Consider the following 72,089-nt stretch of genomic DNA (forward strand, 5'->3'; position numbering starts at 1 on the left):
GGAATAAATCTTCTTGTAATCAGTTCCTAAAAATTTGGAGTGTAACAATACATAGATTTACAACTACCTAAAATACCAGTCCTCAGTGGAAATGTGAAGAGTGTGCTAGCTGGAGTCCTCGCATGCATCTTGAGTCCAAATGGCTTCTCTACAAACCCCAGAGAAAATCTTGAAGCCTTTAATGGGTCTTTTCAATAAATCTGATTCAATAATGTGTGGGTGTTTCTATGTCTTGGAAAGTCCCTGATGCAAAGACATCTAATTAGTGCTCTGAAAAAAAATATCACATAGATTGTGTAATAACAGTTTCTTATGATTACTGCTAAGAGAATCTCATTTCAAAAAAAGTCAAAAGGTGAACATTGACAGTAGAGAAACTGTGTTTGGGAAGTTAATGGTATGAGATGAGTACTGCCAGGTTTCCACTAGATGTTACATCTATCATTAATGATTTTTTTAATAAGAAAAAAATCAAGCCTTTGCTGGTTCTCCTTACAAAATAAATGCATCATAATTAAAGTAGCATATGATGAATCTGGGATGTATTTATGTTAGTATTAATATTCTATTAGAAAAAACAAGGTTCTTATTAGAATAGGATGCATTACACCACATGTCTATTAAAACACTTGTAGGAGCACATGAGAATTTAAATTCATCTATTAAAGCAAGATGTAATTCAGTCATTAAAAAAAAAATCTGAACACCATTACTTCCCTCTCAAGAGTTAAATGCCAACTGTGGAAGGTCCTCATCTTGCAGCAGCATCTGGCTGCTTGGCAGGCTCTGCGGGCGGCTGTGCTGGCAGCATCACTGTGGGTCTTGGGACCATCACGTGGTTAAACTGCTGAGGGCTGCGCTGCCTCCATGACCTGGATGTCATTTTCATTTGATTCATTTCTGCTTGTGCAATTGTATTTGTCTGTGAAAAGGTTTCTAGATAAGATTAGAGCAATAATGTTAAATATTCTCATCTCACATCATTGCTATACTTATCTTTTGTTCATTCTGCACATTTTCCTCATACGTTTTTGCCTTCGTTTCACTACCAATCAACCCTGAATGTCAGTATTTTTTGCACTGGCACTTCTATTAATACATGACAACTCCTTTTTCATCTTTTAGACTTTCTTTCTCCATTCTCTTTCCTGTGGTTCAGCTTCAGTAAATAAATTTGAAGAGTTTCTCAGAAAAGAAAACCTAATTAGTTTGATTTTATTGTTCTATTTTTAGTTTTTCTTTCTTTTTTCTCTTATTTCCTAAAGAGATCTTCTTGTGTTCTCAGGTCAATCTAGGGCCCAAATAATTCAAACATGGATATCTGAATATATTTAAATATTTCTTTTAGAATATTTCCATTAAACTAGGCATGAGATTTCCACTGAAGGCTGGAAGAAGTTTCTATATAAGGCATATTTTTCAATATGCTGAGATGGAAGCATCTATTCTCCTACCCCTTCACATATACTCTTCCCAGCATGATAGTAAAGATTTCTTATGCCCATTTACTACATGGGTTCCAGGAGAGCACCAAGGTACCTTCAAGGACCATGCCCCTTACATGACAGGGCATTTTTTAGAACTCAGAAACCAAAAAGATCCCTAGACAGAATTAAGTTTTTTCATCAGTCCCAAAGTTCATACCTGGTTTCCTGAGGGCACACACTTAGCTATGTGCCTACATTTTTGATTTGACTTTCAGACGAAGACCTCTGCCTCTAAGTTAGAGGTGGAAGAATTCTGCTTTTTTGGGGACCAAGTTTAACACCATAAACTTCATTTATTAGTAACAATGGTCAGGATCCTTACCCTTAGCTCTTCATATCTACATTGCAAGGGCATGTTAGCTGTGTGCCCTTCCTCCACAGAGGTGTGCAGAAGCAGGCAGAAAATGAAGAAAGCTCTACTCCCCAGCTTTCCAGACAGGGGGACAACACAGGAGAGTGTCAGCTACCCACTGGAAGAACAAAGGAAGGAGAGCATCGTTTCCTCCCCACTGCTGTCTGCCATGATGTGAAAAATCAAATCTTAAGACAAATAATTACAAAGGAGAGAAACAGGAAAATAAAATCCCCAATTAACACTGCATTTTGTATGTAGAATCACCCACTTTTACCCCTCTTTTCCAATATCTTTCCCCTTCAGTTCAGAACCCATTATGTTAACAAGCTGATTCCTCAGTGGAATTCATGATGTAAAGTAGAGATTTTCAATCCTGCCTAAAGGATTAGTTAACTGAAATTGAGCATGTAATTCTCCTTTGAAAATTCGATCCTTACACCCTTACACTTTGCCCTCCAAGAGTTTACAAGTCCCAAGAAGACAATGTTTAAATTCAGAATCACTTCATTATGAAAACTGTGCTATTTCATTACAAGACCCTGCTGATTTGTAAGCAAACTTTAAAACTCTTTTACCAAATTGAAGGCATAACTTCCCTAAATTCATCCATCCTGTGGCATCTTTACTTCTACAGAGAGATGTGATTTTTGCATACTTGATGGAAACAGAGCTTTCACCAGTTTAGAAGGCAGATCAGCATCTCAATGTGTTAGGGGGCATTCAGCATGACACCCTCTCAGCAAAGTTCGTAAGTACTGGAACTGAAATAATGAATCACTTCATCAGACTAGTCCATCACTGTTGACAATATTGATCTTTCCAATATTTCTACTTTCTTTGCAGCAACCTGAAAATGTTTTAATATTATCTCAAGAGGTTTTTTATAAGCTCTTGAAATAATATTATCTCAGCTTATCACAAGAGATTTTTTATAAGTAGGAAGCAATATACAGGTATAATAAACCTACTAGTAAACAAATTCATAGCAATTCAGAACATACATTTTGCTGAAGTGTGAAAGAAATGCTGCCTTAAATCTTAAAATTAGAATGAGCCCTAAAATCTAGACATTGTTCACAGCTATCATTTTCAGTAGACTTGCTTACATTAAAAAAATGTATTTGTAAATTGAAGTAAAACTAAGACTCTTCAAGACATTATGAATATATTGTTGTGGTATTTGACTATGTAATAACACAGAGCATCTTAAATTTAGTATCTTGAAAACAAAGGATTGTGAGGCCTGCAATTCCCTAGGTTCTCCTTGCCATTTTGAAGGCTGAGGTAACATTTGCCTTCTTCCAGTCCTCAGCTACCCCTCCTTATCACTGTGACCTTTCCAAAATGATTGAGAATGATCTAGAAATTATGTCCATCAGTTCCCTCAACACTTTTGGGTGCATCCCATCAGGAACCATGGACTTCTGGATGTCAGGATGGATTAAATGGTCTCTAACCCAATCACCTCCAAACCAAGTGAATAGGGGCCAATTAGGTTTGTGGACAGTATTAGTTCAGGAATTTTATTACTGCTGATCAATCATTTAAGTTCCCTTATATTCATGCAAATATTCCCTGTGACTCTGAGATGAGCTCAGTTGGTCAGAGCATAACTAAAAACACCAAGGCTGCAGGTTTGATCCATGTACAGGCCATTCACTTCAGAGTTGAACCTTGAGTCTGTTCCAGCCCAGAAGGGACTGTGATTCTGTGGTATATTAGTGTTTTAAATTTAAATATTTACCTTTTCCCCTGAAAATTTCATAAAGAAAAGGACTGTTTGTAAAAAGCCTGATATGAGCAGATTATGGATAATTTCTAAGAACTGCATTTCTTCATACTGAATGTTTCATATCTTTATAATTTGAAATAACCTTAAGGTCCTCTGAAGGTCCTCCAAAGATGTAAAAGCAGCCTCCTCAACCAGAACCAGGATACCAACTCATGTCACTGAATTCTACTTTTTTAACTCTGAGCCTAATTCATAAATTAGTCCTAAAACTTTAATTGTAAGATTATGTGCGTTTTCTAGTTTTATTTTAGATTTATTATAAGGATGATGTGACTGTCAGCTGTAAGATTTAAGAAAAAACAAATTGTGTTTTGGCCTTGGGATTATACTGAACTACTGTGATAATACAACAAACTCCATATTGTTAGTAAAAAAAAACCCATAAAGCATGGCTTAAAAACTAATGCAAGACCATGAAAATCTTTTCAAAGGTTTTGCTTCATGCAGAGCCTTGTTATTTTCATACATGGAGCTAGGCCAACACATCATGAATATCAAGTTGATTAACAAACCCAGAATCAAAATTAATGAGAGAATCTGCCAGCTAGCCTAATTCTCTGCTTTTAAGCATTGATAACATGCATTAAAGGCATTTTGCAGAAATAAGCCTGCTTGCAGGTTTTCATGACCCCCAGTGCTATCAGGAGGGAATAACCAACCTAAAGAACACCGAGAGCTTTGCCTGCACACATATGCACACACTTGGTATGACTTCTATTAAAGGAACCACACAAATTTTGAAAGATTTGGAATTTGAACATTCTTCCCAGAAGGTCTCAATCCAGCTCCATGTGACAATACTTCAGGGGATAACCCTGTGATTTAGTTGGTAAAGTCTTATTTGCTATTCACACTTCAGTAAACACCTCTTGTCCTCATCACATCCCTCATCCTAATCCAAGTCAAAACATTGTGAGCATATTTTTCTTTCACTGGTTTTTATAGGTTTTATGGCCTATAAAACATAATAAGGGAAAAAAAAGAGTAATTTAGATCATACAGAAACTGAACTAATTGTGTATTTGAATTCTACAAACAAGGAAGCACACATGCACTGGTCCAAGTTCTGATCTCTGAAGTAGGAGGAGGTATAGATACTCTTTAGTCCTACTCTAACAGGTACTGAAAGAGAAGTCCCAAGGATGTACTTCTGAGAAGTCCCAAGGATGATGAGAACAATTCATAAGTGAGGTGTTCTGTTTTATCCTGATCCAAACCTTTTTTTAAGAAAACCATGGGAAAACCAAGGTGATCCTCATTTATTACTTGTTGTATATACTTATAGAGAAGCTCCTTATAATGCCATAATTTCATATTAATTAAACAAAAGTAAAAATGATATGAAAATGAATCGAGAAGTATTCACTTGCAATAACCCTCAAATATTTTAAGTGCCAAACATTAGGCAATTTCTTTCCAGATGACATTTTAAACTAATGAGTATCAAAATGTCACGCTATCCTCGGAAATGAGGTATTCCCAGTTAGCCAGTCAGAAAATTACTATGTCAGTTTGAATGACCAGCTTCTGTGGAAAATGAAAGAATTATCCACCAAGCAGAAACAGAAAATCTCCAGCAAGAAGGTTTCACACCTTTTTGGTTTAACACTGTGCATCTTGTATTCCTTTGACTAGAATATCTGTCTTACCAGCAAATTTTATGTGAATGCTACAATAAACCAAAGCCTAGAATATATATAATATTTACAGAATAATCAACTTCATGTTAATATAAGTAAAATATAGTTAATATAGTATAAAATTTTATTAATGTTATTCCACATTTGGATATAAGAGATCTTTCTTGCTCAGCTTTTTCTTAACATTAATTTACAAGTTGCTGATACTATAAATTCTGCTCACATTTTCTTTGTGTTCTAGCAAACTCTGAAAATCATATACAACTTGGATTTCTTATCTTACTCTCTGAAACCAAATGTGAAAACTAGCTATTACAGTATAGAAGGATCTTTACAAAGCCCTTCTCAGATTCTACAGCACCAGTTCTAAAAGGAATTTATTTCCTATGAGGACAGAACATTTTATAATAAGTAGAATTTACCCTTGGTCTCCTCTACCTTTGATAATCATTAATGACAGCTTCAGACAGAAAAGGGCAGATATAGTAAAAAGGTGAATATTATGGCTTTTAAAACTGCTGTTGCTAGAGGCTACATTTTCTTTCATAAAAACTTCTGCAAATGTGAAACTCAATGTTTCCAATGGCTGTATTCTTTTCCATATCCAGATATAAAGTCATCAACATAGGATTCTAGACAAAGAAAATTGGAAGCATGTCTTTAAGACTTAAATACATAATTAATCCTTAACTCCTTCTTCTACTGATTTTAACAAAATCCTTACAAAACTGGCTTTTATAGTTGAGTGCCTAGAATGAGCTTATTAAATTCTTTCCAGTACTTCTGACCACCAAGATACAGTATTACCATGTAACGTGTCAATATAAATGCATAGATTCCACTTTTGATTACTACACCAAGTACTTCAGGGAATTAATTTCTCAATTGTCTTCAAGCTGTTGCATTGAAATTCTTTAAGAGAGTAACTGGGGCAGACCAATTAAAGGAATAAAGCATTAATTTTCAACACCAGTAAATTCCAGCAGAAGAGTAGTTTTGTTTAATGACTCACTGACTGCCTAAATATGCAAGAAAAGACTTTATGGTAAGATTGAAATCCAAAGAAAAAGAACATTTTTGAGGATTAGGCCGAAATAGAGTTTTGACAGATAAGAAACTGTACTACAGTTGAAGAGTTGAAGCTCTATTATTTATTTACACACATTGAATGGCAACCTCATCTAGAGAAAAACTACAAAAAGAGTTGTGTGGTTTGGTTTGTTGGGAGTAGTGGGGAGGTAGCCCCTAATTAGGAAATTTCAAGATTTAATGTAGCCAGAGTACACACTTGAAGAGCATTGCCTGTCCAAGAACCTTTGCATATGACTAAAACTGTATGCCATGCCAAGCAATAAAAGCAGATCTCTATTTTTCCTACATCGGGTACACACGTGGTGAATTTCCTTCCTCCTGCTCAAACACATCAAGTTTAGATTTTGGCTTAGTAGAGACAGGAAATTATTCACCTTCATAGGAGGTTTGCTACAGGATGCTTGAAAGTTGCATGAAAACCTCTCTCACAAGCAGAGCCACATGCTAATGATAAGTGTCACAAAATATCAGTATGAAAAAATTTAGCTCACAGTTCAAAGGCAATTTCACATCCCTGCTGAAGACTCCAGTCTGTCTCAGAAAATGTCATCCCTGACTCGCAGCTGTGAAGATCTCTCAAAGCAGCGAGTTGTTGATAGTTCAGTCCCCAGAGGGCACAAGGAAACAGTGTAATTCTGTCACTAATTCAGTCCTATCCTCTAGGGTAAGCAGAGAACAAACATGAAGAAGGAAAACTTGGTTTGGATACTCAGGCACTAGACTGAAGCTTCTCTGAGTTGGAGAATTAAAACTGACCCTGAATATTTTGCTATGGAACATACATCCTTGTAGCAGAATGCTCTTCCAATAGACGATATTCTTCTGCTTTTTGGGAAGAATTCAAAATAGAATACTGGCAGTTTGTAAACAACATAAATTACTAATTATTGTAGGAGACAAGTTTTACTTTCAATTTGCTATCTTAAATCTGTTGTGTCCTTGATTAAGAAATTTAACCTTATAACACCATGGTAAGATCATTCCAAACAAGAAACTATCTATCACCTAAATGTTTAAAGTTATTGCTAAATTTACCACAACCATGACATTTAAGCCACTTAGAAATATATGGAATTCCCACTTGTCTGAATTAAAAAGGCTTGCCTGTATCTGTCTCTCCATCTGTGAAATTAGGGCTGAACCAGCCCTCTACATGCTTCATATAAACTGTGCAGATTTGGAAGGAAAGAAAATTGCTATATCAGGAGCTCCAGCTTACACTGTCATTTTTCACTAACACCATTACCCGCACAACATTTAAGTTCAAATAAAATGTGTAATATTATCCACATTTTATTTATGTAGACTATGATAAGGGTTGTGACTGCCCAATCTCAGTCTCTTTGGCTCAGGGTCACCCTTAGAAAAGGCCTAGATGGATACAGTCCAAGACATTAATTCAAAAGAAAAACATAGGCAAAAAAATTATCATGTATACTTAAATGAAGAAATCTCCTTGCTTGTATTCAATCAATATTTTGGAGGGGATTTGTGAACTCAACAAACAGATCCGTATCTTTCAGGGTAACTCCTTTGGGAAGATTCGTCCAGCCCTATATTGGTGTATAATACTTTCTCAGTTACACATCAGCATTCCTTCTAAAGCCTTACTCCACACAATACATGAAACTTTCTCCTCTGCATCTTTACAATTTTGTCCAGCTTGGTTGTTATTTATACATGCATACTGTAGCCTCACTTCCACCATTAACTCTATTTAGATGGTCTAAAACCAGCTGATATTCACACCTCTATAATTAAAGGCTCCAAGAGCACCTGTTAAGGCATGGCTGGATCCACACCTGCTCCTCTTAAAGGCCCCAGGTCTCTCAGACCATCAGGGCAAAGTTCTGATTGTGCAGGTAGAACATGCTTCATTCCAGATTAAAATAAAGCTGTAAAATAGACACACTCTACTACTATTCTACACTAGTGTAGGTAGTCCTGTCTCAAGGAAATCAAGAAAAATAAATGTGCTTTAAGAACATTCTGGTGATAGAACACTTTCTTGTGTTTAAATACTTATGGAAGTGCTGCCAAAGAAAAAGTTGAAGCTGTAAGTAGCATGCAGCCAGTGAGGGACTTAACCAAAGCTGGAATTACATAATATTGCAAAAAGGGAAGGAAGAGGATGAGAAATTCAGGAAGGTCTCAGAACAGGTATTTGTTTAGTGCTGCAATATAACAAGCATTAGACAAGGCTGAGATAAAATTGCTACAGAAATAAGCTGTTTCTAAACATTTATTACTGTGGCACAGTAGCAGAGTGTGATTACATTTGATACAGAACTGGAGGCCTGGGTTTGATTGCCTGGTGAGTGTTCCCACCTGTAGCTGTGCACCACTGCAAACTTCTTCAGTCTCATGCTCCAAGGAAGAGAAAGTGACCATGTCCCTTTGGGGAAGTCAGCAGTCAGGCCTCTGCAAACCATTCCCCTTTGCTACCTTGTTTAGGAAAGCTTTTGACTGAATTCTCACAAAGAATTTATTAGCTCTTTAGTATCCAGGACATTGGGAAGAGCATGACTTTTCCTGCAATCATTAGTACCAGTGAACACCAATGGCCCAGAGATGCATTTAGAAGATCCACAGCTCATAAGATTAATCTGTATCACCTTCACTTCTTTTCTTTCTTCTCTCTACATTTTCTCAGATGATATGTGTCTTGAATTGAGATTGTTAATCCCATTTTTGAAAGGGATGGGAAAAAGAACAAGGGTGTCTATTAGCTGTGTAGCAGTGGAAGGGCCCTGAGCTGAAACTGAGCAAGCTGCTTGGCACGTTTCATCTGAGACAGGAGTAACGTGCCCCAGGGAAACACAGCACTAAACTAAGAAATAATAAAAAAAAGAAATAAAAAGTAAAGAACCTGTGAGCAAGTGTGCTGGCAACCCCGGGGAAGCTGTCATTTCTGTTTCTTGGATTTACCTTTCTGTGCCACACAGTGCAGTCCTGACTAATCTGAAATAGCAAATACCTGGAGTCAGGGATCCCCAGACTCCTCATTCAGTCTAATGCTCAATAAAAATGCTCACCAGTGCAGCTATTAGTAAGAGTAAGTAACGTGCTGCCTGTGGATTTTTCCAATTGCTCTTGGTAACTGTCAGAGCAATTAATGTGTTCAGTGCCAGAGATGCTTCCCCCAAAGAATTTCTTTCAAGGAACAAGTTTCTTGTATTGCCAGAATAACTTGTCTTGTTCTGCCCTTATAGTCTGAGCTACACTTTAGCCAAAAATGTCTGGTGCACGAAAAAAGAAAAGACTCAGTCATTCAGAGTAGGTAAGACATAACATTACTTCTATGTAAGTGTTTTTTAATTCAGATTGAGGAATATGTGCTCTAAATACCTAAATGCATTGTAAAAAAAAAATCATATTGCAGTTATAAATTCATTATAGCTCGTTTTTTACATTTCCCACTCAGTTTTGGGAGATGCACAGTAATTTTCCCCGGGTTTCTGCAGCAATTTCACTAAAAATATGCAGGTTGCTGAAACTGAACCTCCAGAACACAGGACTCAGTATTCCTTAATTGAGACACAGGGAAATGTGTGATGACACAGGTTCATCAGCTTCTCTCCCAAATATTCTATCTTTCAGTAGAGCAGCAAAAAGTGGGATAGAATTAAATATCAAGTTTTTCCAATCCCAAGGTTCAAAAATATATCAAATTTTTGGAAATCTTTTTAAAGTGCAATTAAGATTACAGGCATTTGGAGAAACGGAATGAAGTTAACTGGAAATCCTCAGTATATGTCAGCTCTAGTTATACCTCCTCTTGCCAATGTTAACCACTTCACATTTAAAAATTCATGTTGCACTTTCAACAGTATATCTTATGGGGATTTTAAGCCCCAAATTATCAAGTCAAAGGTCTTTAAAAAATGAAATTAAATTTAAAATTTTTAAAAAATGTTTATTCATATGAAAATATTTCCTTAAGAAACCAGAATCTTTATATGAAAATTAGACTAGCTGAAAAATGCCTATTCCAAATGAGAATTAAAACTCATCAGAAAAAATAAAAGTCAATGAAGATTATGCTTTATCACACGCCACTTCTTATTAGAAAACAGGAAATTGATACAAGCTTGTTGGAGGAATGTTTCTGGAATTACTGTGTTCAAGTTTTTGTGTAACAGAGGCAAAAAAACCCCAAACCAACAACAACCACAACAAAAGAAAAAAAAAGACTAAATAGAATGACAGTGCAGATTTTGTATTTTGAGTGAAAACTTTGCAATACAATCAAAAATAAAGTCAAAGACATAGTAAGATGAAGAAGAAACTACAGCACAGATCACCAATAACTCATGTAGGGCTGCAAGCATTTCAAAGGAATATTGAAAGCTTTCTCTTAAAAACTTTGATTGCTGAAAAGGTATACCTCTGCATAAAGTATTTCTAAAACATCTCCAAAATATTTCTAAAACATCTCAGAAATCTCACTCTGCAGAAGACAGCTACAGAAATACAGGTGAGGAACAAAATCCTAGTTTGAAGTATATATACTTACACACTTAGGCCTTTCATCAGTGTCGGAAATACTGATAAATCATAAAGAAAGGATGCTGAGACATAACCCCCAATTTATTTCCTTTTCTCTGGACAAAGATGAGGTTTATAAAAATCTATTTCCTTTCTATGTGGCTAATGTAGGAGATCCAGACAGATGATGAGCTTCCCAAAGTTTTCCCTGCCTTGTGAGTCTATCTTTGTGGCAACATATCTCCTATCTTTCAAGGACTGCCCACTGCCTAAAAAATGCCAGTCTGTATTCTGACAACACATTTCCTGTCCTTTCTCAGCTAATTACCAACAAAACAAGAGTGTTCATGTTAAAAACATGTATTCAAAGAGAACTTCTTCATCAGCCCTTATTTACTTGTTTTTTTCAGGAAGGAAAGAAAAAGTGTCTGTAAATGGAGACTCTTTCATTCTTTTCCTCAGTTTTTTTCAATGTCATGGACACGGAGGTAGATGCACATATAACTCCAGGTTTTAGGGATCTGCTATGGAAACCAGGACCAGACTGCAGCATTTGGCAGCAGATGAATCTGTATCACAGCCTCTCTTCCTGCTTCCCTCTCAAAACCTCTAATGCTTCTTAGACCATCAGGCCATGTGTTAGTAAGTGGCAGTTTTTGTCTCTAATCTGTGAGTGTTGTACCTTAAATTATTTGACTGGTGTCAAATATATGTGGGCTATGAAGATATATAGGCATAAACAGTGTCTGAGATCAATACTTCCTCTAAGAGCATTGGTCCAAAATGCACCTTGGCTTTAAACTAATGGGATGTGTGGTGCAGAAGTGGTGCACCATGGTAAAAAAACCAAACAAGACCTCTAATACATCAGTATCAAGATTCAGAGAAGAAAAAGGACACAGCTTATACTTCAGCTTGTGAACATGGAAAATAGTATGGTTCCAAATATGTTCACTTGTAAAAGAATGGAAGGAATATAGATCTAACACACGCACAGCAGAGTGTTAGTACCCAAGGTAGGCCATGAAATCTTAATCACCAGTACATGGCTTGGAAAAATGGAATTGCTGTAACTACACGTTCTATAAAAATGATAATTCTTGATAAATATATGAAGACAACATCAGAGCTAGGAACGTCTTGTTCCCATTCAATTAAGATAATATTTGAATTGATTTAAACCATTTTCTTAGAGAATACACTAAATGCTGGTTTTTATTAAAAATGTATAGAAATGGATAAGTGCCCATAATAAATACCTGATGTGTTAAAAAATATAAGTATTAATTGTAAATGAAACAGTGCTTTTTTTGCTACCATAAGAGAATTATAGAATCATAGACTCGTTTACACCTGGAAAAGACCTTTAAGGTTATTGAGTCCAACCAATAACCCAGCACTGCCAAGTCTACCACTAAACCAGGTATCCCATTCCCCACATCTACACATCTGTGAAATATCTTCCCAAATGCTGACTCCACCTCTTCTCTGGGTAGCCTGTTCCAATGCCTAACCACCCTTTCAGTGAATAAATTTTCCTAATATTCAATCTAAATGCTCCATGTGGTTCTTGAGGCCGTGCTGCCTTGTCCCATCTTGCACACATTCACACACACACAGAACTGTCCCTACAATATAGAGATCATTCAATGCATTTAAAAATCATCAAACAGAATAAAGAGGCTGTTCTGTATCTGTTTGGCTCTAGAACAACAAACAAAAAAGCTAAGTTAAAACTCCATTTTCTTCTATAATGCAATACTCCTGAGATTCTCAATGGTGAGGAAAAGAGAGAAAGATCTAGTCCTGAAGAATATACAGAATACTTGACACAGAAGTAAAACCTTGCTTAGGAAGAGAATGGAAGTTCTGACTCTGCACAGTTTTACCTGTGGTGTACATATTTGCATCCACAGAAAAAAATTGTGGGCAATGTTATTTAGAACAAAATTGTCAGCAATGGTATTTTACTTTTCTGCTGGTGCCTCAACTTTGTACTTAGTCTGCACACATTCAAACTAATAAAGAATTGCTTACATAAAGAACATGGCATAAGAAAGACAAAGAAATGCAGTCTTGGCAGAGTGCACAGACTGACAGGTTGAAACCTTCACTTGCCTCAGTGGCAGCACTTCCACCACTTTGATTTGAGACAAGGTTTCTTTCACAGACATTAGGACTAGAATTGTTATTAAGATTGTCTCTTCTGATGTAAAGCACAAGAAGTGATAGTCTGTCATCCTGCAGCTCCTGAGCTGTAATTCATCTGGAGCAGACCATTTAAAAGAAATCTTTTTTTAAATTGTTCAGTGATTGATTTGTTACCCTTTGAAATAAATAGGAGAGAAAAAGAATCCCATTAAAAAAAATTGTTGTTGTTTGAAGACCATGGATAAATTTTCAGGAGGATTTTAGAGATGAGTGGTCTAAATTTTTATTAACTTTGGCATGGAAGTCATACAGGAGCATTTGAAATTATAATTTAATAGCCAATTAGGACATAATATGGAATCTTTTCTCCCTGCCACTGATTAAAAGCTGTGATGTTATGATTATGTGTGCATAATTTAATATATAGAATCACTCAAATAAGATGAATTGGTGTATTTGTTACAGTTTTCAACTTATTTATGTATCCTTTGACACAAAACAAACATACACACATGAAATAAATAATTACAATCTTCTGCAACTGTGCAAGTCTGTTTTCTAATTACTTATGTGACTCATTAGAGTGTGGTGACGGTGTCAAGTTCTATCAAAGAATGTCAAGTTGCTTGAATCATGACTGACCCATGCAGGCTTAAGCAGCCTGGGTGAGGTAATACAACGTGACATAAAACCTCGTGCAGTGTCAGAAGGTCACTGTTTCTCTCTACACATTACTTGATGAATCCAAGCAAAATTGTGTGTTGAAGTTCTCTCTGGTGAAAACATAAAATATTGCAACTTCATTGCTGTTTATTAGGAATAAGCAAATGAAAGAATTAAGGTGCCTGGATTTAGACTTGCACAAATGAGGTAACTGATCCTTGACAGAGAAAATTCCTACTGTTTGTTGCACGCTTAAAAAACTTTAAATCCGTGTAAGTGAAGAAACCACCATGTAATTCTTTACTATATTTCTGAAATAGTTTTAACAGTTTAAGTTGTGTCAACAAAAGAAAAGGCAAAAATTTTAAAATATTTGTTGCTTTTCTTTTAAAGAAAAAGACTTCACAAAAATAAGATCATGAAAATGTAGTGATTTACAATAATGATTTGATAAAGGAAATTAAAATATTTCTTTCACTGGTATATCATAAGGTTTTTGCAAAATCTTTCTTGAAGCCACTTACAAGATCAGGTGTGTATTCTAATTACAACACACAAATTAAAAAAATCTATGATACTGTTTGCAACTTGTAGAAATAATAAAACTCCCCTCCCATTTTTTTTTTTCTCACAGCACATTGAACATCTCATTTCTTTTAAAATAGTAACACTGAAAATGTTCAGCATAATACGGGAAAGTAAGACAGTGCTTCATATCTCTTTCTAATTTCTACAGAACCACATGTCTGCTACACATCCCACTCTTATCATTTTTATCTTCATTAGCAATTCCCTTGTCAGTATTCTATAAAAAAAGTACAAAATGAATACTTTTTTAGAAACCTAAACTCAGCTGTCTCAGCTGTGTCTGTCAAACTGATATGTACCATCTTTATTTAGAAAACCAAGTCATCCTGTTGTTCCATCAGTGAATATAAATATTGATATTTTATGTAAATAAGTGCATAATATATTACATTGGAAAACTCCTTGTCATTTTTGCTCCCAGACTAAATAGTTGAGTTATAGTTTAAAGATGTTTGGTACAATAATGGTCCCTCTTTTATGATCTTGAGTAGAGCTTTTCAAGGTAAAGTTAAAACATTATTTAAAGGAAGCTGGTCTAGTAAATCAGAGGAGAAATATAGGACTCTGTGAAATATACATCAATATGTGACAAATGTGTAAGACTATATCTTCAAAGGAGTATTCAGTTTGAACTCAGGTTTTCTTGAGGAGCAGTAATTTTGTGAAGATTATTTGAAGGACAGAAATTTTACACAGTTCATTAATAGCAAACATTTTAGTTTCTGATTCATGTAGACCAAATTAAAGTTATCCCTCCTAATTTGAAAAGCAGCTGATTCCCCTGAAGAGCTCTTTTGGGGATTTCATATCTCAAATAAGCAGGTAAGCATCTTCTAGGTTAGAAAAAAATTTGAGTTATAGAAGAGTGAGCTGACTCTCATATTCCATGAAATAATTCAAAATCTTCCATTCCATTCCCATATTTTAAAAGAATCAAAGACCTGAAAAAAATTTAGAAAATTAGATTATTAATTTCTAATTAGCTGTTGTTCCTGTTATTTTAGCTATAGAATCATAGAATATGCTGAGTTGGATGGGATCCATCAGAATCATCATGTCCAGCTCCTGGCCCTGCACAGCTGACTGCTAACTACTTGCTTTCAATAATTTTTAAGTCTGTGTTCTAGCTGAAAAGAAAAACTGATGCAAAATTCAGTGTTTCCATCTCATTAATAAACAATTAATTATCCATTACCTGGTTTTTAATGTCCTGTAAGAGTGTCATATGTCTTCCATATGACCATGAAAGAACTATCCTAGTGTATTTCATATATATCCATGTTGGTATTATTTCTTACAGCCAAGGTCATGTTTCTTTCTGTCACTTTTTACTTGTATTCCTGAATGTCTTACAGATATTTATTTTCAACTAAATCAGTCTTAACAATGCTTATAATGTAGTATAATATCAAGAAAATTTTCTCCTTGTCCTAAAAAGGAGTTGATGTATCATAACTTTAGAGGTCTCTGACTTAAATCTGCAAAGTAAATCTGAAAGCAATTTTATTTGTCATTTTTCACGCGGGTTTTCAAGGGTTACCTTTAGCAAAATCCCATGCCAATGAAAGTGGACTCGAAAGTACAGAATATATGAAGCATCTCCCCATTAAATCTTCTTATAGAACTTCCACTGACCAGAGGACTGGTAGGTAGGGCTCACAGCAGGAAAACTTTTATCAGTATGTGCTTAAAAACAATTTACTCTCTGACTGTCCAGGTCTCCAAGGACAAATTTGGCAATGAAAATGAGAGGAAGCACTAAAAGTGCTAAACCAAACTCGAGGTTTTTTTGTGTGAGTGTGTGTGTGTATGCAAGGCACTGGGATAGCCTCTTTAGAGTTCAGAAGAGGTGAAGTTCCATGTAGGCATATCCTAGGCATGTCAACAATATACAGACTAATTAATTTAGGTTAATGTATAACAGGAAATTTTAATGGAGCATTACATTGCCAAATTTAGTGATTTTGCCATGAAGAATATAAAACATTACATAAGTTTTAAGATCCAGATTCAGCAAAGAACTGTTACAGTATCCTGAAATAAAATGGTTAGTCCTTTTATAAAATAATTATCAATATTTGGAATTTCTATTAGGTAATTAGTATTTGTGATTCTTATTGAAAATCTTCAAAGCCTAACAATTTTTGACTTGTTGGTTGTCCATCATTGATGCTGCACTTTCTCTGCATACAGAAACTCATAATTCAGGTTTAAAGTGAAAGTCATTTTGTATTTGAAACCCTCACATCATTGCCTCCTTTAAAGCGATGGAAGTGTTAAGGGGCTACTCCTAGAGTGTTTTTTATGCAGTACCTTTGAAAGCAGCAGCTCATTACTATTAACACCAGGTTTAATATTAATGATCGAATTTACAATATGGTATTAAAATTTAAATGAACAGAGTACTGTGCAAATACCAGTTGTGCACATGAATATAAAACGGAGTATCTCATATGGAAGTTTATTCTCCATCCCTGTGCAATTTTGACTGCATATAACTTGGTTTACAATCTGCTAAGGAGCGGTCTAACCAACAGAGTCAGCTCACTCAACCCTTTCACAAATTCTTTGTTTGAATATTATCTTCTAGAGCTGAAATCTTGGAAGTGCTTTGGTTTTACAGTTCACCTCTTGAAAGTGTAGTATAAGTATTTTAAAAGACTCTGAAAATAGCCCTTTCATATTAAAAACAAACTAACAAACATCTAAAAACAAGGACCTAAAATATTACTTGTGTGCATTTTTGCAAATGTCATTTCTTGATGCACTTTTCAAAACTAGATGACATTTTCCCAGGGTCTGTATTCACAAAGGACACCACACAGACTTTGTCTTAGCAGCTGCTGCAAAGTTATACTTGAACACTGCCCAGGAATGCATAGTGCCTCCCTGTATATGCACAGGGCCAGAACAGCTACACTTCCAGCATTTCCCATTGCAAAAACCAACAGGACACACAGGCTCTGAGGTTTGTGATCCCTGCTCACAAAGGAACATATGGCCATCCTACATCTGTGCATACATCTTCACCACAGGAACACAGCTTCGGGTGGAATCAGAATTCCTTCTCCCTACACTGTTCCCAAAACTAAATACTCGTATATTATGAAAATATGCCTCTGCCTGACCTTTTTCTATTTCTGTGGACCTTCTGGGTCTGTTCAGCTGCTACTTCCAGAGACAGAAGGGTGAAGGAATTCCAATTTTTAAAATTGAAATGGGGTTTATAACCTATTATGATCACAAAATTTCCTGAACTGCCTCAGCTGTAAAGTCAAAAACCTATGTTTTGGTGGAACACTGGAATCAAAACATTGTTTTGGGTTTTTTTTTCTCACAAACTACAGTGGTAATAATTATGCAGGTAATTAATATTGAGATAAACAACTGCAGTACTCTTGATAGTTGACACAAATAGTAGTGCTGCAGAGTAAACCCTTACTATGATCAGAAATGGCAGAATCTTCATTTTATTGAGGAAATTAGAGTGTACATTTAGAGATAAGTATCAGTTTTGAGTATCAGACTGTTCTCATCAAGGAAAGTTTAGTCTGAAGTTTAAACCTTTCTCTAGATTTGCCAAATGGGAACATTTTCATGCATAGATTCATCAAAATCCCCTTTTCTACAGAATATCCATAGAAGCATACAAACTGGTTTCACAGACAGATGAATTTTTTAATCTGCACTCTTTTTCTTCATATAAAAACTATCACTCTCTTCTCTCATTGAATGCCTACTTAATCTGCAATTTAGAAGCAAAACTTGCACAAATAAATTTGGGAAAATCATTGAAATATCACACATGAAGTTCCTCTTTATTTCCTTTTATTCTTTTTCTTTTCCTAGCTTTCATTTGTTTTCATTTTAGCTCTTGGTCCATGTGGCTAAATTCTGTGTCCTTATAGTGTAGAATATATATATTGTTACTATATAAGTATGAGTGTATGTATATAGATGAAATGAAAACCTACTGAATAGAAACTGTGGGCTTTGAATTCAAATTAACTTTTGGTTTTTTTCCATGAGTATTGTTTTAATGACAGCTATTCATATATAATAAATCAAATAAATGACTGTAATCATAAGGTTCCTTTTCTTTAAAGAATAATGTTCTTCATTCCATATTTTTTCTCATAAAGAGGAAAAATAAAATAATCATGTAAGTAAAACCTAAGGACTTCACAGATAAGGAAAAAGTTAAAAGTATAATTTAATAAAAAGCATTGTGTGGTATGATTAGATTCATTCAGGATCATGTCCTGAGTTCCTGAGGTCAGAATCGGCAGCTGTATCATGGAATAGGCATATTCTGTTTTGTGCATATTGGCATAATATAAGGCTTAAGCAGTCTTTGTGTTGGAAAGAAAGAGAACTTTTTGCAACAACAAGTGAGGACAGAGTGGCTTGGGATGGCAAGTGAGAATTCAATGAATTCTGATATCGCCAAGTTTTCATGTTGCATGCAGACAATTTTGTGCTTTTTACTCTTCCTTCACCAATACTCTACCGAGACAGATCCTGCCTTTTACTTTCATGAAATAGAGGATTGTCACTTCCAGCTTGACATCTCCCCTGTAAGCAGTAGTAGAGCTGTCTCAGCATCAGGATCTGAAGACCAGAGCAGTGCATTTCAGGCTCTAGGAAAGAAAGAAAGTTGTTTATCAGCCTGTTCACTTGGATACCCTATGTTACATCCATGTAAAATTATCCCTGGCTTCTATCATTTTATCTCACTGCAGCTGTGATCTGCAACCAGGGTCTCTGGCCACCCACAAAATACTGAAGGGTTTGAGCTGATCTAAATTTCAGCATTACAGAAAAAAAATTACAGCTGTACTCAGGATTGCTTCTCAATTCCTTCTAGAATCAAGTGGATTTTAGAGGTTCCACATGATCTTGTTGCTCTCATCTAAATGTTTCCTGAAAGGCCATTTACTCAGCAGAGAATCCTTTCACTCCTCATCTCTCACCTAAGCATGGTTAATCTGTAAGCAGTACCTGCCTCCACGTGTGTAATGCACAGCTCTGCCCTAAACAACAGTTTCTGCAGTGAGCTAAGCTCCCTAAATCGATAAAATGCCAGTCCCAGAGTGAAAAATGTTCATGTACAAGAGAAACAACAGTTGCTGACTCTGTCAGACCAGAGGCAAAGCCTCTGCAATGGGCGAATTCAAGATATGTTGTTGGTTCTGTGTGAGCATTTACAAATCCAGAGACACGACTTTGTCCATCCTTCTCTGAGTGTGAAACTTATGACATTTCACTTACTTTTTAATATTTTTTTAGCAGCAATAGCAAGCAGAAGCAGTAGAAGTGTGAAACTATCAGGATTCTGACTCAATTGTAACAGAAACTGACATTTCTACACACAATGTTGTGTTTCAGGATAACAAAATACTTTCAGAAGTAAACACAGAGGTCACTCCCTAGGGTAGTGGGCTCTTGCTACCTCTGAAAAACAGTACAGAAGTCCTTTATTACATACAATATAGCTTCAAACCACTATTTCAAAAAGAAAATGAAAAATGCCAGTTTTCACAGAAAAAGGGAAGTTTATGGTTTTGACCTTACAAGTATGCAGTATTGAAATCCCATTAGACTGAATCCTACTAAAATCAAAACACAAATGGAAGCATCATTGGGTCAAGTTGTAGTCAATGGTTCTTCTTTGGCAGAGTCTTAATAGAAATTTCCATTATATATAGTTCTTTTTTTTTTTTTTCTCCTAGTCAGGCAGACATTCCTCTGCATGAGAACCTGTAGCCACTTAATACACATGCAGTTCAGGTTTCACTTTGCAAGCCCTAGCCATCCTTTGAAAAAGAAAAAGGCCCCTTCCACCCCCCCCCTCCCCCCAAAAAACATACAGTGCAGTTGTTCAAGGCATTGAATAAACAAAAATTGACCATTATTCCTAAATATTCTCTTCAAGAAAGCAATGTCAAGTGTCTAATAGTACTTAGGCATAAATGTTAATTTGATTTTTTTTTTGTGGCCACAAATGGAAAGAGTGCAGCCCCATCCTATAATAAAAGCATCTTTCCCATCTTTCAGCTCTTCAGCTCAGACACCAATATCTTCTCCAAGTCATGCAGGTTGTTGCTCTGGCACAAGGAAAAGGCTCATCCCTCCTTGTTTCACCCAGGCAAATCCCTCCCCCCTTTCAGCAGATGTTACTATTTCAAATATCTGCAAAGGGTAAGAAAAGTCTGGACCAATTTTCTCACAGAGATTTGGAAAGAAGAGAGAAATTCTGGGAAGGAAGAGGCTGAAACCTCTCCCAGCCCATGATTATCCCTTCACTCCTGTCAGCTGTGCTGTTACCTTCCAGGCACAGGCTGTGGCTCATATCGACTTCTCACCAGGATTTCTGCATCTTCCTATAAATGCCTCTAAACTTCTGTTTTGACATTAGCTGCAGTCATAATGAGTAATGGGAAATAGCTATTACACATTTTATAGAATTCATGAAGCATGTATTTGCTTTTGGCATGCAGTCCAGCAGAGAACTGCAAGATTAAGTAGTTACATCTTGCAAGCTGAGAGGCACATTTGCTGTATCGTTAATAAACATCATGGCTTTGAGTGTATTTAAATTAATATAATTTGTTAAATCTTTCTGAACAGGAAATCAATTTTACTAGGTTAGAGACAAAAAGTTAATCAAGCTTAGTCAGAAGAAAATTGGCCTTTTCAATTTTGTTTACAGTAAAATAACCCCATAGATTTTTAGCCAAAAAAGAAAAATAATCAGGCTGAAATTATGAAGTAAAATCTGAGTTGCATAAAAGATTTCTGAAAATCCAGGAAGCTGACAGGTTCTTTACAGTTTTTACTGAAGTTTTTGGAATTACACAGGGAATTACAAGTACAGCTTTCTGTTGGCACTAATGGAATGTCAATGAAAACACATCCTTTCAAGTGCTCTGTGGTCTGAGGAGCTTGTTCTGTGAAAGTATCCCTCCAAAATAATTTTGGTTTATGCCATATGCCCAAGGCAAATCAGTAGTTTTTTCTCATCACTACCAAAGTATTGATGTAAAAATATAGATATAAAGCACTCATCTACAGGGCAGACGTCCCCCTGGAAAAGCAAGCATTCGTTCTGATATGTCTCTCAGCAGTCTTAGCTGAATGGCTGTGGCAGAGGAGAAGTATTAGGATTTTTAAGTGTCTTCATTTTGCCCTTTGAAGAATTTATGAACCAGAAAAAGGTACTGGCAGGGGCCAAATAGTAGAGAAAACAGAAGCAAGGAATACACTTTCTGACTATCTGCTGTCGGTGGTCATGAATAATTTGCCAGAAGACATTCCCAGATGGTGGAACAAAGCCTTATAATTTTTATTTCAATGTCAAAAAAATATAATTATTTTTATTTGTATGTTTCTACTTTTTAAAGTTTTCCAAGGCACTCTGTTCACAGTCCATGTCCACTTAAACTTGTACCTGAAATAAATTAGGGCAATAACAAATCTCAGAATGGCTTGGGAGGACATCCATTGCAGATCTGCCTTGTCTCCCTTCAGCACCTGGAGCAGCAGCTGCAAGAATTTGGCTTTTTCTTTCTTTATTTCTTGCTGTCTCTTATGATGCTGTATCCCTGTTTATAAAAATCTCTTTCAGATGTTGCATTAACATAATCTAAATCTGACTAGTTGCCAAAGTCTCCTTCTGCAATGATGTAATTTCTTGATTAGTTAGAAATAGATAAACAGACTATTTATATATATATATATATATATATATATATATATATATATATATATATATATGTGTGTGTGTGTGTGTGTGTGTGTGTGTGTATAATCTTGCTGATTTCTGGTCTGATACTCCAGATTCATAGCAGTGATAAACCAAAGTCCTCAAACTGCCTGGGCTTGTGGGCTTGCAGTTAACAAGAGTTTTGTATTTTGGATATGCAAAGCAGAGGAAGGGGGAACTCAGAAAATTATGAGTTTTGTATTCAGCCACTGTCTTTTTTCAACTTCTGTCATTGCTTTGCCTTTAATCAGGATTCATATTATTGTCTCGCCTCAGATTACCTTTCTAACTTTTTCAAATCATTAAAATAGAAACTCTAAAATTGAACTTCAGAAGACATACCTCTATAAATTTTCCAGTACTTTTTCCTTCCTTTAATCAAACATTGAGACTAGACTGCAAAGTAAATATTAATCCTCATTGTTCATTTCCCCTCACATTCATGCTTTCACTTCTATCCTCACAAATTTACACATCTCTTACAAATCCAGTTCTTGCTTCCCTTTTCTTTTCATTTTCCAAGTTGGCCCTTCCTTCTTTCCCAGCATTTTGTTTTGTGTATTGACCTACATATATTTAAGCCTTAATTCTGCAATATTTCTGTAGAACAAACTTTTTTAAATTTTTTTTTCTAGTTCCATGCTTTGATCTGCATCAGGTTCTGACTCTATGGCCTTGCTTCTGAAATTCTGCACAATATCTTTTCCAGAATGGTCATGGCTTTCACCTTCATGCCCAGCTCCAATCACTACGCTCTGCCACATGCCACGTTACCTCCTTTATTCCTTGCAAAACATTTGAACCTTTTGTCTCTTTTTTTTTTTTTTTCCACCTGGTTCAGCAGGTTAAATCACTCGTCCCTTTTGAATTTTTCAGGATTGATATTATGAAGCTGCTATTCCAGCAACAAGACTATACAAATTACCAATTCTTTTAAATTATCCTATACTAGTGAACCTGGTTTCTAAGAATCCAGTTCCCTTTTTCACAAATTGTCTAGATATAAATGGTAACCATATGATTAAGAAAACTCCATCAGTGCTTAAATCCTCACTAACAATCAATTCTCAGTAGGGATGTTGAGGAAAGAAGTTCAGCTACAATTACAGAATTAAAGCTGTATTGACTTTTTACTTGAGGCTCCAACTCTCAGTAGACAACTAAAGTGATTCTGTGTACATGACAAGATCATAACCCCTGATGTTAGAACTACAATAATTGTAATTACTGCTTATAGAAACATACCATTTCACTTAATCCTTCAAGATTTCAGTAGCCATATTGAGCTCATTTTTTGTAACTATGATTCTAGTGACAAAATTTCCGTGGACGGGAAAAAAAACTCTTCTGACTGAATGTTTCATTTCTCTTTCAGGGTTGCACTGTCCATGAATAATTTGATGTTTGTATCTAACATTTCAGATTTTCGAATATGCCTGTCTTTGGAAGTTCTTCATCTGTCCACATACCCTGCCTTGAATCATACCCACACAGAGCACAGCATCAGGCCCCCACAATATCTTCTCTCTTCAGCGCCATGGCCAGCAGGTCCCATGGTGTGGCTGGAGGGTGTGTGGAGAGACAGGACAAAAACCTACAGGGACAGCAAGCTGCAGTCCTACTTGAAATCACAGGAGCAAATTATCCCCAGAACTGCGGGTGGATTTTACCTCACAAAGTTCCTTTAACTGACCCTAGAAGAGAACAAAGGAGCAAACATATATATGAGCATACATACAAGGCAGATGGGCAGCAGACCAGGACTTGGAAATGAAGCCATATTTAATGTATCTCACAGAAAATACATGGGAAAAGTCAACCAAATTGACTTTTGGAGCTTTTTCCTAAACTGAAGACATTCCTTTTTTTTCTGAAATCAGTGAATTATAGCTCATGAACACTTGAAAGAATGCTAGGGAAGAATAACTTATTTTGTCCCTCTTTTCTCCCTTTTATAGGAAATATGGATAAGACGACCTGACGTGAATGACCTGTCATGAAATAGGTGTCCCCATAGTGTGGGATACACTATGCCTCTGCGTTCCATGGGACTGGTGGTGAGACAGGAACTGTCTGCCAAAACTGGGGAGTTGTACCCTGTCAGCGTGGAAAATACTTAGCAGTTCTAAATTGTGAGACACATAAAACCTAGTTTTATGTACTGTGACATCCTTACCAGAGGTTCCTGTCACAAAACCTGTGTAATCCTAGACAATTACATATGCATTCATAGTCTATGTTAAAATGCTAATTGCTTTATGACCATGTTCCAAGTCAGTTCTTGTCCACTTTGAAATTGAATGACCAATGTCCTGATAGTGCCAGGATTAGCTTCTAACAGAGGAAATTATACATTATGGACTAATTAAAGGTCTAATCTCCTTAGGTAAAAGATCTCCCTGTTTCTTCTTTATTTGATTAAGATTTTGTGTAGTGGAAAACAAAATCAGCAGGCAGATTTCATTATTGTATTGGGCTTCAGGAATAGTACATTTTTAAAAATAAATTTTGTGCTTTATTTATTATTTAAGAGCTTGAAAAAAAAGAAAGAGCTTAAATAGCTTAAATGTGTCTTCATTTCTCAGAATTATGCTCCTAGGTGCTTGCCAAATTTTAACTACATTTTCAATGCAACACAGGGAAATTCCATCAGCCAGTCCCCACTGTTTGAAAATCTTTTAGTTCTCCTTAAAATCATTACATTTTAGTTTAAATACCAATCTATGCTCCTTCCTTTCATATATACTTCATGCCATTTCTTCTATATTTTTAGAGTACATGGAGGACAATATCAAAATCAAGGAATATATGTATTTGTAATTGTTTGGAAGATCTGGGTTTGGACCTTTTTAATGATTATTTGCCTTTCTGATTTTAGATGTACCTTCTTTTCCAGAATCATTGATGCAACTTCTTTTCCTCAGTTCTTAAACTAAATTTATCCGAACATTAACCAGAAAAAAAATCCTGCGGAATTAACAGCACACTTTTAGACACCAGTATCTCACAGACAGCCATGGCAGGAGTGTGTCCAAGTAATCAAGCAGAACAGCACCAAACACGCCTCCAGGTGAAGAGGCACAGCACATTTTTAACTCCCTGGCACCAGGTTACATACTAAAGTATTAGCAGACTTATCAATATAGTAGAAAAGATGGAAAGTGGGTGCTCTGTGCCAAAGGCCAATGTCAGGTATTACATCAGGCTTCTGTAGGAGTGAGAAATCACCTCCCTGAGATTACTCTGCCACTTTGTTGTCCTGACTTGTGAAAGAAAACCAGCCACCCTATTTTTATAAGCCTATAAAGAAACAAAGTCCCTAATGGGGCTGCCTGCAGCCTGCATAGATGCACACAACGTGCTGCATAACACAGCACATTAAATTCCAAAGGGGAGAGCTTCAGCATCTCTGGCTGATTTCCCAACAGGTCTGGAACCTTATAGAAAGAACAAGATGTTCAGACAAGAAGTGAAGAGCACTATGTTCATAATAGCAACTGAATACATAATGACCAACAGTAAGGGAAGAATAAATATATAGAGCTACGTGCAAGATGTGCAGCAAGTCCTACCTTGGCTTGCAGACCACTTAGAGCTAAATTCAGTGCCTGCTCTGGCAGTAACACAATTAGTGGTCCAAATGCTGCAGCCATGAATACAGAGCCTGTAGTTATCATCTACACACCGCATGCCAAGATCATTCACTTTGCTGAGAAGAGAATTGCAGTATCTAAGTGGCCCTGCTGAGCCATTCCAGTATCCAGGCACACTGCAAACTAGGCCACTCTCAGCATGACTATGGTATTTTCTTTTAGATCTACTATCCATATGGTAAAAATAAGACCCAGATTTTGCAAAGAGCACTGTACAGATAGACTTGCTTTTTAAGCTAAACCAGGTCACTGTTTTGTTGATGCAGTTTCATGCTTAGGAATTGCACTGAACTGAAGGCACTAGCTGTAATGTTAGATACTTGATTACATGATTTTCTGGAAGCAGTGATCTGCATATCCTTGTAGCACATCATTATGGATGAAAAATCATACCTGCAGATACAGAAGACAACTAAATTAAGACAGGCACTAAAGGTCCCAGTTGCTAGTGTCATTTTTCACTGCACAAAAATCGATGATTACTTAAAAAAGACATCTTATCTATGTGCAATGTAAAATGAGGATACAAAACGCTTCAAGAATTCTCTATATGAGTCTCTGGACATCTTAAATTTTTTTCAGGAGTGAAGAACTCTATTAATATTATCTTTGAAACCTGCTGCTCCCCACCTGGGATCGTCTGGGAAAGGCATGAGAGGTCATATCTTTTCGATTTCTGTGTAATAATCTCTGGCTCTGAGAATAGTCATCCCTGAAAACCAGGTCACTAATACAAAAAAAAAAAATCTTCAAACATACATTGTAAGCATGAGATAATGAAACCATGTGCATGCTGTATCAACATTATGTCAAAGTACACATTTATTAACAATTGTGACAGTTCATGAATAATTTTTCTTGACCATCTTGACAGTAATCCACTGGACACTGGTTTTCTCAAAGTCCTTCTTGAAATGGCTCAAAAGCAGATGAATTTCAGGTGTGAACTCACCAGTGACAGCAAGGGAAATAACCACAAAATTTTTCTTTGATCCACTGGCAATGTTCTTCTTAATGTTTCTCTGAGTTTCATCTAAACTGGTTTGTGAGGTTTGTCTTATCTGAAATGAGAGCAAAATATTGGCTGATATTTAGACTGCCATCCACAACCTGACTGCTCAGGTTGTCTTTGACAGGTTTGCTACTCAGTCAGTCAGTTCCCAGCCTATGAAGATTTACATAGTTATTTTTCTTAGGGCTAAGATGTTTATAATTTTCATATTGAACATCATGAAGCTACAGCTGATCCTTTTTTTGTATTTTCCTATGGTCCTTCTGGATCAAAATTCTGCTATTTGGCATTTCAATCAATTTTCTCCTTGATATGCCATGATCCATAAATTTTCTGAGAGTGTATTATGTCACACCATCCAGCATGCTGATGAAGATATTGAACAATACCAGCTCCAGTATTGACCCTAGGGTGGCTCTGTACCTCTGCCAAATGAACATCAAGCTATTGATTACTGCACAATGAGCTTGGCAGGTTGGCAGTACAGCTGATTTTCAAACAGTGTAACAGCCCATTTTTACAGCCCACTGTTCCTCTGTTTCCAGCAAAGAAATGCCTGGAAGCCAGAGTCAAAAGCATTGCTCAGACTCAAGGAACATTAACCCACTCTCCCCTCAGACATATATTTGGGTTTTCCTTCAGATAAAAAGCAAGCAATGTTGCCAAGTACGTATTACCCTGGTAAAACCGGTGGTACCCAATTTCATTCCTTTCTGTCTTGGAAATTAATTCCAAGAGGACATGTTTCAGGATCAGGGACTGAGGTGAAGCCTACACTTCACCCTATTTCACAGTTCCCTATTTCCTTCTGGCTGTTTTTTGGATGGAGGCAACGTTTGCTTTTTTCCAGTCCTTGGGGACCTTGAGTAACACAACTTTTCTTTAGGTGACAGACACACTTAGTGCTATCTCTGGGTACCTATGGGTGTCTGTCCTTGGTAGAACTGTGTGCACATCCACAGTATCTGCCTAGCCCCTAATGTGTTGGTCCTGTTCAATCTGTCCCCTCCACTCAGCCCTTTGGTTCCCTTTTCCTTCTTAAAGCATTTCATAACATATTTTAAAAATGTGTTAAGAAATGGTTTAGCTTGCAATATGAGTACTACTGATGTAATTTCAATATGTTTTCATCACCCAATTGAAAAATATATTGTAATTTTCACCATACAGATATTTTACTATTGACCATGGAGATGAATGCAACAGTGCTGCTTTTGTTATACAGGAAATCTGAGGAGCAGTTAGGAAAAATCCAGTGAAGCATCACTATTCCCAGACAGTGCAGCAATTTCATGATATGGTTTTATCAAATGAAAACAAGAAAAGATATCCAAAACCTTGGGAGAAAGGGGGGTATCATTCCATTCCTGTCAGGAGGGGCTGCTTTCACAGTACTCTCTCCTTGCTGCTGTTTCCACTGATAGAGTTGGAGTTTGAGCACTGCTTTTATTTCAATTGCTTGGAATTATCACTCTTAGTGATCTGTCAGTGCAGTCTCTGCACTCAGCCTACCACAAACAATAGATTAAATCATTGGGGATTTCAGCTCAAATATGCAGCTTCCTTCAGAAGAGTCTTATACATATTGTAGGTTGAGTGAAACAAGCGTTGACATACGTTCCTTTCCTTTTCTTTTTCTCCTTTGAATCTGCTAGGTCAGTTTTTGAGAATGCTCAGTTTCCCCTGAATGTTAAAGAGACCACTTTCCTGGTATTTGATCTGGTAAGCTTTCTCTATGTGGTCTGCAAGATAGACAGGACCTTATTGGGACATTTGTCTTTAAAGTATCAATGTTCAAATATTAATTCTTGTTCTCTAAAACCAAACATTTCTAAGATAACAAAACTTATTTGTGGGCTAAACAGACATATGTGCATACAAACATCATAAAGTCACCCCAGGACAGGTACCTATTTAAAAGAAAAATAATAGGATGTTGATTTTGTTCATTTAGCTGCAATCTTCAAGCAAGGACATGAATAGATCCCATATAAGTGCAGGAACTTAATGTTCCTTATTGAAAAATCAGGCTGACAAAATCGTACCCACAGTTCTTACTGTTAAATTTGCACCTGCAAGAGCCAGTCTGTCTTATGTCAATAACCAGTATAGAGAACCCACAAGTTATCAAAATAAAACTGTATTACTTGGTCTTTAGTGTCATTGCAACTAGATAATATCCAAAACCACACTGATTTAAGAAACAACCAATTCTATCATAGCATTCATGGTTTCTGAATTTTAAAGTATTTCAGATTTTTTTTTTAAATAATGATTTTTGCATGCAATTAGAATCCAGATCAATCTCACCTTTGAAAAATGAGACCTAAAATTATATTTCTCACTGTAATAAAAGAAGACATTTCTTTCAAAACATGTCTTTTGTAGGTATTGAGGTTCAGCTTCAAAAGAAGCTTCTGTATCACAACTCATTAAGGATAACTAATTATAAATAGCACAAAATTATTCTAAAAGGAATCTGCAGCTGAATTTATTAGTGCTTCAAAATAGGTAAATTTTGAGCATGAATTAATTGCTGTGAATTTTGGTCATTAAGACTGACCATAGGTCATGAGTGATCATGAAGCCATATTTTAGCACTGTCATAAAGCTGTTCTAAAATTAAGATTCCTATAGAAAATAGGTGGCACAAAATGCACAATAATATTTTGCAACCCCTTCAAAAAAGTATATGAGAGGTTTGCCTCTACTTACTATTGCAATTTGCCCTATGGATTTAAGGAAAGGGCTTGAGTCATCACTTCTGAAAAGCCTCCAGAAGAGTCTTCCTGAATTATGAAAATCATTAAAAATTTAATAAAGTAGATTCTAATATGGACACTTGCTCAGGTGACAACAGAGGGCTTTGATATTCAATTATAATAATGAAAGCTGGAAAGAGATCTTTGGAACATGCAAAAAAAAACTGGCAGCAAGCCAAAAGAGGTTTTTTTTCAATTAAATTAATCTATTATTATCTAGTAACTAGGAAGCACCATGGAAGTTTTGTGCTGAGTGTAAAATAGAAAAAAAGGAGGAACAACGATTAACCAAAATAGAGAATCAACACCTTCAGTACTGGTAATATCCTAATGCAAAATTTGCATAAAAAGATAACAAAATTGGCAACAAAAGAGAGAATGGGAATGAAAAGTGACCTCTGATGCCACACCGACATTGCAGACCTGCATGCCCTGCCGGAGGCTCTCAGGCTGGTACAGGACATCCACGCCTGTCCCACTGAAGGCTCTGTCAGAGCCGGACAGTGGCAGCAGCGCTGTATCACCCTTGCCTTGAGACCCACCTGGGACCTTTCTTTCTGGGACAGGCATGCCAGCATCCAATGTTCCCTTCTGTTCAGATGCTTCAGCGTGGCAGCTTGAAGCACAGAGACTTGGTGGGGGTGCTGAAATGTTGCATCATTAGAGTGCAGCAAGTGTGCAAATGTGAAACTGCACAAAGCCAGAGCAGGGTCAGGGGAGCCAAACCCAGTGCAGGTTCATCTGCTCATCTACACCATACATGCATACATAAACCCACCCAGTTTTTGTTGGAGATTCATAATCTCCACAGCCTCAGTCTGGCAGGTTTGTTTTGGAATATAGCTGACTCACTCTGAGAGAAAGCTTCAGAGTTAATGAGCTGTCACACTAACACTGAGGGATCAGGACCCAAAACCACCTTGGAGAGCTGGCTGATCTGACAGTGTTAAAATTCTCTGTTAACAGGTCATGAGATACAAGAAAAATAGAGATGGATGCAACTGCAAGAAAAACCCAGCTAGTTCAAGAACCAGTGTGCATCTCTAAAAAGCATGGGAAGTGCTTCCAAGATAGAAATGTTTGGCTTGTGACATCTCTAACAACATATTTTGACAATTCATCTGTGTCAAGCTAGGCACTCTCAGTTCATTTTTATGGATACTAGAGAGTATTTTATTCAAATAAAATTAGGATTTCAGGCAATGGCTGCTGATTGATCACCTCAGCAGGCTTAAAATATTTTATGTTAAAAGAAACAGATAGAATTCCATGATACAGAATTCTCTGACACTCCAAGCTTTGAAAATCAGTAGAAAAGAGCTCTGAAAGAGCTGAACTACTTCTTTATAAAGAAGATGGGATTATCTAAATATTGTTCCTGAGTTGTCTAGACAAACTCACTGGGATAAATTGACAGATTTCAAAATTATCCATTTTAACCACATGCTCATTAAATTATGAGAAAGTGAGAGACAAAAGGAGATAAATTGTCCATGTTTTAAACTGTGAGATTTTAAACAGAGGAAGGAATCGTTGCAGACTGAGCATGTCTTTCCAATATGGAAGGAATTAGAACTCTTAAGGAATAACTGTAGGCCTTGCAGATGAAGTTTAACTTTTTTCATGGTTTGATTCCATCTGGCATTTACAGCTGGGGGAAGGAGGGGGAAAAAAGTTAATAGTCATAATGATGATATTTGTCATCCCAAGTCACCACCACGTGTGCTGGAGCCCATTCCTGTAGATGGCTGCCTGACCATGGGAAGCAGGGAACCAATTCCTCGTTTTGCTTTGCTTGCATGTGTGGCTTTTGCTTTACCTATTGAACTCTACTTATCTCAACCCACGTTTTCTCACTGTTAATCTTTCCAATTCTCTATCCCCCTGCCTGACAAAGCAGAAGTGAGTGATCACCTGTGTGGAGTTTAGTTACAGACTGGAGTTACACCAAGACAAGAATGAATATATTCTAGTCACAAAGAGAAATTTGGGATATTTTTCATGTTTATCCAGTATACCCACAAGGTATTTTAAAGTTTGATGTTTTATTTTATGCTTAAAAATAAAGGATTTTTAATTACTGTTTTTAAATATTGAATTTTTAGTCAATTAATAAAAATACCCAGTCTTAACCCTTACCATGTTCAGGTTTAAAGCCACATATGAAGTAATCACAATAGAGTGCCTCATTTTGTTTCTGCTGTAAAGTGCTAGAAAATGTCTTGTCGAGTTAAATGCATGAATTAATATCTCTATAGCCCAAAGCACTTATTCAATTCAATCACTTCAATGTTGCCTTAGGCAGGGTCTTTATCAGTTTAAAAACACATTAGATTTTCTTAGTTGTATTATAGTGCAATTGTATTTAAAATCTGGGATCAAAAAATAGAAAAGAGATGGAAATATAAAACTCATTTTATATGTATAGCCCTCTGTCTTAGTTCATTATTTCTTCTCTTTAGTGAATGCTGATCCCTTGGGCTGGTCACCCCAAGGGACACATTCAGACCACTGGCTTGCTTTCTGTCACATAATCATGGGAAGAACAGAGACATGGGAAAGCTCCTGTAGCAGTAGAGACTGAAATAACAGTGTTTCATTCAGAAAAAAAGAAAGACAAAATGAGCCATGATGGAGAAGGCAGCTAAGGAACTTGAGTTCATCTTTTTCCATAATAGGAAAATAAAGAACCTTCTGTGAAATGGAAAGGTATGAAAATCAATACTCAGAAGTGGAAACATTTCCTACACAATTAGCAGTGAAGCTCTGCTAGAAAGTACCGTGTAAACTAAGAGCTTATCAAGGCCAGTGACAAGCAAGAATATGCACAAAGGAATAAAGATTCTTGTACTTGAGCACAATTACTTTCTGCTGAGGAGTAAACCGGTTTTTGGGAGAAGGGAAAGAGCCAGTGTCATTGAAGTTCTGCTGCAAGACTCGCATCCCTTGGCCAGCACGCTTTGTGTGTTACAGTCAACTTGCAAGTGAAAAAAGGATCCAAGACTAACCTAAACTCACAGCTTTAAGGATAGCACATTCTATCAAAAAATTGATTGAATTGGCTTAAATTTTGTCATAAGTAGTAAGAGTAATGAACCAGTAGTATTTATTTGTGCTTGCATGCTGTGCATGAACCTCTCTAGCTTTAAGCACACACAGTCTTCTGAGATAGCTCACAATGAGATTATTGACATGTATGTGTTTTCTGACCCAGACACTTTGATTATACAACTATTGGTCATGAGTCAGAGTTCTCACATCCTGAGAAAGGAACTTTTTCTGGCTTTTTTTCACAGTGTCGTGCTGTTTTTTCCACTGTTTCAATTAATTCAGTAGAAAGTAGGTGAGTTTAACACAGAGTTTCACATCAGTTAAGTCTTGAGGAAAACACTTCAGAATGATATGCAGAATGCTACATACTGTTCATCTGTAACACAAAATTGCTATCTTTGCATTAGCATTCAATTTATTTGCATGCAAGGGACGTTGTGTCAAAAATCTTTAAACTTTTAAAAACCGTATGTTTTTATTCCCTATTATGAACCTGGTCTCACATTGGTCTAAGTTTAAGCACAGTGAGAAATTTTGCTTCAGCTCATTTGTGGGAGAGATAAAACATTATTTAACAGTTTTAGAAAAACCTCTTTTTTTCCCGTCTTGCTTTCTTTTACACTTATCTTGTACTTGTCTAAGTGTAATTTGCTTGCATTTTGTAAGATCAATATAAAAACATTCTGTGTCTTTCCATTTTAACACAACAAAAAGATGCCATCATTACTAAAATTTATGGTAACACTTGACACTTTATGTTCATGTAGCATGACTTTATTTTAGGTAAACTTATGATAAGGTAGTGTCATTCTATTTAATTTATTAGCTGTCTGCAATTGTGTGAGTGAGAGGAGAATCAAAGGCATTGTAATGCAGCATTATGATAACACGATTGTTTCAATATGAAATATTTGGCTAATTTAGTGTGTATACTATTTTTAATAAAACACAAGAAGTAGACATTATGCCTGACTTCAAAAACAAAGAGCAGACATACTTTATGACTTGGTGTCAAGTCACAGGCACTTGTCTAAGGGTAAAGGCACAACAAAAAATTGTTTTTCCTGTTGTGATCAATGACAACATGATGAAAGACAAACTCCACAGCTTTTATATCCTCTGAGTGCTCCTGCTGACTTTGGTGCTAAGTATTTCACTAATGAGCAATGAGTGAAGCACTGGGAGCTGATTGTGAAGTTTAGGGTCAGTTCCCCAGCTAACAGAAATCACAAGTAGTTCTGAAATCAATGAAGGCTTCCAATTCAAATCCTGATTTCTGAATTCAGGAAAGAATGACATCCAATATAATATTGTTAATTGCATCAGTAATAATAGTAGTAGTAGCAATTACTACTGTTGTAATTGCTATTCCTTTCATTACTAATCTTACATTGTCTTACATTAAGATCAAAAAGGCTATTAAGAAAAGTACTAATTAAGATACCAAATTAAAACATATTTCAGTTTATAAAATTTTGTACTTGCTTCATTGAAGAAAAAGAATAATTATGCAGCAAATTTAAGTTTATGGCAATAATCTCACTTTTTATATCAACAGTTTATTTGTTTACCAACCCTCAGAGGTCTATCCCACAGACTAAAACCTGATGGATTAAGTTGTTAATTAAACCTCTCTCATGGGGGAAAATCTAGGATAAAAATGGCAGTAAGAAATAAAGAGTAAACAGATCCAATTCTGCTCACACCAAGATCACAAAGTGACTTGTGCACCAGAAATACAAAGAAAATAGAAGGGCTGTATATTTTAAGGCACATTCCTGCAATCTGATATTTTTATACTATATCAGAACACAATTCCAAACATCATATGCTTACAACATAAAGTTTTGATGCTGGGATAATGACATCACCATCAGAAGCACATCTGTGATCATTTATTTTATATCTTACTCTGTATAACTTTTCACTCTGGGCTATAGGTGAACACTGCCTTGATACAGCTTCAAAAGCCTGAGATCTTCATCTCTACTGTATAAAGGGTAAAGTTCTTACAGTATAACACATAAGATAACCAGCAAGCAACAGAAGAGGTGTGGATAACGCTGTCCTCATCACACAGCTCCACATCTTTCAGGTGCTCTTTCATATAAATGTTAACCCATACCCTTTGTTACCTTATCCATTGGGTTCAGTCCCATTTTTGACCCATTTTGTTCATCCTGAGGGATTTGTATCTTCCATAATCCTGCCTCATATCTTTACTTCCTCCGATGTCTGTCCACTTGCCCATTTACAGGATGCTGGCACCGGGTTCCTGCATGCCACAGTGAAAGGCTCCATCAACCAGATGGAAAGTCTCTTGGCAAAAAGTCTCTTGGTCAAGTGGATCCCATTTCTTGCCAGCTCCTTACCTAAATCAGGACAGGCTGTCAAGCTACCTGGGGCAGAACATTTAGAGTACCTGAAGATCTGGTGTAAAAGATGCCAAAAGTTCAGTAGTGACTTAGTTATAACACAATCACCCCTTCAGCTTCTCACTTCTGGTTGAAATTAACTGAAAAACAGGAGAAGACAGCAATCTGAGATTTTTAAATTCTAAAAAGGAAATGCAGGAAGGTGAACTATTTGAAAATGCAGTCCAAGTTGTTTAGCTGATAAAAGGCATGAGCACACTCTGTTGATTTGAAACAGGTCACTGAAGTGCAATGAGTCAGGGTAAGAGCTGCACTTCTCATTCTGTGGGATGCTGACCTAATTAGGGAAAAATGCTTGAGACTGCGTTAGGTTGTAGACTGGTTTAGAGATACTTTAATGCATTCCCCAATTTTCTCTGAGTTTTTGGCTTTCATGCTAAATTAGCCCAGTCCTGAGTCACTGTTAAGTGAGACATTTTTGAACAATTTCTTAAGATGAACTCATGTTAGAATTGTCTCTCTTAGGTGTTTTTGACGTCAGTATTATCACCTTTAGGTCCTTTCAGAAGTGTTCACTGGAATGGAGTAGAAAATAGTATTTTACACATGACAGAAATGAATTTTATTGTATTTCTTGTGTACAATTTTGTTAATGCTAGTTCTATGTCTCAAAAGAAGCCAAATAAAATTCTGCTCTTCCAATTAATTGTACCCAGAGGCAGACATAGGTACATGCGGATGACTGCCAGCACAGAAAACCAAATCTCTCCTTTTCCTCATTCAAGCACAGTCCACAATTTCTTTTTCTGGGACAGGTTTCTACAGAATGCCCTTCTTCGTGGCTTGTCTTCTCTCTATTCTGATGTTGCCAGTAATTTCTATGTGGCAAAATTTGCTGCCTTCCACTCTACAATAAAAATACTCAGTTTTCAGGTTTTCCAGAATCCTGCTAGCTGATTAAAGATCAGGACAACATATGTTATAACCCTGAGATCCTGCACAGTCCTCACACTTGACAGGTTGGATTCTCAAGTACCATGCACCTATTAAGTTCTATTAATTTCCAACTGTGAGGTGAGAAAGGTGCTGGTTAGTGAGGATCAATGTCTTCTCTATTGTAAATAGGCAGTCTGCTCTTGTATAATTCCAACAGTATTTTTCTTTCATAGAATCACAGAAACAATTAGGTTGGAAAAAACCTCTAAGATCATTAAGTCCAGCCTTCAACTGAACACCATTGTGTCAACTAAACCACAGCACTGCATGCCATGTCCAGCAGTTTCTTGAACACATCCAGGAATGGTGACTCCACTGTGTTTCTGGTACAAACAAATGACCTGATTGAATAAAGATCTCACAGATAATTCTGCACAAATCCAAAGCTATATTTTAAGAGAAATCTTATTGAGAAATACAAAGCTATTCAAAATGTCAATTAATAGAAAATTACATGGGAAAAGGCTTGTGATAGATATGGAAAACATCAATCTAATAAATATAATATAAAAGAGTTTTAATTCAATTAAGCAATCTGAGTGACATATAAAAATAAACCACTGGTTCTGCTTCTAGTCATAGATATCATCTATATTTAGATACATTATCTTAATTATCTTTTCATCTGAATTTTAAAATAAATGTATATAGAGAAAAATAATTTACAAGATTTGCTTATGAATTTTCAGTTATTTTGATACTATCAGAACTTCTTTTGATGTCATCTGCAAATTCCCTCACTATCACATTAAAATCAAGCCTGAACCTCAGCTGACACATCTTAGCTAACTCATACCATAGGAATTTACACTGTGAATAATCTAATATGCTCTTTTATTAACCACTAATTATATTTTTAGTTCAAAGGAAGCAGCCTTTAATACAGGATTAAAATGTAAACACTAGAAGACTTACTATGGCACTTGCAAGTACCAATTATGGGACTTTGGCTGATAACCTTTTATAGTGCCCATTATCTTGGTATGCAAATGCTTCTCAGCGAAAGCACACCTGCCTCCTAATGTGCCAAGATACTCTGTTTTCCTGGGCTGCTTCAAAAGCAGCGTGGGCAGCAGGGTGGGAGGGGTGGTTCTGCATCTCCCCCTGCTTTTATGAGACCTCACCCAGAGTTCTGTGTGCAGCTCTGGTGTCCCCAGCACAGGAAGGACATCAACCTGCTGGAGCGAGTCCAAAGGAATTTCTCCAAGATGGTAAGAGGGTGGAACACTTCTCCTTTGATAATGGCTGAGTTGGGGTTCTTCAGTCTGGAGTAGAGAATGCTCCAGGGAGACGTAATTTTAGCCATTTGGTTATTAAATGGTACGTACAAGAAATATGGTGACAAAATTTATAACAGAGCATGTCACAACGGGAAAAGGGGTAACAGTTTTAAACAAAAGGAGGGTAAGATTTAGACTGGATATAAGGAAGAAAAATTTTAAAAGGGTGGTGAAACAGATTGTCCAGAGAGGTGGCAAATGTTCTGTCCCTGGAAACATTCAAGGTCAGGCTGGATGGGGCTCTGAGCATTGAGATCTAGTTGAAGGTGTCACTGCCCATTGCAATGGGCGTTGGACTAGATGACCTGTAAAGGTCGCTTCCAACCCAAACTATTTTATCATTCTGGGATTCTACAATAAATGTGTGGCTTTACTGGATGCAACTCCCCTGGCTGGAGGCAGAGCTATTTAAAGAAGGAATATGTTCTGAAACAGAGCTACACCTACTTTTTGGTAATCGACAGATTGCCCAACAAAACCCTTCACAGGTCTTGTGTTTGATTAGGGCACACCATTTTGCAAACAGAGGCAGCACTGCAGATGGTTTCTGTCGAGTTTCAGTGCCTGTGTTGGGAGTTAGGTGTGAATTTGCCAACCAGAAGCTAGCTCCAGTTTTACTGGTGATGACTGATGCAAACACCTCTGGAAGGCAATAATCCTGTGTTATCCCTGAAAGATGAGCAGCCTCTGTCCTATAACCATTCACTTGTGGGGTTTGACTGGACTTAGTGACTTTTGAGATGCATTGGGGAATGGGCTCAGCCCAAGAATGTTGCAAAACAGAACAAAAAGGTGGTGACAGAATTTTTATAAGGGCACAAAGCGATAGGAGAAAAGAGTGTGGCTTTAAACTGAAAGAAGGTAGGTTTAGATTAGATTTTAGGAAGAAATTCTGTTCCTGTGAGGGTGGTGAAACACAGGAACTGTTGCCCAAGAAGCTGTGGATGCCCCATCCCTGGAAGGTTGGATGGGCTTTTCATCAACATGGTCTAGTGGAAGGTGTCCCTGCCCCTAGTGGAGGGGTTGGAACAAGATAAGATTTAAGATCACTTCCAACCCAAACCATTCAATGATTTTATAAATCTATGAGTAATACTAAGATGAAGAACATGCCTATAATGTATTTAAACTAATATTTCTGTACTTGAGAAATTAATTAATTTTATAATACAGGAATCCATTCTGGACAATTGTCTGATATGTAACAGAAATAAAATCCTGGGCCTAGTTATTCAGACTGCATGGAGACTACCACAGAATTATAGAAAGTTTGGTGTTAGAAGGAATACAATAACTTGTATTTAAATTCAAATGTCATAATTGTGGGGCACAACTGCAGCAATTCATAAAACTACCTTGCAGTCCCATCAGTTCTGGTGTGGTAGCAAAATTTTCCCGCTCTCCTCTATGCTGATCAGAAGGCAAAGACATTCACTCAGCAGCTGGTTTTTCTGGTACTTGCTGCCAAAGAGATGGCACAACTAACAGCTTCTGGGTTCTGTTCCAGCTTTTATGAGACACTGTTCTCTAATGTTCTTTAAAACTGGTAAAACAACATACTTTGCCTAATCTCATTCTCTGCAATAGATGAACTATTTTGTCTGAATGTTTTGAATAAAATTCTGTCTGATGCATAAACCTACTGTGGAAAATTTCAGCCCAAACATTTCAGTTTTGGCCAAGTCATATGCAATTTAAAAGAATGTCAGACATCTTTATAGGGGAAGTTGTCAGCTCAAATGCTACAGTCACACCCACCACCCACATACACAGACGTGTATATATACACAGACATATCATCAGCCATACAGCAAAAAGAAATTGTTTGGATCCTGTGCTGCATTTTTTCCCAAACCATTTAAAACTTGTGATTGTTAAGACTGCAAACTCTGAGCTTCACTGCCTTGCAAAGCTGTGACTGATGGAAGAAGGCATAAAAAATAAAGAGAGCAGATTTCCAGTCAAAAAACATGTTTTGTAATAGAGTGTGAAAGTGCACTTTATCAAATATTTTCTATTAAGCAAGCAGGTTTATAAAAGAAGAATTTTTATTTTTCTTTGTAAAGCAATATTTTTCAGAAACTGTCTGCATATTTCAGCACTACAGTATTAGATAAAAGAAAAAATATTCTAGTAAACCTTTACCAGTATTTTATATTCACAAAAACTAGAAAATACATCATAAAGAAATAAGAAGCTTGAAAATGTATCTTTGAAGAAGTCTGTGACTGTTTTCCTAAAGGGATCAAGAAATTAAAATGTTTAATAATAATTTCTATTTAATATTAATCTTTAATGACATGCTTGACTGAGACTTTCTTTTACTAAACAGGAATGTGTGTAGGATTTGCTGTGTTACACTCAGACATTTCTTGTTACATAAATATGCAGTAGGTAAGAAAAAAAAACATTAAAAATATGCTTCTTCATTTTCCACCTCTTAGATTTCATCCTTTGAATTGAACATAAAAGTCAGCCTTTTGCTAGATAAGGAAAAATCCTGGATTGAGTGCATGCATATCTATACAGACACTTAGTTGCAAGGGACTTCTACCTCCCTGTGTTCAGGCTCTCATTACAATAGACATCATGTCACATTATGCCATTGTTGTTACCCAATATCTGTCATAAATGCCAATGCGTATTCATTTTGGTGTTCCAAGCATGGACAATAAAAGGAAGAAAAAGGGTGCCTGAATTATAGAATTTCCCACAAAATCCATCTCTAAATGCTCTTCAAGTCAGTGTTTTTCTCCCTGCAAAATGCTATGGAGTCCAATCTCTAGAAGTGACAAAGTGATATAGGAATCTCAGTCAATGAAAACAAGCTCTTGGTGTTTTCTCTTTACAGGTGGTACTTCTGGGCATGCCACTGTGATATTGTGGCCTCAATAGCTTTCCTTCTCATTCCAGACAGACAGCTGCATAATAAGTCTGCTATTGACCTAGAACAAAAAGATCGTGCCATCTGTTATCTTGCAGCATAAAAACTGGTCATGATTTCATTTGAACTAGTCTTCTAGTTTTTTTCTGAAGTATAGCTTGGGAGCTTAAAATTGAGAGCCTGGGAAGTTTTAGCAAGAGTCATCATTCATGGAAAAGTAAAAGAATATGCTCAAATTCTTTATATACTAATGTTAAATCCTATTTTCTAATTGCATTTTAGAATATATCACTGAAAACTTTCTCATCTGTCTTTATAATTTATAAATCTTCCTTGAGTTTTAGATCTGCTCTGTATTACATACAAAATATTAATATGCTGTCAGTACTTCTGTAAATTAATGTCTCAAGCTCCAAATGTCTTGCTGACAGGACTTTTATGAATTTCAGCTTACCAACATCCCTGGATCATATTCATTTTCCAAGAACTGTTTTTATTTCACACAACAGTCTATTTGATGCCTTTAATTTATAGTATTGGAGATTTGAAACTCTGTGTATCAACACAGGATTTAAAAGTGTCTGTATGACCATTACAAATATTTTAGACTTCTTAGAAAGAAGCAGAATTTTAAAAACTCACAAAAAGAAACAAAGGAAAAAAAAACCCCAAAACAAAACAAAAGAAACACAAACCAAAAATACAGTTAAACTTTTGAATTGTGAGTAATTAATTTTTCTATTTTAGGATTGCTTCCTTCTCTCCATAGTTTTTAGTACTGTTCAAAAGAGTTGCTTGTGACCCTGAAAATAGCAACTCTGTGGTTGGGAAAGAAAACCAAAAAGCTAAAATCATGTGAAATATCTGTGCTCTTTCAGAGTCAACAACAACCCATAACATTCAATACAAACAAAAGTATTGCAAAGACAAAGAAAATAGTTTATTTTTCTAAAGCTGAGTCACTTGCAACCTGAGTTCTGGAGTAAAGCAAACCCAACAAAAGTAGCTGTGTGCCACAGTGAAGTATCAGTATGAATTTTTCTGCAGTAAGGTTTCCACAGATGAGGGAGTTGGGGATGGACTATTTGTAGTTGCAGTTTCTGCCTCCCGTGCTCCATTAAGGGGCTCTGCTGTACTGTGTTGTAGAGTTCTGCATCTGCCTTACTTGAAGGCCTCATCTTTCTACATCATAACAGGTTTTGTCAGCTGAGACCTCTACTAGCTGTGAACTATTTTAAACTGATTTTTGTTGGTCTCTGTGGTCATTGTTGCAGAGAAGTGTGCGAAAGATAATGACAAGGAAGGAAGGAAGGAAGGAAGGAAGGAAGGAAGGAAGGAAGGAAGGAAGGAAGGAAGGAAGGAAGGAAGGAAGGAAGGAAGGAAGGAAGGAAGGAAGGAAGGAAGGAAGGAAGGAAGGAAGGAAGGAAGGAAGGAAGGAAGGAAGGAAGGAAGGAAGGAAGGAAGGAAGGAAGGAAGGAAGGAAGGAAGGAAGGAAGGAAGGAAGGAAGGAAGGAAGGAAGGAAGGAAGGAAGGAAGGAAGGAAGGAAGGATACAGATTTTTCATGAAAGGCAAGAAGTAAGGGAGATGTGACTGAAATAACACAAGATTCATGTTCCAGGAGCTATCCAAGACAACAAGGAAGCAGAAGATTCTGTCAATCTTTCTCACCTTCTTTCTCACTTGGCATTTTCATAAGCCTTTTTACCTTCCCAACAAAGACATAGAACTCTCTGAACCAGTCTCAAAGCTGGGATACAAAATCTGGATCCAAAAGTAAGGCATGGCGTCTGTAACCATAATAAACTCTGCTAAATCCTGTTGCTTTTCCTTCCTGCAATAGCATCTAAAAGGAACAGTGGACTGAGTGGTCTTCCCTTCCCCTAGATTTATTGCTAGTTTGGCTTATTTTATAACATAAGTCTGAACTACTGTTTTCTGTAGTCATAGTATTTTTTATTTTAATAACATAGTCCTTGCACAACACAAAGTGACTTTTTTTTCTTTTTTTTTCAAGTATTTCATTTTTTCTGCCTTTCAGATTTTTTTGATTAGCCATAATATTGATATGTAACACGCTATGCTGAATGCCTCAGGTTCTGAGGGCAAAACTAGAAATATAGATTTCAGTCCAGAAGCCTCAGCTACGTCTCGTGGGAGTGTAGCACCTTCATAAACATGTCATGAATCTCAGGTTATTCAGCAGAGACAAGAGCTGTTTGGTGGGCAATCAATAATGACTGCTATTATTCCTAAATTGCTGGTTGACATGGCAGCACAGGTTTCAAAGGAACCACTTTGGATGATGTCTGTCCTTCTGTCATCCTGGAAGGACTTACAGGGGCTCTCAGTGGCTGCCGCGAGCCTTCAAACCAGCTACTGGAAATTTTCAGAGTCCTTATTCTGGACAAAGGGGATTTTTATGGGGAGTAACTTCTTCTTCTAAAGTGGTGCAATAACTCTGCCCTACTTGATCAGCAGGTAATTCTGCAGTGGTCCACAGAAAGGGCAGAAATATGAAAGCGAGGGTTTGATCATCTCCCCATCTGTGTCCAGCCAACAGTTTGTGAGTATTCTCTCTTACAGAGGAATTTTACTTCTCTCACTGAAGCAATACTAGAGCAGAACAGAGATAAAGAAGTTGAAGCTTTCAAAGAAAAAGTCAGGCAATATTTTTTAAAGTATTTTTATTCCTCCCTCTCTCTCTCTCTCTGTCTCTCTCTCTCTCTTTAATACTGATGCATGGCTCTGGGGCATTCACTAAACAACTTCTATCTAACAGCAAGAGTATTGTATTTTGCAATAAATGAGCTGGCAAATAGAAAATTATGCCTAGAAATTGAAACACAATAGTCTCTAAGCTCAATAAAGACGGACACTGAAATAATGCAAGTCTGTCCTTTCAGTGAGAGAAGTGAACATTATTCCTTACAGCTGCATGGTTCCTGGGTACCCTCACCCCAGTCTTCTGGGGTTTCTCATGGTTAATTTTAGCCACTCTCTGTTGCATAACCGTTCCTTTTAGCTTGTGACTCTGGAGTCAACCTCAGGTCAAGCTGCATCCTGCTGGAGGCTGACATGTAAATATGAGACACTGTTTCCTAATCCAGATTCTTTGGAAGATCAGAAGCAGTGCTACACACTTTCTCTTCTATCCTTCTCTTCACAGTACATTACTTAATGTGCAATTCAATTTTTAATAATATCTTTGATGTTCCTTGAATACACATTATTATTTCTCACTTTACTGCTGCGATAAAAAATGTCCTATTTCACTGAAAAACCAGTGATGCTGTATACCTTAAATATGGTGCTAACATGTAGCACATTAAGGTATCTATTACACACACAATAAAAATAATTTTATCCATTAAAACAAAAAAACTCCCAAAATAATTCTTTAAGAATATGGTGTATAGCAGTGAAAATTAAAACTCCAATGTGCTTCATTATGATAAAACAACAGAACCTAACAATCTAGCAAAATGCTGACAAGGTCTCTTTAATCCAAAAAACTTAATTATGTTATTTCAACTGAAAAAGCAAAACAAGCTGTCCTACAGACACATATTCAAATATATAGGGAGACAATTGATTCCCTAATAGGGAAACAAAAGAACAAACCAATAATTATTGGGATGAGGAATATGACAAAATAAGGAAACAACTTCTCCACATAGTTAATCACCAAGAAATCAATTTTTTTTTGTCATGAGGCCTTCCTGTTATTTACAAGTTTAGCACCTAGAAATTTCCCTTTCAGTATGCAAGCAGAAATATAATCTTTATTTTTTGAATGTTATATAAACCATAAAATTATAATTTCCGATTTGGTAAACAGAACAGACAGAAGTCGCTGTTGGGTGTGACTGCAAAGTCATAGGCCTCAGCCCTCTGAGGTTTTCCTGAGAGGAGAAAATCTGAGCCCTTCTTCCTGCTGTTCCATGAGTTCTGCCTCTGTTTCTGAATAATGTTCTTAAGTCTTCAGGACCTGCAGTGAGTGCAGAATAGGAGGAGATGAACTTGTAGAAGATGTGGCCTTACTTAAATGCATATGAATCTATTCAGTAATAATGTATATAACTCTTTGCCTTGCTAAGAACTGACTTGCTGTTACCATTGACAGCATTTTGCAGTTCCTGGAGTGCAAAATTCTGAAAATGATTAAGTGCTCTTTAGATGTGAATGCCTGGATTATTTCTGTTCTTTCACAAAATTTATGACAAGTGAGACTAATTCTGCTCTTGCACATTATTCAGATAGAAGAACTATACAGGAAGAATCCCTCTAGCTTTAAAAGGGAATCTTTCTCATTCAAGGAATTCAGTCAAAACTATTTAATTTTATTTTGTAGGTTTTCTTCTCTATCTTTTTGACCCCCTGATTTCCTTAGAGATAACTGTATTTGTGCAAAGATGATAATTTTCAGAGATGTGCAGAACTTGTTAAACAGTTACCCAAATGCTTGAATAAGTCTGAGTTTAAAACATTCCCACCTAATAGACTGTGCTGATGTGGTATATAAGTTGGGATCTGAATTTTTAATTTAAAGAAATATTTTAAATTTTGCATCCATCCATGTTACTTCAAAGTATGTGAGAATATTTTTCCCTTAATCCCAGTAGTGAGAGGGGGAGGAGAGAGCCTTCAAGTTCTTTGCAGCTTTATTCAGACTGTCAGGTCCATCAAGTCTCTAATACCAGCCATCACAGGGCCCATCTCTGTTCCTGAGACTTAGAGCAGCACACACTTTCTGAAGGCTGGATAGCCAAGGATGCTGATGTTTTCTTCCAGTATTACAAAATACCTATAATCAAATGAAGCTTGGTATGATGAGAAGAGGGAGAATTCCACTGGGGATGGGTACAGCATGTCACAAAGCATTTGTGAGACAGGTCTGGGGGATGAATGCCAGAAGCATCGCTATTTATGCTTAGATCTCAAGACTGGTTCTGAAGCATTGCTATTTATGCTTAGATCTCAAGACTGGTTCTGTTCGTAGCATCTTCTAAGAACGCCTTTTAAGGATGCTTGAGCATAGCACTGTGCTGCCTTTTCCTTCCTCTAAGCTCATTTTCCTTTCCTCCTATGTGTTTGTACATCACAAACAAGCACACTGCTCTGTACTATGCAGAGTCCTTTTACATAGCTGTTAAGAGAATGCAGAACTGTAAAAAGGCATTTTCAAATGCTGGGATGGGTAGTCCCAATGGCAGAAGTCCTCATCCATCCTTTTTATGAAGCTCAGTGTTTATACCAATGTACCAATATAATGAAGCTAAGTGTGCTGTTTTCCTGGGAAGATTACCATGTTTAGCTGAGAATGGATACAGGATATATAAGGAAATCTGTCAGACCTCAACTAACCAATATACCTAGATCATTTACCAGTGCTTCTCTGTATGTTCTTATAAAGTACTATTTCAATTAACAAATTGGGAATAACCCTTGTTTTTATAAGAATATCAGATACTTGCTATCTTGCATTAATGAATAAGACATATTCAATTTTGGTAGTTGCAATTATTGCTAGAGCTTAGAGACTTAAAAAAGATTCTAAACTTAATTAGCTTTGAAAAATCTCCAGCTGTTGACTCTAATGATCCCTTACACAAAATAGCACACCTAAGTCTGACAAGGTATTATTTATTTTTACAGCTGAAAAATGTTTTTTGCCATTCACAGTATATATTAGAGTTTGATTTTTATAAGGTTTTATTATTTTTAAATTTTTTTCTGGAGGTAAGAACTGTAAATATATATTAATAGAAAATTGTGAATATACACAATCACCAAAAAATTTGTTTTAGAGATTATGTGTTGCTTGACATTTTAAAGTATTAAGCTGCAAAATTATTGCTTGCAGCAACTATAAATATTTCTTGCCCACTATGTTTCCATGGCAACTGTGCTAATTTATTCAGAGACCTTTGCATTATTTTAATTTAAGAGACACAATAGCATGTGTACTAAAATTGTTCCTAGATTTGACATTTTGATCCTGTCTGAAAATAAAATGTGACATGAAGTATTTTTAGACATAAGCTACATTATTACACAAAGGGTGGGGAAGATGTTTAAAATATCTTCTGGTAGATTTATGTTGCATAGGTTTTTTATGTGTAGATATAGAAACACAATCAGTCCCAGAATAATGGCTCAGACATTGAGGAGGTACATCTATTCTAAGTCAGTCACAGCCTCTGAACAGAAATCCCTCACACCTAGAGTCATCCCAGAGTTAATACTTTTTGAACATTTTCACTTATCATCTTATTTTACAAGGAAATAACATCATAATTTTTTTTTTAATTTTTAGAGCAATCTAGTCTCTGTATCAATCTTTGCCTTTGTTTTCAAATCTTTAAATGAGCACAATATGTGAGAGGCTCTTCAGAGAGCATCATTTATACAATATTTGTTTATGAATTTTAAGATACTGAGATGCAACATAACCAGAGATTGTTTTACATGTGCTTGTCCTTAAGACCTGACCAGCCCTTGAACAAAGGTGGACCACAAAGATATTTATTTGTCTCCTCCTCCTTCCCTGGGACTGTTCACAACCTCAAAGGCTGTCAGAAGTGTCTTATGTCCCTTTCAGAAACCTGTATCTTATACGAAATACCCTCTGATCATGGGCTTTGAAAACTGTTTTCCCTTTTGTCAAATGAATGCCAACAGTATCCTGGGAGGGGAGTATTGAAAGTTTTATTCAACTGTTGCTCATTCTCTATGTCTATGTAAGAGTTCAGCCCCCAAAACTGTTATTAAAAGCTTTGTGTGAACATCAAATTCCTTTTAAAATACAGGCACTTTCTCTCTGCTCACAAATAAGGGTAAATCGATAGCTGTAAAGGAAATAACCTCTATTAATACCACTATTCTTTTATCCTGAGCTCAGAATCAAATGAAAGTATTTTAAATTTCACTGCCTTTTTTTATAAACATGGGTATAATTCTGTTTATTTCAGCTATATGAAAAGATGGATTTGAAGCTGAAAATCACTGACTCTTGAGAAACCTTTGTATTCATAGTTTTTGACTGCAGACAAGGATGTTTCTGAAAGACAGAATAATTTTAATTGAAAATTCAATCTGCATGTCTAATCCTGGGCTGCTGGTGACAATTAGCTAACACAAAAAATTGTACTGGAGTATTCAAAATCCTTTCTCTAAGAAATTGTAATAAACAACTTATAAATTCCTACTTCAAGAAAATGATGATGAAACGTTCATCTACTGAGTTTATATGCTCTTCATATGCACATAGGTGGCTGAATTTTAAAATCTTCATCAATTTAAATATATCAGTTAGGAGATAACCTTATTATTCAAACTCCTCCACAGAAATATCTTTCTCTTTAATTACTGCAACTATGCAAAAGTAGTTTCATTCATGTAGCAAGTGAGAAAATTGCTCAATGTGTAATTTTTCATGACTGCAGCAGTTTTAAAGACTGAACCTCCAAACATACTCCCAGCGGGCTGCATGTCTATGTGATATTAAACAATTATGAGAAATAAGCCCAGCTGCAGAATTAGATGCTAATGTTCAACTCAGATGTTATTTGATTACTTGCATTGATGATCACAGTATAATCTACCAATCCAGCAATAGCACTTTGTCACTTATCTTGTACATGCATATGTTTAAGGGCTTGTCATCTTTGTTATTTAGATGACAAACTTGTCAGACCAAAGACTGAATATACAGGAAAGCAGCTATTGCTATGACCTTCAATTTACAGCCAGATAATTGAAACACAAAGATAATAAACAGCAAGTTTGACTCCAGTTCCTCTAAATCTTAGTTTTCTTAAAGAAATTAATTTCCTTGCTGTCTAACATTTTCTCTAGTAATTGCTTTTTCATTATTTAGGCTGAACACTGTCTATGGATTCATCACATGGGAAATAATGACAATTGCAGCCATTTGAATTAGCCTAGAAACATATTTGTGCTGATGATTTCTAAATCAAGATTCAGCAGGTTTATATGGACAGTTATAAAAAAATCACTGGAGAGCAAATAACATACAACATTTCATCTCTGCAAGAAAAAGTTTCAGAAGTATAATTAAGTACTCAATTTCAACAGTTTTCAAAGAGCCATGGTTTAAAGTGTGGATCCACCTTGGGGACTGATGCATGTCAAAACAAAAACAACTTGAAAGCCCTTTTTATTGCTCCTCTTAGACATACAGAGTATCTTAGAAGAAGGTAGCTGTTTTTCATGCTCTGGGATCAGCTTCATGCTTTCAGATTGAAGAGCTAGATCATTCAGACAGACTATCTGCCAAGAACCATGCCCTCTATAAAATCCTACAAATTCCAACAGTATCCACTTCAGAAATTCATATATTTTCTTCAAGCTCACCTGTCAGACTAAAGTAGTATTAAACTGCTGTGTATGATGTATTTACTTCCAAGTTAACTTCATATCTCTTTAGGGGTACAAATTATTTTCAACTTTGTGTGCCTTCAGCAGTCAGAGATAAAAAACACCATGTACCTGCCAAGCTGCTAGAAAGTCTTAAGTTATCACTTTACATGGGAGATCTCAGAGAGCTTCCAGTAAACACCACCATTAATGAACACAGGATCTAGTGGCCTTTAAACCTCCCAAGATGTCCTTGGACTTCCATTTAAGATAAATAGGTAAGTTTGAAAACAATCCATTAGAAGTTCCATAGGGGGTTGTCTAGTACAGCCTTCTGCTCAAGATGGGAAGATCTTTGATGTCAGCTCAAGAGGCTCAGGGCTTGATCTAGTTGGGTCTTATTGATCTCCAAGGATGGAGACTGTTCAACTTCCCTAGACATCATGCTTCTCTGCTGGACTCTCCTCATGTAGTAAAAGTTTTTCTTTACATCCATTTTCATTTCCACTTTCTTTTCATTCATCCTGGACCCTTGTTTCATTCTCCTGCTATGCGCCACTGCAAGAAGTGTGGCTCTGTGTGACTTGGTCACATCACCACAGTTATGGGAGGATGCTGTTGCTTGTCCTTAAAGCCATCTCTCCAGGCTGAATAATCTACTGTCCCTCAACTTATCCTAGCAAGTCTCAAGTTCCTGTGAGCCTCTGTTGGGTTTGCTCCAGTTTATGGAGCCCAGAATTGGGTGCAGTACCTTGCCGTGATCTAATCATCACTGCCCTCAACTATTACCTCTTGAGCTCAGCCTGTTCGAGTGGTCAAGGGGGCAGAAGGCTTTCACTCATTCTAGGGCACACAGCTCACATTCAGCATATGGAGGGTTAAGTTTGCATAAACTTTAAAACCAGCAGAAACATTGGCAGTGCCTTTGGCTGAATTAGTTTACTCAACCATTTTTCATTTAGATTTGCACTGCTGGGCTTCATTGGCTCTGAGATGTTTCTCAGAAGCCATCTAGAAACAAGGTGGCCAGAAGGACCTTAGCCAATAGGGGCAGCAAATGGTTTGGCTTCAAGTGCAGCCCGTTGTGAGAAGCAGTAGTACCATCAGAGACTAAAATTTTCTTTGTTGAAATCTGCCCCAAAAAAATTGTACTTTCCTATTTCAAATGTGCATGCTTAGCTCTGAAGAAAATAATAATACCTGTTAAAAAGTGAAGAGATTTATATATACATATCTATATATACACATGCATTTGCTGTACACTGTCTGTCCCCTCATGATAATGGTATTATTTTTTCTCTGTTTCCTTCTTGCTTGTTTTTTCTCCTATTACCTTTATCTTTCCTCTTCCTTCTTAATTCCCCTTTCTCTTTTGGTCCAAAACAGACATTTTTCCACAGCAAGTGAACTGAGCTCTAAGATATGACATAGAACATCGTAGCATCCTTGCATAATAGAGCTTTTAAAACTACTTTGAGTTGTATTAGAGTCAGTGTTGAAAACTTCTACAATTCTGAAATATTCTTTCTTTTTTCCAATTGCATATTTTGTGTGCAAAAATTGTATTACATAGATCCATTTTTAAAACAATTAACTTTAACTTTTGCCAGCTTATCTGTCAACTGAGTTCAACTGCACTGAATAATTAATTTTAGCTACCTTCTGTATTGTGACCAAGAAATGTCCTGAAGGTACAGTTACTAAATCTTTCTCAGATAAATCTCTGTTTCTCAGCTCTTTTCTTTTGGACCAAGTTGGAGGTGCAGTAATTTTGCCAGTGACAACCTTAGTTGAAATTCTTCATAAAGCTACTCATATGAATATATTCAAGATTTATTAGAAAATTAAGACACCAATGAGGTGTACTGAGACCCACAGCTATTTTGCAAGCAATTTACCGTATCAAAAAATGTTTTTCTGACTTTTAATTGATTTTCAGGGGTTCACAAGCACTTACATAAACTATTAGGGAGGGAGCATTGTGCTTCTTTCCTGTGAAACACCTGACTTACATCCCTATACTGTCACTCCTTTGTGAAGGTACCATTAAATCAGCATAACTGGAAATTACTCAGGCTAGATCAGTGCAACAGAATGAAGCACAGATCTTAATTCAAGATTACAATTAGACAATACAATTTAAATGTTTCATCGCTGAACAAAATGTGTATGAACACATAACAAGTGAAATAAAAATTATCATGTGTACTGATCAATTTTAAGTCATTAAGATACTAAAAACCACAGAAAGAGGTACAGATTGTGCTCTCTGTCCTGTCAGTGTTACCATCGCTCCCTGGAGCAGAGAAGAGATGCTCCCATGGGATGATGATGCTGCCTGGCAGCTGTCTTTCAGATGACCAACAGAGATGTCAGTCAGATGCTGCTTTGAACAGGAGATGGCCTGGCCCATTTAAGAGAAGATGATTCATAATTGCAAAGGCCTTTAAGTCACTCCTGACATGGTAGGCTGCACAAGTCAGTATTACAGCTGATAACAACTGTGAAAATGAAGTATTGAAGAATATTTCATGTTTTACTAGCTCATATTTTGAATATGTTTGCAATCTCATTAGCATCATTAGCATTTCTTCTCTTTGTGTGTTTTTTTTTTTTTTTTTGCAATTTTTGAAACCCACTTAATTGCATCTTGACGGGGACAAATGTCTTTAATCATGGCCCAGAGGCTAGAAAATGAAAAGCACAACAAATTACTAGTCTCTTTTAACACAAACTTTGTAAGTTTCTTTATAAGATTTGTGTTAAAAGAGTAAGAGACCATTGCTATAAACAAAGCTTATGTACCTGCACTAACCCCCCTATAGCCTGAGCACCATTGTACTTTCACTGATCAGCTTTAGACTCACAGACTCTCACTACAAAGGCTTGAGGGAGGGTATTTATTCCTGTGATGGTGATGCCAAAGTGATTTTTGCTTTCATATATTCTTCACATATTTGTAGCTCTGTATTGTGGTATAGTTACATAGTTTCTAGCTAAGCCAGTATTTTTCCTACCCTGATAGGCAGAAAGGCAACCCACATTCCAAAGGTCACAATCCTAATATTGCTTTTCTGGTAACCAAGGAAGAGCTACTCTCCCGAGAGAGTTTCTCATAAACAGCTAGCAGAAGGTGGCCCAGGAAGAGGGTTGAACCAAGGAAATCACCTCATCACCTGTGCATCTAATTGGGGATTCTTGTCAATTATATTTATTTGCTAAACTTATAAAACTGTGTTTGTGCTGTGTGGGGTGGGCATTTTTCCATACTTGTTCCTGGAGATCTCTAATTAAAGACTAGCTTTTATATTACTTCCTATAGTAATATTATCTTGAAAGTGTGTTGTTTTATTTCTAGATCTTTAAAGCATCAATTCTTCCTTGTGTGTTCTTTAGCATATACTGGCTTTTCACATATTATAAAAAAATAGAGAACAGAGAAAAAATTAAAAATTTTCCAAAAATAAGTTACTTTTGTGGTCAAAAAAAAATCCTGAAAATATCATAAAAAGTTAAGTGACCAAAAAATGTCAAATGAAACACATGCAGTGTGCATCCTTTGGGCTCATTCCATTTTACTGCATGGTACTCACAGTGACCCTGCCTCAGCGTTTAGAGGTTTCAGGTTCTCTACAAGTAAGCTGCTGGGGCCCAGGGGATGTCCAGGGAAGGCTCAGGGAATCAGACCTGCATTCTATTGCTGTAGACCCTCCCCTGGTCCCAGAGCACTGCAGGATGCTGCAGGAATGGTGAGGAACTTGTGCAATGCTGCAAGATAGGCAAGTAAAAAAATACAACACTTGTAAACCTGATGGATATACAACTAATTGTGATTAGCTTTACATGATAGCAAAATAAGTTAAAGTTTGATAGCTGTTAAATCTGGTGTGCTCTTCAAATTATTCTTTGGTCTTTATATAGAAAGATGTTATATCTGTATATATGTGCAATTCGTGCACATAAATGTGTTTTTTAGAAGAAGAAAAGACAACTGAAAACACCAGTGAATAATATTTCTTGTCTCTCTGAAACCCTGCCACTGAAATATTTTCTCATCCTCCCTATCAAGTCAAATTGTGGTGCCTTGTGAAAAAGTCACCAACAGAAGTCACAACAAAACTGTGAAAAGGGAGTTTTCATTGTAGGATGACCAGGCTTCCCCTGGCTTTGCTTCACAATAAGATAAAAACACCAGAGAATACTGAGATAAGTATGTTTGGGAGCATCACCTTTGAGTACCTTTTATTCTTTCAAAATGTTATAAAATCTCCATTTCCCTGTCCAAATATTGTCCTAATAAAGCTGCTAAATTTCTAACAGTTTTGTATAGCCACAGTTACACTATTCTGCATGATCTACAAAGTAATTTTTAAAAGATCTTTCTGCTTGCATTCTGCTAGACTCATTGCTGCCCCAGATACATGCTGCAGGCAAGAAAATTGTTTGTCACAACAGAAAGCAAGCAAATTCTTATAAATGCTACTGTGAACAGACATTTGCCAAGCTTTAGGTAACCCTTGGTCTCTATGTGTCAAACTACAAGTGGATCTCAGTTGAACACTTGATTAATCCCCTCAAAGCAAGAGAAAAAATAACTTCCAACGCAATTATACCAAATAGAGTTATACAGGCTCTTGGGAACATTCTGTGTATTTTTTTTCTACCTAGATAAACACATGCACAAAGGGAGAGTGAAAAGTCCCACACTAAGGTTAACTGTTATTTTCAAATATTTGTAAAGATAAGTGAATGAAGGGAAAGAAGGGAAGGAGAGGAAAGGGAAGTAATTATGGAGGAAGGAAAGAAAGAAGTGTTAGAGAGAAAAAGAAAGTAGTTTGTGCCTTGGTCAATGGAGTGCAGAAAGCAGAACAGAAATAAAACACAATACACTCTCTGTAGTGCAGAACTCTGATTTTTGCTGGGGGTAAACAGACATGTCAATGAATCGAGGAGAAGAACAGGATGCAAGAAAAGAACAGGGCTTACCCTGGGTTTGTATAAGACCAAAAAATGGAAATCTCCATGTAATGGGAGATCTCAGTGTCAAGGGAAGCATTACCATTGCAGAAAGGTAAAACTTCAGGAGCAGTGTTACAAATTTGAAATCTCTGTGCAAATTTCAGTGTTTAAATGAAACCCCAAAATTACCTCAGATACTAGATCCCATATATACACTACATGACATGGAGGGCCACCCACCAGCATACCTTTTTAAGATTTAACAAAAGAAAGGGAAAAGCCAGAGTAAAATAGGCCATACTACAGCTCTTGGCAAGGAACCAAAGGAGATCCATCTTTGAAAGACCTAAAGGAAATTTTTCTAAATTCCTATGTAGGCTAAGGAGGAGATTTTAGAAGCAAAAAACCCAAAGGAGTTTCAGGTTATAGCACTGAGAAGGTGCACTACATTTCCCAATATATTGTCCAAACCCTGTTGTCACAGAACTTAAGTCCAAGCTAGTTTCTGTAGTATGCAGACATGATATAAGCCTACAAATACTGAGAGAGAAACTAAATAATGAATAATCCAAAAAGGTTAAGAGATAAAGTATTTCCATATAATCTCTTGGGCTATCAGCTACTAGTACCAATTTCCAGGGGAGTAAGGACATTGAAATCTTGAGGGTTTCCTGCATATTTGAAAGGTTTTTGGTAGTGTCTTCATTTAAATATTGTGCCAAATTTTATTTCTAGTTCCAGACAAGAGCATTAGTTGAATTGCAATATAAATACATCTACTAACACTTCTTTACTATCCCTTCTTTATTAAATAGTCCGTTTCAGTGCATCACCACTTGAGTGAGATTAACTCAGTATTGGTAACACATTCAAAGGGGCTTGAAATCCTTCCTAATGTACCCAGCTGATTTAGAAGATTGTGGATCAGGTCCCAGATCAATCATTGCTTATAAAAAAAAATGACCTGCAATAGATTTTTCAGCTTGAAAGACAAATCCTCCAGTCTTTTCTGTGTATGCTTCTGATTCCCTGTCATGTCTCACTTAGTAGGGCATATGTCATTCACATGCCTTGTTTTCTTCAGAACAGAAATGATCCTATGAAAAACACTGACACTGTGGCTAAATTTTAACAAGGTTTTCTGTCTAGATTCACAGGAAAATAGAATTATATATTGCAATATAAGCCTAAAACTAAGTTAAACATGGTGCATATTATGAAGAAACAGTTTTCTTTTCCTAATTATAAATTAAACTTAATATTACATTGTAATATCCTTTTTTGTACTCCTACTCTAGTGTGTGAGAATTTTTCTCAATAATGTCAAGTATTTAAGTAGCTTCATCTCAGCATTTTTTCTTCAACGTTTGACTCCTTCCCTTCTTCAGGTCTTTTAAAAATATCCATGAATAATCCATGTCTTTCCCTGTTCAGATATTTTAAAATATCTATGAATAAACCATGTTACCCAACACATTACTTTATTCTGTACTCTGTGAGAAACTCCTTTAAGTACTGAAACCAACACACCTAAGTTTAGTTCAATCTAGCCAAGCAAGAGGGAGGCAAATAAAACCCAGAGAGGGATTGATGTAGACCAAGATCAGCACGTCCATCAGTCTAAAATGCTCAGCTGTGTAACTTGAAAGAAATAATGGAATTAATTGGATAAAAAAGAAATGGCCAGAAAAAGGTGGTTTTACATTGCCATGGAGAAAATACTGTTAAGTCTTTCTCCATCTTTGGGATTAAGGTAGAGAAAAGAGGATGCATCACTGGATTTAATTTTGCAGTTCCTGAATGAGAAACTAATGTTATTGATTTCCCAGGCTGCTTGTTAATTAATTTTTTCTCACTGCAAACTAGCAAAATAGAATTATCAATTTGATAAATGTTCTAGTTGGATGGAATATAAAGTTTTATTGAGCTCACAGAATATTATCTTACTCATCTTAGCAGAAGTTTCTAGCTGTATCTCAGGGACAATATCTTGGATCTGAACACACTGTTGTTGTTAATAAAAAAGCCACAAACAGAATTATTAATTTAGCAAGGAGTAAACTGGTATATGGTCTCACATATCAGGTTCAAACACACAAGAATGTATTGCTTGTAAATAAAAACCTCTCACAAGCAATTTCTGAGAAGCAACTTGAGGGCAAATTGATTTAGCAAAATCCCTGATATATTTCTTAGAGCTTCTATTTACAGTTAATCTCCCAGATCATTCCTTTGTACATCAAAGCTCTGTATGTCACAGCACCTTGCCCTGACTGCAGGTCTGGGTGAGATGGAGCCTTCCTGTGCTTCCCGTGCTCCTTGTGGGGCAGAGCTGAGCAGGGCAGAAGAACTCAAACACTCAGACTTCTTCCCGCTCCACCAGCAATCACAAGGACCACAGAGCTGCTGCTGAACCCTCTGGCAAATAACCACAAAGTCAAACATATCAGATACAGTTGGACCCACTTAAAGCAATAAAAATAATACTATAGCTGAGTCTGTAGCCAGTAACCCTCAAAAGTTCTCCAAAGCATTTGGGGGCAGAGTTAACTTAGTACCCATCACAGCAGAGAGCCCTCTCATCATCACTGAGCCCCTTGGCTCCAGATGGAAGAGCAGAGCAGGAGTTCTGCCATGGTGGGGAGACTTCTCAGGACAAACAAGCTCAAGGGGTGATAACCTGTCCCAGGTGTGTTAGACCCTGAAAAGAAAGTTTGGCCAAGTTTAACTGCCTCCACTAATTCCTGTACTCCATCTGGGACAACACAACAATCCCTCAGAAGCAAGACAGAAAAGAAGGCAAAATGAATCTCAATCTTTTAAAAATATTTCAAAATGAAATTATATAGCTATATATAGATAATAGAACATATAGGTAATTGTGACAGATATATAGATAATAGATATATAGATATATAGATAATGTAGATATATACAGATAATAGGTCACTCATAGCGTGAGTAACCTACTGTGAGCAAGTTCTCAATGGTGAGTATCAGGCTGCATAAAGTAGCTTCAAGTTATAAATAAATAACTTCAAAATTGCAGAAAACACAATCTTTTACACAGATTTAATTACTGTATCAGACAGAGGATATGTGAGGGGAAAAATAAGTTTGTTGATCCATGAGAGATTAGAGAAAGCTTATACAGTGTGAAACATTTTAATTTTAAAAATAAATTCTCCTTTCTGTATCACTGACAGAAGTATGGAGCTTTTGATGACAGTTTTTCCTGTTTGTTTCTTAGATTTGATATACAAGCAAAAGAGGAACATGGATTCCAGGATTTTGTGAGATGTTTTTAGGTTTTGGGGCACAACTGCATGTAAGTTACCTGTGCTCATGGCCAGCCCACCTCCAATGTAATTTCAGTGACTAAAAGCTGCATATGTCATGCTAATTCAAAGAACTCATAGTTCTGCTTGAATTGTAAGAAACTTTTGAAGGACTAGTGCTAGGAAAGGGCCATGCTTGACAGGTCCTTTAGAAAGAGTAATATCTAATCAAAAATTAGTGAATTACATGAGGTAGCCAGGAAAGAGTCAAAATTAGGAAAAAAAGGAATCAGAGGTAAAATAATTTTCTATTGTGAAGTTCCCATACTATGTTTAAGAAATTAAACCAATTTTCAGCAAGAAAAAAAAAAGTGTAAAAGGAAAAGTTTTTGATAAATCTGTAGGATAGTAAGGGTGCAATTCAGAAATAAAAATCTACAGTGTAGATGTCAGAAGTATCAAGAGAAAACATAGAAACCATCTCTGCAGACTCAGAGTGGACCTAACAGGTAGGTATACACTCAGAAAATGACAGAGACACAGGTTTTTCTGGAGTTAGGTGCACTAAATTACCTGCCTCTAAATAGATAATTGCTGTTTCTCTCAGCCTCTCCATAGATTGGCACTCTGCAAGGACACAAGGACTCTAGGAAGTTGATACTTTTCAGCTCCAAGAGTTCTTTATGAGTCTATTTACCTGCAGAGTTTTTGAAATGCATGGCTGGAGATATTAAATTACATTTGGACAAAAATTCTATATTTCCCTATCCCATGTAACTCTAAAGTGCTGATGATACGGAGCTCACAGTGAAAGTCTCACTTGCAAAATTACACATTGTCTCAGAAAGAACTTGTCCTCTATTTCAATCTCTCTGTGATGGTGGATGAACTAGAGATAAATAAGAGTTGTTAACAGATCTGCAGAGGTATATCTGTTTTGTTTAGTTCTTCCCCTACAATTATAAATGGTTCTGTCAAAAGACTTCTTGTGAAAATGTAAGTAGAACACAGGCAAAAAAGAGCATCTTGGGCACAGTATGACAAACACTAAACAAAAAACAAAAATCCAAATCAAAGCATAACATTTTCTTTCTAATAACACACCATTTATTTACACAGGAAAGATTTTTTTGAAGGGAATAAAAGGCTATTCAGTAAGGAAAAAATTATTTTGAAAAATTATATGCCACACAACTGTATTTCTAGTGTACTGGTACATCTGTCAAAGCTGTATCTGAAAGTTCATGAAACTGAAATGCAGTCACAAAATCAGAGAATAAAAACCTGGGCAAACATTGCAAATAAACAAGATATTTAGAAATATTTTAGGAACCATCAAATGCCAATTACTTTACTTTGCTTTTGTTTCAGATCTCTCTAACCTGCATGCATTTGGAAATCAAGATAAATATGTTAATCAATTCTTGCTTATAAAACAAAAATACTTTCCTTTATAAGTCACTAGATGGGAAAACATGTAATGTCATCTATTCTGTACCTCTGCATGAAGAAATTAGCTTTATTTCATTTGAAGGACCAAACTATTAAATTTGCTTACTCTCTACAGCTGTTCTTCTCCAAAAGGGGAGGCTGTTAAGTACTGGCAGAAATGAATTAAAGAGCACAGAATTTAGTCTTACATATGGCTGGTTATGTGAGAAGGAGAAAGAAAAGAATGTGGATATCTTTGTACTTTTTTGTTGTAAGAAACAAATAAAAGCATGATTTGTACTTGGTTTGACTGCAGTTTAAAAGTAATTCTGAGATCATGGCAGTCCAAATTTAGAGATGTTTACTATAGATGAAAAAGTTTTATTTTTATTCTGAAGCAAAATGTGACAGTCTGGAAGAACATTTAATTTAAAGCATTTGTAGGTTCAAGCTTCAGTGCATGTGGTAAAGATTAAATATTTGAATAAAATTGTTAAATTAATACTTTTGATAATACCCTTAAATTACTATGAATCAAAAATGTTTGCACTACAGTCTTGATATTTGAAATATCATTAAGACACAAAGACCTTTTCTCAGGGGTGAATTCAAAGTATAAGATGGTTCTTAAGTCTATCAGTGGAAAATACAGATTGAATTCACTCTACTGGATAACAGATATATATTATGCTGTGGTTTAACCCCATCTAGCAACCAACCAAGCCCCATGTAGCCACTTATTCATTCCCCCAACAGCAGGATCAGGAAAAGAAATGGACAGGTAAAAGCTGGAAAACTCATGAGTTGAAATAAAGACAGTTTATTAGGGGAAGCAAAAGCTGCACAGGCAAGCAAGGCAAAACAAGGAATTAATTCAGTGTTCCCTATGGGCAGGGAGGTGTTCAGCCATCTGCAGGACAGCAGGGCTCCAACACACGATGGTGGCTTGGGAAGACCAACACCATCACTCTGAACACTCTGCTTCCTCCTTTTTGCCCCCACTTTATGTACTGAGCACAATCTCACAAGGTCTGGGATATCCCCTTGGTCAGTTTGGGTCACCTGTCCTGGCTGTGTCCCCTCCCAGCCTCCCACATATCCCCTTGCCAGTGCAGCACTATGAAAAGCACAGAGGGTCTCAGCCCTGTGCAAGCACTGCAATAATAAAAACTTCCCAGTATTATCAACCCTGTGTTCAGTACAAATTCAAAATCCAGCCCAATAGCAGACACTGTGAAGAAATTTATCCCAGACTAAAGCAGCACAATCAGTTTGTCTGGAAATATTTTATTTAGGAAGTTCTTGCTTTATGTGGATCACCCTGAAAGTTCTGGGAGTCCCAGAATGTCCCAGACTGCTCCTGAGGGAACAGTGGGTAGCCCCAAAATTGAACACCTCCCAGTAGGCTCCTAGGACAGCAGGGGCTAAGATGGGAATAATACAAGAAGTATGAATTCCATTTAAAATCAATGAATCCAGGACTTCATTGGATCTCTTGGATTCCAACTAAAATTGAAGCAAGCTGGGGAGTCTAGAATAACAGTTCATCCTTCCATGAGTAAAATTAAATATCTGATAGAATGAATCACACTTTAAATTTCATTGATTCTCCTGCATATATCCCATGGATTGCATATATTACCATTGATTACAAATGAAGAAAACAGTTGAGAAGACATATGAAAAAATGTCTGCTAAAATATTGTCACATTTTCATATATTTAGATAGGTCTGGCATAATTATCACCACGGTCTTAAAATTGATAGATTGTAGATAGTAGAGTCCTTTTATTTTAGTTTCTCAAATGGCCATTTTGAGATGTACAAAGAAGAGGTAGTCTTTGACTGCTTTTAAAAGTGATTTTAATCACTGAGTACCTGAACAACAATACCCAATAAATCACCTCAGATAGAGATGGAATATAGTAAAATTAGGAAGACTGTTAAGGGTGAAGAAAAGATGCACTGACAGAGCTCCTGACCCAGCAGGGGTGTGACATCATGAGCTATCTCCTCTAATGGATACCAGGAGGGGGTGGATGCTGAAGAAGATCCCAAAGAGCTTTGCAAAGCTTGTGTAAGGATTGTGGCTATCAGACCCCTGAGCAGTAACATAAGGTTCCAGGGAGAATCTTAGTAATCCTGAATTTTGCAAGGATTGAGATGAGCTCTAACAAACTACTTGTGAGATTTTATAGCCTTGTGTAACTGTTAAAATCTAGAAAAACAGAAATGCAGCAACTTTTGGGATTTTCCCTCCACAATTGACAAGATGCAAATATATAGGTTTCAAAGAAATTTAATTTGTTTACCTTCAAAAACAACTGATTTTAGTAATGGTAGCCCTCTTACCCTGAATTCACTGCTATGTATGACTAACCTTAACTTCAAGATGATTAAAGGCTTTTTATTTTCCTCCCTGTTCTCTGTTTGGGGATTCAACTACAAGAGACTGTGCCAGCTACTTACAGAGCAATAACAATGCTATCGAATGAGATAAGGATCACTTTTTTCCTGTCATGCTTAAATCTCTTGCAAACTTCAGGCAGCCAAACCCTTACACTGTTTTAAGTTAAATTTTGCGTGCACTTGTAGTTGGAGAGGGAAAGTTTCTAAAGTGAAAAATGCCTCTCATTATTTCTGAAGATAGACAAGTCTTTGAAGAAATAGTTTTTGAAGTCAGTGTTTAATAATCTGAAAAATCATAAAAATGCTGAGAATTCAGCACAGGAATATTGCACATTAAAGTTACTTCCATTTCTTTAAAACATCTCTCTTAGGTTCAAAAGTTTACTTCAATGACAATGTGTAATTAAAGACTTAAAAGTCTGGATGATTGAAATACTCCGGAGTGCAAAATTGCAGGGAAATACTGGAAGGCAGCCTTTACAGAGGTATTTTAAAGACTGAATTTCTGTTCCTCTACATGAAGTCAAGAATAACATCTTATAAGAACACAGTGAAACAAAGGAAGAGATTTCTTCATACTGTTTTTGATGCCCCAGAAATATCTGGTTCAGGTCACCTCAAGTTTAAGCAAAGCATTTCTCTAAGAATATTCATGCTATCACAGTTTTAGAAGACCCAGATTTTTGTCAGTATTCAGGCCCTACAGAAAAAGGCAATCCCTCCCCAGAACCTTCAAATCCAGTCCTGAAAAGTGACTTGAAATGACTCTTTAGGGTCACTCCATTACTCATCAGCAGTGCCAAGAATAGAAAACAGGTTTTCTTACTCTATGCCTCAGACCTAATTTGTTAGACTATATTGCTTTCCAGTCAGAATGGTTGCTGTGACAGGATGTAATCATATAATGTGGATTTCTCTTTTCAGCCCCTTTGTCCTTCCCCAGACTAAGGCTTGCACACTTCAGGTCTTCAATTATTTCATTTTTACCCTAAAGGAACTATCACAGTACTGGTCTTATATTCAAAATGTTGCATGAAGATGCAAGTGCCCCTTTTCAGTGACTCCTATGTTAAATGGGAAGAAAATTGAATCCTTTTCACTTCAAGTCATATTTTCTTTTGATTTACTAATCCATTTTGTTTTATCAGCTACCTGAATCCCCACTGGAGACCGTTTTTACAAAGTAATTGTTTTCAGTGAGAAAAATGCATTTTGCAAATTCTCAGTCTTTCACAGAACAGGGAAAAATTAAATTGGATAGTTATGATTTTGTCTAGAAAATATAAAGGCTATGCTATCACTGCTCAGAGGATCACAAACAAAAATTAAATCCTATTTTGAAGAAAGTTATATTCTAACTTCAAAGCATCAATAAAAAAATCAAGAAGCTAAATTTACTTCCAAAAACATTAGCCATCCCTAACAGCTTACTGTATGAAACACAATGGGAGCCATAATTCTTCAAGCTGCTGTAGTATAATAATGAACTATTATAGTTTTCTGTTTTAAAAAATGTTATGCTAATGTGAAAAAAATTGCTCTGCTATTTGAATGCAAATAATGCAATATTGTTCCTTACTTCAAAAGCAACATTCCTCAACAAATAAACTGGCCTTTATCTGATGAGAATTCCAACATGCAAGGTGGTTCTTTAAATGAGACCAGCTAGTGATAACATTATCTTTGTGTTATCTTACTCTTTCTCACTGAACAGTGAAGTGAGCGAAGATGATTTTCTTTCCTGGTGTTTGTTTTGATCAAATTAATTTTTTGGTACACTTTATTATGTACAAAAGTCCTCATGTTTTAGCTGTAAGTGAACTTTGCCCTTCTTATGGAATTACTACATAGAAGTTCTACAAGGAGGATAAACAGCAATAAATGGAGCTTGGGTTTTTTCCTATACCTATATAATGAACTTCATCCAAAATTGTGATGGGAGTCAGCCATAAGGCAGCAAACCACCCTTTCCAAACCTACACTAAGCATTGACCCTATTTAAAGAGACTGGGCACCTGAAAATCCCAGAGAGAAGTGTTTCTGACGGGCATTGTCTCTGACAGGGTTGAAATGCATTAGCCCTGATAGCAAGGAAGTCAGAGTGGCAGTGTACTAACCTCCTGTTGAGTTGATACCTAAAATACTTTGGGTGGCCAAAACCACATTTTATTGGGTTGTATATAATGCAGAGTTAAATTCTCCATAGAATTTATACAAGCAGCTAAAGAGATTGCCTTTTGTAATATGAATATATGGATTACAAACAAAGCAAATAAAGTCTTTGAGAAGATTCTGGTCAAAATATCAATTTCACTTGTCATGGGGAAAACCACTTAGGAGGTACATCCAGTGAAGGTGCACATCAAATATCTTTGCAGAAAGTTTGCATCTACTTCTCTGAATTTCCCACACTGACATGCACCCTTTAAAACCTGTTCACTCTCATTCTACCCACATGTGTCTGCTACAATATGATTAACCTTCATCTGAGAGTATATAGCAGAAGCAATCCTAAATCAGTGGTAGATTACATCCATGAGCAAATATTTGCTCCATTAACTCTAGTAATGATTGAATGTGTTTGGGCATTAGGGGTCTTGCTATTTTTGAGAGACAGGGCTCTTTCAGTCCTTTAAAGGTCAGGCTCAATCTGACAGTGGAGAACACAAATTCTGAAGTTTGCAGAGAATGCTCCCAATTTTCTGACCTTTGAAGCTGAGAGCTGTTCAAGTACCTCAGTTTATGTCAGTTTTATTTGCAGCCTGTAGGGAATGGAGAGGGTTTCACCTACTCTCCTAAGCAGACCATATTGTGCTTGACTCCTCCCACTTACCAGATAACATGCATTTATCAATTTTGAACCAAAAATTAATGAGTCAACCAGGTACCTATCCATTGTAATACCATTCATACATTGTGATAACCCTGATATTTGAAAATAGAGTTATAAAACAGTTCATCAGAATATAAACCCCTTCTCTTTCTTTTTGTTTATTGGGGAAAAAATTTGTTATAGCTGCAGACTGAAAACTAATTATATTGTTCTATTAGACCTTCATTTTATATTGCAATTATTTCCTTGGCCACATGGATATGTAGCTGTTAAACCAGTTGGCACATTCAGTTTGCTGGGCTGATTGATCCTTCTTTTAAAAAGTATATCGTGAATTATGGTCACAATTTAGCATAATTTTATTGATGATTTGATGAGGCAGTTAAACATTTGTTTAACACCTATTCATGCTAAAATGCTGTGGAATAGCTTGTAAAATACTATAAAATACGCAATATAATTCAGAAGTCTGACTGTACCCTTCGTTTCATTTGCACATTATTTTGAGATCATCTACTGGTCTTTCAATACTGTAACGGAGCTTATAATAAAGCTCCATTTATTATAGCTCCATTTATTATTATTTTTAACAGGCCCTTTTGGGGTAGGTCATTGAGTAAGGATTTTAAATTTAAAAATGCATAGATTTAAATTAGATATAATAAGGAAATTTTTACAGTGGGGATGTAGTCTGACCAGGTTGCCCACGGATGAAGTAGATTCCTGACACCTGGAAAGATTGATGGTCAGGTTGGACAGGACTTTGAGCAACCCCATCTAGTTGCAGATGTCCCTGATTATTGCAGGAGGGTTGGACTAGATGACCTTTAAAGGTTCCAACCCATACTATTCTATGACTCCAGGATTTAGAAGGCAGAAATATTTTCTTTTTTGCTTTCCTGTTCTAATGAATCAGATCCATGCAATTGTTTCCACAGAGCCAAAGATCTGCATTTCTTTGAAAGTGATCAGGTCAAAAATATCTTGAAGAGCTTTTATAATATATTAAAGGTAATTTTTACAGTACAAAACTGTGGAATAGGTTATCATTTTTACAGGTTCCATTCACATAAACTTTCTAATATGGCTGGTTAAGAAAATGAACTTATGCACTAATATCCATATTAATATTTGCTTATAAATCCTGATAAAGTAGAGGTGAAAGTCACACTTTCAAATGGTCTCTTCTTCAGCAGTATTCAAGGACATGTTGTACAACTGGGAGCAAATATTTATGTTAAAACTGTAATATGTGAGGATAAAATTAATTCCACTCATCTGTGAACTCACAATTAAAAGGGCTCATGCACAGAAGTGCCTCATACAGAAAGTGAATAAATTAAGAGCTATAATGGGAATACTGTGAACTCACATGGCTGTGTTGTAAAATATTTATGGTAAGTTATACATTTAGCATTTTATTGTACTTTTAGGACCAATTTAAAGTTTGTATCACATTTCCTCTCTACATTCTAAGACATGAGCTCATCATAGAGAAGATAAAATCTCAGCTGTGTTGTAGTAAATTTGGTTGCATATACACATATGACCATAACCTCTTTTGAATAATAAAATATAGAGTGCTGGTACAGTTGATGTGCAAAGAGCATATAGAAAGAAGAGTACACAGAGACACGTGGTGGGGAGAGGATGCCTCAATACATGAACCACAGGACAGCTTCTCACACCCCAAAACAAAGCAAAAGTGACAATAAGGCACATCAGCAATAAAGACACTTCTATAATTCCCTGGGGAAGCTTCAACTGCTACCTGCTCCAGTTGTCCTCAGCCCAAACCTCTCTCCTACAGCTAGCTAGGAAGTTGTAAGAGGGAATCTCATAATAAAAGCTGGGAGATAATGTGTCATCTGCACCATGACCAGAATATAAATTTACTGGAAGTAGAAGGTGTTATGTAATTCACTGTGCCATAAGTATGTATCTCAACACATTGATTCACCTCTCTTTGAACCAAGTCAAAGCCGAGAAACCTCTCCCGTAGGGAGGCACTGGTATATGGATCATAATTGCAGTGGCTCTCCAAAACCCTTTGTGAAGAAGAGGCCCACAAGCTGTGAATGTGCTCCAGCTGCTGTAGGAGCGTGCCCGTACTCAGGAACATCTGCTGTCATGTGAGTAAGGCTGCAGCCTACACAGCTCAGCCTGAGAAACCTCTGCAGCTCTAGGGCACAGCTTGACTGATTTTAAACCAGAAATGTGCTGGCATGCAAATCCTGTTCATGTCTGCCGCAAAGGCACTTAATTTATTGTAAGCATTCTCCTGGCTGTGGTTTGCATAAGAAAAATATGAAGAGCATTCATTACCCTGAGTATCCATTAGCTTTCAAGTAAAATGTTGTTTCCTATGTTTTCTAATGCAAAAAAAAACCAAAAAAACCCAAAAAAAACCAAAAAGGAAAAAAACAAAAAAAACCCCAAAAAACAAAACAACAACAAAAACAAAAAAACCCAAAAGAACAAAAGCAAAAAACAAAAACAAAAAACAAAACAAAACAAAACAAAAACAAAAACAAAAAAAAAACCAAAAAACCAAAACAAACAAAAAAAAAAAACCACAAAAAACCACCAAACCATGAAGGAAACAAGGTTTAGGAACTAAATAACAAAATACAAGGGCACTATAAAAGTTACAGGATAGGACACTTTTTACCTTTGTTCTTGAAATTATATGCATCAAAGAGAAATCCATCAAAAATGTGGGAAAGAAGTTGCCTTGGAGAATGAAAGTCCATTAAGGGAGATTCAGATGGGAGCTGGAACAACTTCTCCCCCTGTGGTGCATAAATTGACAGCCACTGATAGCTGCAGGCTGCCCTGCTCCTGGTCACCTCTGAGCTCTACAGGTGCCAGCTACAGCAGAGTTGTCATAAGAAACAGGAATTTTTAAAGCTTATTGTTTCACAGTTCTCTGGTGTTTTTCTGGGTAATTATGCATCAAATGAGTTACTATTCTAATGATGACCCTAATTCAATAGTATTAATTTAGAACTTGCATGGAGCTCATTGCTAACCTTGATTAAGATATAATGGTTAGAGACAAGTAAATTTATTGCCAAACAAGGTAATTTCTATCTGCCCTACACACATCTGCATATTTTTCATATTACTTATCCTTTCCATATAAGCCTATATGTGAGTGGCATGACATTGACACAGTAGTTCACAGTCAAGATATTTAGATTTATTATTTTTATTAATATAATTTTTCTTAGTTTTCTTCTTCTGCCTAAAACTCAGCTGCCTCTTCAGCAGCTGTGGGCCAATTACCTCTACTGACATTGCAAGGTGCTTATTAGGCCTCAGGTCTGACAGTTTCTGAAAAACTCAATTAATTGTTCTACTTAATCTCATTTACTTCACAGCTTCTCTAAGCAGGAGACTCCAAATGTAAAACTTCTCAGGTCATAATAAGAAGTAGCTGTTGATTTTCAGAAAAAAATGTAAAAATCAGGACTGTATCAGGTTCCAAAATGCTTCTAATAGTAAGAGCTAGATGGCTCAGCCTCCTTTTACGAGTACTAAAAACACAAGAAGCTTAATTCCCTATTTGTAGTTTTGCAATTATTCTGGTGCACAGGAAGGTACAAGATCCTGTTGAAGGTTTTCCAGCAGTGGAGACATTTGTATCTCTCACTGCTGTGTGTTTGCCAATGCCCCAGTAGCTACACGCTCATGGTTGCCATTCCCTTCATCCAGGCACTCACTCACAGCCTTTCCCTCCTCTCCTCAGCTGCTTATTTCTAAAAAGTTTTGAAAAACTTGATTATTTTTGAAAGTTTTTCCACCTGTCAAAACTGGATTGCAATTAGTCAGTGAATTCAAATGTTATCAAAGAGGGAAGAAAGAGGCTGACAATGGAATCACACAATTCTCATTTTTGCTAGCAATCAGGTTAAAAATCTGAAAGAAAAATCATGGAACTGGGAAAGCACACATAAGTGAAAGTGGAATAAATGTCTGATAGTTAATGGGCCTTCAAGGATAAACTTTGAGAAGCCAAATATTACAACAAAGCCTAGTTCTAACTGCATTTCTAGCCTTTAAAATTCCCATTTCTTTGGTCTACTAAAAGATAACTTAGGATCTTTCAAACTCCCTCTTGAGTTACGCAAAAGTAATGTTTAATGCTTCAATAGTTTCTAAAACAGATAAAAAAAGATACAGATAATAATGATTGATACCTGTCTCCATCTAAGCATCATCTTGCTAATTTGGATTTAACAGGTCACGTTCTTAGACAGTTGATTGCTTCCACTATGTAATCAGGAAGAACTGCACAATTCCTTCAGATATTTTAAACCAAAACTTCCAGTTGACTCATAAAGCTAAAGATATTACCTTCAACTGGCTTTTTAAGACAAAGGACAAAGTTGTACTTTTAAAATGCTGTGTATATATATAGATAAGATTTATATAAAAATATTTTTATAAAAAGGTAATATATGTAAAGATGTACTATGCCTCCATATAAAGTTTGTGTACATGCATAAATGTATAAATCTCTTTGAAAGTCTCATTACTCAAGGGGAATGGTAGTAAGTGCAATAAATATTGCAACAGTAGCCCTGGATCAAACTGATGCTTACAATCTTATGCATCATATGCAGGCTGAAATCTGCATTATTGATGGACCCAAGATACATTACATGATATAAGGAAGAGATACATAGGACTCAGATCTTCCAAGCTTTGTGGAGTCAGAATTGCTTAAATTTTTATTCAAAAGTGTGAAGGATTATTATTAATTGCTGTTCAAATAAATTATATGAGTATAGTTGCTTGTGGAGGGCTCTTCACAACAAGCTTGCACTGCCTCCTAAATTAAGATTGTCTATAAACAGTTTATTTTAAGTATTTTTGCCCATAATTTTTAAGTATTTTTGTATATAAAATAGACTGTAGATTGTGTTCAGCTAAAAGTGTGTTTGAAGTGCTACTAATGGCTTATGCACAGAGAAGTAACAAACACTTTCTAAAGTGTTTGTAATTATGTAAACACAGTTTCTAATATCTTTGAATAAGATACCATGTAAACCTCTTAGGGCATTATCTAAGAAAACGTTTTTCCACCTCCCCCGAAAAGAATGCAACATAGCCTGTTTTTCCCTTTTCCTGAAATAGAATATTGTACTTTTCCAAGTTGTTTCCAAGTCTGGAGAAAGATGAGCTTAGACTGGGGTTCAACTCTGATTATTGTGCAAAAAATTAGTTCTGTATTTTTTACCTTCTATTCATACCTTTTAAGAACTGTGAACTATGGTTTTGAAAAATTCAATTTGCATCCATCTTCAGCAAATAATGGGTACCATCTGGACTGATTGGTATGGCAATCAAAACTAATTGATCCTGCCATTTTTTGAGTCTTTTACAGAACATGAAAATAGACAATATTATGCTTTCTAGAGCTAATCAAAACTGAACATCAAATTACTCAGTGGTAGGTTATTAAAAATATTTGGATCCTATTTTAACAGTTAAAAGATCTAGCTTCACAAAGTGAAAAGAAATTACATTTCTTAATTACTGGAATCTGCTGGCAGAGTGTCAACAAATAAATCTAAAAGGAGGTAAAAGTAAAATTACTGATTTTTTTTTCTCTCCATATACTTTCTCTCCAGGGTTTTTCCTCTCTAACTCATTCTTAGCCTAGATATCTTCCATATTTTTCCCAGTCAACAACTCTTCACTAAATAAAGCATTGCTGACCCTACACAGAAATTTTCTGATGGTGAGTGATTGCATCCAAAGGCAGCAGTGTGCCTGTGAAAATCACAATGTGGTTTTAGGGCTGCAAATTTTTACCTCTTCAGGAAATAACCACCCTATATATCCTAGTCTGGAAAAAGGACAGCACATCTTCTCTTTGCTCTGAGCCTCATCATATAAAAACAACATTCAAAATGAATCAAACTGTACAAGTTCTAGAAAATAAAATATTTAAGCTGTAACAAGATGTAGAGAAAGAGATTTATGGTTGAGTAACAGTTCCTATATTCTGTTGAGAGGCAGTACTAATGAGTAAAGTTACAGATTTCTTAATGCCCTGAAAAACAGAATCGTAGAATGATTTGGGTTGGAAGAGACCAAAGAGATGATCTAGTTCCAGTCCCCAATGATCATTATTTTCAAACTCTTGACCCTTGCCTAGGGTCATTGAAACTTGCTTTGTGTAATTCAAACTCAATTTTTACTACTGAATGATATTAAGGGGACAAGTGTTTGTCCAATTAAAAATAGGATTTTATGTTCCTCTACTGGATGATCATGAATGTGAGAAAACCTTCTGTTGTCCTGGATAGTCTGTTTTTTAGAAGGCAAATAATATCAGAAATGCTAGGCTATCTGCTCTGGAGAAACTGGGAAATCACTGAGAATGTCTGATGCACATACCATAATTTCTCTCTTTGGTACTTAAGCAGGCACTGGTGTTAATCCAAAAACATTCAAACATATGGTCAATATGAGAAACTAAAAAATCTGACATTTCTTCATGCCTCTCTCTGGTGAAGAATGGCATTTGGGTATGGGCCAGTATGAGCCAAATTAATATGCATTTATGACTGTCAGCTCATTGATGTAAGGAGTATCTAAAATCCAGGCAGGATATTGTCATCTTTTCCTGAAACCATCTTTTCTCATTTGAACCAGTTAGTAATTTAAAATATATCTGGTTGCACAAACCTGCCCCTCTCCCACAAAAAAAAAAAAAAAAAAAAAAAAAAGGCAAAAAAAAAAAATAGCAGTAGAAGTTTTTTTTTAATGTTTTTCATGCACGTATGTGACTTGCATCTTACTTTGGCATTGCTTACAAGAACTGCTAGTTATTTTAATAAGTTTGCTATGACAGCACAAAAGTTCGTTTATCAGTAAACTGCAGAATGTGAGAAAAACACTGCACATAAATGGGAGAATACATAACCATGAAAAGCTAATGGTCCTCACAGGCTGAGCAAGTAATCTTGGTTTTTAAAAGCAGAAACATATGGAGATCTAAAACTCTTTCAGGAAGTCCAGATGAAGAATCCAGGTTACTGAACTTTCTGCCAGTGCAGAAATATTTTTTTAAAAATTATAATTTCAAATACCTAATATTCTCTGGAAGGATTTAGGTGAAATTAATGACTTTAAAAAAATTAGTTATTTGTAGTCAATGAAAACAAAGATATACATTTGCTAACGAGGAAGGACTGAAAAGCCTTCACTTAAAGATTTGTGTTTTCTATATCTCCACAAACAGACATCTCTATGGGGAAATATACCTCAAACATTTGGTCAAAACTTGCCCAGGATTTTCAGCTCACATATGGAATCTCACTGAAGGTAATCAGGTTTCATGTTTGAATGATAGGTTGAGCGACCTCACCCCAAAACTGGGGGTTTTTTTCAGAAAAAAAAGGGAGAAAGGCGCAATTTCTGAAACCTGAGATACATCTGAGAAAAAAAGAATGAGGACTGAGATAAAATGTAATGTTTGCTGCTCTAAAATGGAAATAAAGACAAGATATATTTATATGAAACTTTGAAAGAAATTATTCAGCCAAAATCAGCACCATTGTAAAATTCATAATAGATTTGCAACTAAAACGATGCAGATTTGGTTCTCCAGCTCTGATTACCCAGTTATGTATATGGGATGGCAGGTCAGGTTTTCTGAAATGGTTGCAGTGACAGTGGAGTGCCTCATAGCTACAGCTATGCCTAATTGCTGAAAATTATTAATGGAAGAAAACCTTAGGATAATATGTTCTAATGAATAAGGAATATAGAAAATACCTCAGGGAGAAGTAATTTTTGAATTATTAAGTCAAACTTGGCAGAAAATATCCACCAAATAATATATTCTTTTTTTCCCGGCTGAATAAGACAAAAACTGTTCATGTAAAAGCCCAATGTGAACTAAGCTAAGCTAATTCTAAAAATCCTACTATGGAAGAAAAATCTTTGAGTGATTTCACTTCAGTGTCTCTTCTGGACGTCTGTAGCATTCCAATCAGTAATTTCTTATGGTAGTTCTCAGGATTAGACACTGCTTAAGGAATTTCAGCTCCTTCTCTTTGAGTTCAACAGAAGATCAGAGTAATGATTTAAGCCTCTCTGGCTTGAGGAAAAACAAAATTGTTTGAAATAAATTTGCTCCTGGGTTTTGCCCCATTCTCTGGTTGAATCTCTTTGGATGTATCTAATTCAGCCCAGTTTATCTCTTTGTTCTTCAGGGAAAATCATCATGTGTTGCTCCATTAACTCCCAAATTTTAAGTTATGTCACATTTCAATGACCAATTATCTGATGACAAGAAAAAATCAAAATGGGGATGAGATTGTTACTGTTAGAAAGACAAACACAAGAAACTCAGGACATTTAAGAGTCTTACAGGTCCAGCACTGCTCTTAATCTACATTTCAGTGATGGTCATTTAATGCATATTCTTGCAAAAGGATTAGTATAAGAATAATTGGCAGAATACACTGGGAAAAATTCTATGCTTTGAATGGCAATTAAGTGTTACTTGATCTTTATCTAAATAACAAAAGAGAGATGAATATCTAAAATGTAGATCATGATCAAATAACTAATTTACAATATAATAATAATGAATGAAAGAGGTTTGGTAGTGTGGCTTTAGCTTGTTTTCCCTTCCTGATTAGGATGATGCTAAAATTATACAATAACTGATAAGTATTATTATAATAAATATGATTAAACTATCTCCAAGCTAAATTATCAAAAAATATTTTACCTCTTCC

Source organism: Melospiza melodia, chromosome 5 (genome assembly GCF_035770615.1).
Source record: "Melospiza melodia melodia isolate bMelMel2 chromosome 5, bMelMel2.pri, whole genome shotgun sequence".
Lineage (NCBI taxonomy): Eukaryota > Metazoa > Chordata > Aves > Passeriformes > Passerellidae > Melospiza > Melospiza melodia.